Here is a 72,089-nt window from a genome sequence, read left to right on the forward strand (position 1 = left end):
TACATTTATTTAAAGTGTTCCAGATGATCCACAACCTTATTCAAAATGTAAACAAAATTCTCTGGAATAGTAAGCCCTCAGACAGATTTGTTAGAATTTTTCCAGATGAAGTTCAAATAAGCATGTTTGCAAGCAAACAAAGAAGTCATACCATGAAACAGGCTGACATTCAAGAATAATTCAACAAATATTATTTGAGCACAAATTATATTCTAGATACTTTTCCAAATTCTAGGCATCTTATAGTAAACAACAAAGGAAAAATAACCCTTGCATTATGGGGCCTATTTTCTGGTTAAACAGAGACAGAGGAAATTCAATATATAACTGCATGATATGGATATGGTTAAAGGTAGTATCTTCTATGGGAAGCTATGAGTGAGCTACATGGAGAGTGTAGAGCTTGGAGATATCATAATGATTAAGAAGCAATAGAAACCAACCAACCAAAATAACCAACAGTTCTCCAATGCCTTTTGCTACCAGTGACATCAAACAGAAGAATTAACCAGCAAATTAAACAGATGAAGCCAAAAAAGAAAGAATAAAATTTAGATGTGAAATTACCTAGATTATGTCATATATTGCAAATATGATGGAGAAAATAAGGGGTAAGGAATACTAAATCAGAAAAGATTTTTTAGGGCTTCCCTGGTGGTGCACTGGTTGAGAGCCTGTCTGCCGATGCAGGGGACACAGGTTCGTGCCCCAGTCTGCGAAGATCCCACATGCCATGGAGCGGCTGGGCCGGTAAGCCATGGCTGCTGGCCCTGCGCGTCTGGAGCCTGTGCTCCGCAATGGGAGAGGCTGTGGCAGTGACAGGCCTGCGTACCGCAAAAAGAAAAAATATACATATATTTTTAAAATTATGCTTTATAATAATCCAGTCAAGTAGAAAATGAGAGAACAACCCATTAGAGAGCCAACATTTTACCTATACAGTATTGTAGAATTTCCTAAGACTGAAGAAACCCATGATTCAGAAAGCACGGTATCCCCCCATCAGTACTAATAAAAATAATTTTATTAGTAACTAAAGCAACTAAGATAAAACTAGAGAATAACATATGGAGCATAATAGTATGGATTATCTACAAGAAAGATAGTGAAACTGAGAGCAGATTTCTCAACAATACAGAAGGAAAAGTTGTTAAGAAAATATCTTCAAGATGCAGAGAGAAAAAGTTCATCTAATTGGACTGTGGACTTACTATAAGACATATGCATAATTGCAAAGATCTCTGTAGACTCCATTTTATTTGACAGAAAATAGTTAAATTGAAGGAAGACTGAAGCATGTCATGTCTGGGGTTACCAGGAAAGTTTCTTCACTCATTCAGTGAAAGCTTCATGACACACCATTCCCAATACATTATTCTGCAGAGGTACCAAAAGCAGGATGCCCTCTGAAAGTCACTTCCAGACATTAACTAATGAGCATATGCACAAGAAAATAAATGTCACATTTACAGAATGATAGATTCAGCTCCAGGTGCTCTGGTCGTCATATATGATCTTTCTATTAATGTACAGTTGCACACTTGTATCTACAATTGGTCAAAATTAGGCCTCTCTATCATTTGCAGGTCTTGTTAAATCATATCAACTACACTACAGTAACCAATTTAATTTAAAAATTTGGAAATGGGGGCAAAACAAACATTTTCAGAAAAAATGATTTAGTACAATAAGAAGCTCATTTTTAAAATCAGTGAATAAATTTTGAAAAGAAAGGCAACACCTGCAAAAATGAATGTCTGAAATTCAACGTGAAAAGATTAACAAAGAAATTGGTTAACCTCTGGATAAATCATAATGTCAATGGATTGCATTCTAAAATATTTAATACTTAGCATCACATATGGAATAGTACTTGCTAATACATAAAGTAAATATTAACAGACATAAAGAGAAAAACTTACAGTAACACATTAATTATAGGAGTCTTCAATACTCCACTTAAATCAGTGGACAGATCATCAACATAAAAAATCAATAAGGAATCACTGGTTTTAAATGACACATTAGACAAGACAGACTTAATATATAGAGAGAACATTTCATTCAAAAGCGACAATACACACTCATTTTCAAGTGCACAGCATGAAATATTCTCAGAATAGATCACATGCTAGGCCACAAAACAAACCTCAGAAAGTTTAGGAAAATATAAATCATTTCACATTTCTTTTCCAACCACAATGCTATGAGACTAGAAATCAACTACAAGAAAAACAAAACAAAACTGTAAATAGCACAAATATGTGGAGGTTAAACGTATGTTACTAAACAACCAATGGATCAATGAAGAAACAAAAAAGGAAATCAAAAAATACATGGAGACAAATGAAAACAGAAACACACTATCCAAAATCTACGGGATGCATCAAAAGCAGTTCTAAGAGGGAAGTTTATAGTGATACAAGCTTACCTCAAGAAATAAGAAATCTCAAATAATCAACCTAACCCTACACCTAAAGTAATTAGAAAATGAACAAACAAAACCCAAAGTGCATAGAAGGAAATAAAGATTAGAGCAGAAGTCAATGAAATAGAGAATAAAAAGTAGAAAGATATCAACAAAACTTACAGGTGTTTCTTTTTTAAACAATAAATAAACTTATCCAAAGAAAACAAAATCACCGATTCAAAAAGATGTATACACCCTATGTTCACTGCATCATTAATCATAATATCTGATATTTGGAAGCAACCTATGTATCCATAGATAGATGAATGGATAATGAAGCAGTGGTACGCGTACACACACACACACACACACACACACACACACAGACACAGTAGAATACTATTCAGCCATAAAAAAGAATGAAATCTTATCATTTGTGGCAACATGGATGGATCTCAGTATATTATATTAAGTGAAATAAGTCAGAAAGACAAACACTGTATGATTTCACTTATATGTAGAATCTAAAAACAAAAACAAATATAACAAAACAAAAAGTCATAGATACAGAGAACAAAGAGATGTCTGTCAGAGGGGAGAGGGTAGGGGGTTGGGGGCATAAGAGAAATAGGTGAGGGAGATTAAAAGGTACAAGCTTCACCAGTTACACAATAATTAAGTCTCAGGTACAAAATAGAAATAGTGAAGGAGTAGTTCAATACTTGTAAAATATTGTTTATAATTTGATGATTCCTCCTAAGTGTTAGTCTTTCAATTGAATTTTATAAAATTCCAATCAATTTCTATTTGTGAATATAATCAGGCTTTTATTTTAATGTTCCAATTTCTTAGTTTCATTGGCAAATATTTGTATATCTTACTAATGGGAATTTAAATTTCATTTGAAAAATAGGTTTCCTTATAGAAACTCAACATTATATCATGAAAGTATGTATTAATCTATTCAGTGAATAAAACTGTAGACTATTATAAAATGTTACTCAATTTTAAAATTTATTTGTAAGAATCTTTATTTATTCAAGTCAACTAGGTATTTTGCACAGGACAGAAGTGAAAGCTAGATAACCCATATGTGAGTAAGTATGGTGGTGGATATACATGAGACATTCAAACACGAATGTCTAAATTTTTTGCTTATAGATTACAGGGACTTATATAATATTGACATTATAATACTCAGAATATTCATGATTATCACATTATGAATATCATATTTTGTTCACCTTATTTTCTTCTCTTCTCAAACTTGCACCAACAATGTAGTACAGCCTTGACAATTTTTGTATATTTCCAATATTCTTCTTCAGAAAAGAATATTAGCAATTAACAATATTATCCTATATGTGATGTTATGTATGAATATTTTACAAAGAAGTTATTACTCATTTCTTACTACTATTTTACATCACTTGAGAAAATTTAGTTTTACTAAGCTAATTGTAATCAGAGTATATTATTTTACATCAGTCATATTTTCATTTTCTTAGTCACATTATCTTTTCCTGGCACTCTCCAGAACTTGCATTTTCCCATGATCAAAAAATAGTATGTCAAATTTCTCCAGCCAAGTTCAAATCTATATACATTCTGAGTTACATCCATCTGTATCATCATTTTTTTCTCTCAAGGAAAGTTACATTATAATCCATTTAAAATTAAGACTTTAAAAGGTACATGGTAAACCATTTATGTTAAGTATGTTTGTAGGTTTTATCATTTTTATTTTCCTATGCTTTAGAAATCTGAAGTAATTTTGGACATTATTTTTTTTCAAATGTGAATTATACTTTAAACTGATATTCTTATTTCTTCTCATTTCACATTCAAAAGATAATTGCACAATTTTACCTTGCTATGACATTTATATTCTATCTGATGTGTTATGTTAATTTTTAAAGGACCCTTGATGAAAACTTTTTAAAGTAATTTTTAACATCAATAAGTATTTTAATAAGATATCAAAATAATTATTCACTATACCAACTGCAGAAACATTAAAAAAATGCAGAAAAGCAAAAATAAGCATAAATGTTAACCTATTTTTTGCAATCCAACATAAAATGTAAAATAATGGAAAAATTTATGAAACATAGTGTTGGGAGAATAAAAAAATATTATATACTTTTGTCTAGGATAGTGAAAGAAATAGTACCACTACACAATGTTTCAAAGTTCTTAATAAGGTAACCAAGCAAATGTTGAATGGACAGATGGGAAACATTTCTAGAAAAGGAGAATAATACACAAAAGCATGAATACTATGTCCATGTGGAATGAACTGTAGATATTCTGTTTGCCTCCCCGGATCTTTTATCCTCTTAAAGTTCTGAGTCCTTGGAGTGGTAACTCTGCTTGTAAATTCTAAGGAGAGTTCTAACAATGGATCACCTAGGAGGAGCTCAGCTGTGGGTCTTAATGAAGGAAAAGGCTACAGCTCTGTCTGCTTCTAGGTTCTAGTTCCAAAATCCACTCTACTCCCCTGTCCTTTCAAGCCCAGTGATCATAGTGCTCTGTTCCCTCCCATGGTTGCAAAGCTGCAGCATGTTTCAGTATCTTTTATAGTTTCCTCTTCAGCCTGCTCACATTGTTGTCAATAATCCCTGTAGGAAAATCTCCATTACTTTATGTGAATGAACTATTTGCTTCTGCCAGGCTACTGATGATAAAAAGGACTATCATTTTACATTTCTGGGATGTAAACTGTTAACAGAATTCAAAAAAAGACAAAATGAAAAATTACACAGGTTTCATAGAAGTGAAAATTTTGTTTGTCATGACAAAGGAAAGGGAATTATGGAACCTCTAAAACACTTTAAAACCTGGTCTGATATGGCCCTATTAGCATTTCCCAGGAACACTGAACAACAGATTCACCATTGTCAAAACTGGTTGCGAGGGGATCAATATGAACATAAAACCCAAATTTCATGAGGACATGAACTAACATTATGGTCATGACCGTGGAAAAGGAAATGACTGTAAAATATATTTCTTAATAAAATTAACCATGTTACATTCAGTTTAACAATGAGTTTCAGAAAAGACCACTGCCACATTATCAGTAGCAGAAGTACTATCAATATTACCATAGATCAATGAATCTTATTCACAAAATATATTTTAGGGGGTAAATTGATCAATATATAAAGCAATAATATAATATGCTGTTGAATAATAGAAAACATGGAATTTGTGATAGTCAAATAGATAATGACTTTTGCTAGTAAGTATTCTTGTGAAATCCATATGTAGATAAAACACCAGACAAGTAAATCAAATTGCAATCTCAAACCCATCATTTAATAGTCTTAACATCTCAAATATAAAAAGCACATTATTATTATTAAAGTCGAACATTAGCCTCCATAAAAATATATCAAAATTCTAAATGTTTTCTTTCAAAAATATTTCTAGGTAGAAAAGTTTCAAAACCTGAAGCAGAATAGATTATCTTTTCCCCATATGAGTCTTATAAACATATATAAGTTTAAAATAAAATATATATAAATTTTTTTAATTAAAAAAATAAATACTTGAGGTCCATTTGCTTATAATCTCTAATAGCTCTTAATACTAGACTTTGTAATACTAGAATTTCAAGTTTTACCTTCCCCAGATGACCATAAATATTTTGTATGAAGAGGGAGAAAGGGGGAAATGAGCCAAGGCTGGTGGCTGACCTCCAGAAGCTGGAAAAGGCAACAAAATGGATTCCTAGAGCTCCCAGAAAGGAAAGCAATCCTGCCAACACCTTGATTTTAACCCAATGAGATACATTTCAGACTTTCAACATAGAGAAGATAATATATTTGTATGCTTTTTGTCTTAAAGGTTTTATTTTTTTTAATAAATTTAGTTATTTATTTTTGGCTGTGTTGGGTCTTCGTTTCTGTGCGAGAGCTTTCTCTAGTTGTGGCAAGTGGGGACCACTCTTCATCGCGGTGTGCGGGCCTCTCACTGTCGTGGCCTCTCCTTGCGGAGCACAGTCTCCAGACATGCATGCTCAGTAGCTGTAGCTCACGGGCCTAGTTGCTCCTTGGCATGTGGGATCCTCCCAGGCCAGGGCTCGAACCCATGTCCCCTGCATTGGCAGGCAGATTCTCAACCACTGTGCCACCAGGGAAGCCCCCAAAGTTTTTATTTTTTAAGAGTACTTTTCGGCTCACAGCAAAGTTAAGAGAAAGGAACAGATTTCCCATATACTCCTTGCCACTATACATGCATAGCCTCCCCAATTGTCAACATTCCCACCCAAGTGGTACCTTTGTTACAGTTAATGAACGTACACTGACACATCAACTATTAGTCCATAGCTTACATTATAGTTCACTCTTGGTGCTATGCACTCTATGGGTTTGGACAGATGTATAGTAACATGTAGCCATCATTATAGTATCATACAGATTATCTTCACTGCCCTAAAAACCCATTGTACTCTGCCTATCTATCCCTTCCTACATTTGTCTTATTTTAATCCATTGTGGTAATTTGTTACAGTAGCAATAGAAAATTAATATGAAATGGCAAAGATGATGATTATGACAATAATGATGAAGTGATATTAATGTATGTGATACATTCTAATTGAAATCAGAGTAAACTATGCTTTTCTTTAATGACTTCAGACATTTTTAATGTTATGACTTTTTGCCTGACCCTTCATAAAAAAAAATGCAAAAACATATCAATTTTCAATATCATTATATCTATGTTGTATCTACCAGAATATCCTCAAATATGTTTAGTGTGTGGATGATACCTTGCTACAGATTTTTAGTGATGTAGTTTTTGTTCTTGTTCATTTTGAAGATTATCCAGAAAGAGGGAAGTAAATGACTATCCATCTTCACAGATATTAAGGTTATTAATGCTTTATAACTTAATTTTCTAAAGTGCAACACAGAAAATTTATACCAATTTACATTTCTGCCAGCAGTGTATCACTGTCAGCTGTTTCATACTTAAGTCAATTAATATATGCATTAACATGATTCTTTTTTAAACTTTGACAATTTGGCAAAATAAAAAAAAAATAAAAATTAAAAAAAATAAAAAAATCTTCAACTACCATTCTTTAATTCTGATTGATGTTGGCCATTTATAACTGCTTATTACTTGGAGACACTGTTTTTAACTACTGTCTAAACAATTCAACCCAAGTGAAAAGATTGCAAACTCTATATTTAAGGCAATTTCTGTCTGAAACATACAAACTGTAATAGAAAAATATGAAGCACATAAATGACAAAACATTTAATGACTCATTACCTGTTTATATTACTTTATTAGTGAGATAACATACAAAACGAGAAAAATAAAGCAAAATGAGATCGGTGTTTATACAAGTCGCATGTGAAAAAATATAGTTTTGCAGAAACTATAAAATTATCCCATTTTATATTGACAGGACCAGGCCCTTTGTGGGGTGACAGAATGATATTCAGAAGTTTACATGAAACATTTAATGTTGATATATTGAAAGCAATGGGGAAAATATTCAACTTAACTATTGTCATTATGAATGTAACTCAATTAGTAAATATTAAGATTTTATAAGCAGTTATATCAACAATCAGTTCAATAATTTATAAATGCATACATTTTAAATTTCAAAAAAATGCACCAATACGTTTTTTTAAGTATGCCATAAAATGCATTGAAAATAAAAATTATGGAGTTTATAGGTGAAACTCAATATTAACTTAAGAGCTTATGTCTACATCTACATGAATAGAGAGCAAATATCCTTATATTTCAAGTTGTGTTCTCTAAAATAGCAATATTTCTTTATAATAAATTCAATTTTTAGCCAAATCTAAGAAAGAAAAATAGTTGATTTTAACAGTTAAAAACATTTATGGCAGTAATATATAATTAATATATGACAAACTATAGTAACTTCTTATATATTTTTTAGTAAACTTTTTAGCAGTCCATGGTGTTCTATTGGTCATATATTTTTTTCTACACTAATTTGCTTAATACAAACATAGAAATATGTGCTTCACTTTTCCTGAATTGCTATGAAAAATCAGTTATAAAACTTTTTACACATGGTTACACAGGATCCACAGCAATCTATAAAAATAAAGGAATTGAGATACAGTCATTAATACTGCAATAATAAACTCTAATTCTCTTAACCTGAAGATTTGTTTTACATTGTGGCTGACAAACAACATATAATGATTATAGTTACCATTTTCATCCACAGAGAGGTTATTTAATTATGCTGTAATCTACATTTTCACATGAATAAATTAAGAAAGACGTTATAGCCAAATGCACAACATTTCCCATAAGCTGCATAGACAAGTAAATAAATCATACAATTATTTCCTAATCACACTAGCAACCATGAATAGCTCAAGAAAATCCAAGAAGTAGTTATCACCACCTTAGGCTAGATTTTTACTTTATCGTGGTGGCAGTATGAAATGGAATTCTCTGCAAAGACTCAGTGAAATAGCATATAAAGCATGGTCAGTAATAGTCTAAAATTAGTAGAATAATGCAATAAGAAAAAATTAAATGATACAGTTGAAATATTCAAGAAGAGCTATTGGTGATTACATGTGTATAATAGTAGTGCAGTGAGTTATTTCTGATATTTTAAATGGAATTATCTGTGTTCACAATACACATAACCAGTATGCATGCTCAATATAGCAATGCAATTTGATTAAAATTAACTCTACCCTCCAGGCACTGTGCTTTCTTCAAAATCACTTTGGTAAGAATATTGAACAGAATCTAGTTGGGTAAGTTGACAGATATCCAGTACACTCTCCCCATCAAATAATATTCCTTAAATGAAAAACTGAAAATAAAAATCTGGAAAAATTTGCAAGCATGCTGGAAGAGGTTTATAAGATTTAGTAATATTGCATGTATGAGGAAACTTTACTATTGACAATGTGAGTGGAATTGTATTATTTAAATATAATTGTAGATGCTCACTCATCAAAAAAGTGAAAGATGATCTTGAAGAAATTTGAGTTAATTTTTACCAAATTTTTGAGGATCCCATGCAAGACAGATTATGAGAGTCTGAGAGAATTAAGCTAACTCACATATATAAGTTTAAGTTTACTAGGAAGACTGTGAGGTGAAAGTAAGTACCTTGTTGCAGTATTCAAACCAAGCAGGGAAAAAAAAAAAAAAAATTAAAAAGCGTACATTACAGGTTAGGAAAAGGAGTGGTAAGTAAATATGTGATCTAAACAAAACCTTATTTTGTGAAATATACTGTAAAAACTCCCTCCTCAATTCCCAAACTATTGAAATCTAAAATGTAAAATAAATGTGTTGTGTATATAAATATAAATAAAATTTTCCTTAAAAGAGACATACAGAAATTTTGATATTTTCAAGTAGTAGCTGTACTTGAGTTCTGAGTGATTCCACATCTAACTTAAATGAATACGGACCAAATGTGAATGCATAGACTGCCTCAAAAACAGTCAAGCAAATAGAAAAAGAAGTATATTCAATTTTTTTTTGTATTCCATTAAATGTGAAAATCAGAGACAATTCACTGTGAAGTTAATTGTAACAACAACAACAAAAAACTAGTTCTGAAAATTTGAGTCATACATTCAGTAGGACTCAGGAAGATTTTGTACATGTGAAACCTGAGCAAGCATTTATTAAAAAATAATTGAAGAATGATTACAGAGAAATAAAAAAAAAAAAACACATTTTCTGCTTTCAAATTATAATGAAGATAATGAACAGAAAGGTATCACTGCAGAACCTTTAACTATTAATGATGTCCTTTCTGGGGCATGCATTCACTTCCCAAAATGGAAAGGGTCAGATGGTAATTTAAAGCCATGGTAATCCAAGTGTGGTTCAGAACTAGCAGCACTGGTTTCCTCCAAGAACTACTTAGAAATGCAGTATCTTGGACTCCACTCCACAGAACCAAAAACTCCTCTTAAAAAAAGAAAAAAAAAAAGACTCACAAGTAGTTTATATGCAAATTAAAACACCAGAGCACTGTTATAACACCAAAGATTCTAGAGTTGTCTACAAGTCTACCTATCAGAGCACTTGGCAGCCTGTGAGGTAAAGAATAATTTCAGTGAAAGCAATAGAAAACCCAAATGAAATAATAGACCACTTGAATTTAGTTGATATCTGTAGGACACTACATCCAAAAAAACAGAATATATGTTCTTTGCAAGTGCACTTGTAATGTTTTCCAGGATAGATCACAAACTAAGTCACAAAATAAGCCTTAATATAAGAGAATAGAAATTATATCAAACATCTTTTCTGACCACATTGGTATGAAACTAGAAATCAACTGACAAGGGGAGAACAAATACATGGACACTAAACAACATGCAACCAAACAAAAAGCAAATAAACAAAAATTAAAAAAAAAAAGGGGTCAATAATAAAATCAAAGAGGAAATCATAAAACACCTGGAGACAAATCAAAATGAAATTACAACTTTCCAAAATCTATGGGCTGATGATGCAAATGCAGTTCTAAGAGGAAAGTTCACAGTGGGAGAGGTCTTTCTCAAGAAACAAGAAAAATCTTAAGTAAACAGTCTAAGCTACCACCTGAAAGAATTAGAATAACAAAGCCCAAAGTCAGCAAAAGGAAATAAAGATCAGAGAGGAAATAAATAAAATAGAGATCAAAAAATAGAATAAAACCAAGAGCTGGTTGTATCTGAAAAAATAAATTGATAAATATTTAGCCAGGCTCACCAATAAGAAAAGAGAGCAGATCCAAATAAAATAAGAAATGAAACAGGAGAAATAACAACTGATGCCACAGAAATGCAAAGAAAAATAAAAAATCACAAGGGGTTACTACAAACAGTTATATGCCAATAAAATGGACAACTTAGAATGACAAATTTCTAGAAACATACAGCCTGCCAAGACCAAATCAAGAAGAAAAAGACAACTTGAACAGATCAGTAGAAGAGAAATCTAATCTATAACAAAAAAGCCTCCCTACGAACAAAGCCCAAGACCAGATAGCTTCACTGGGGAATTCTACCAAATATATTAGTACTTATACCTATCCTTCCCAAACTATTCCAAAAAACTGAAGAGGAGGGTACACGGCCAAATTCATTCTATGAGTTCACCATTACCCTGTTATCAAAACCAGACAAAGATACTATCAAAGAAAATTATAGTTCTGTACCTTTGATTAATATACATGCAAAAATCCTCAACAAACAAGCAAACCAAATCTAACAATACATAAAAAGGATGAAGTTGGTTTTATTTCAGGGTCACAAGGATGGTTCAAAAGCACATATCAGGGCTTCCCTGGTGGCGCAGTGGTTGAGAGTCCGCCTGCCGATGCAGGGAACACGGGTTCGTGCCCCAGTCTGGGAAGATCCCACATGCCGCAGAGCGGCTGGGCCCGTGAGCCATGGCCACTGAGCCTGCGCGTCTGGAGCCTGTGCTCCGCAACGGGAAAGGCCACAACAGTGAGAGGCCCGCGTACCGCACAAAAAAAAAAAAAAAAAAGCACATATCAATTTGATATACCACATTAACAAAAGGAAAGACAAAAAACATATGATCATCTCACTACATGCAGAAAAAGCAATTGACAAAATTCAATATCCATTCATGGTAAAAACTCTTATCAAAGTGCATATTAAGGGAACATATCTCAACACAGTAAAGGCCATTTACAACGCACAGCCAACATCATACTCAGTGAAAACCTCAGACTCCCCACTAAGTTCAAGAACAAGACGAGGATACCCACTCTCACTGTTTCTAGTTAACATATTATTGGAGTCCTAGCCATAGCAGTCAGACAAGAAATAAAGGTATCCAAATTGGAATGGAAGAAGTAAAACTGTCACTGTTTGCAAATAACAAGATACTCTATATAGACAACTCTAAAAACTATTTAGAATAAATGATTTCAGCAATTTTGTAGGATACAAGATTACTACACAGAAAACTGTCATGTTTCTATACATTAATAATAAAACATGAGAATAGTTTAAAAAAATCCCCTTTAGAATTTCATCAAAAAAAAAAAAAACTAGGAATAAACTTAACGAAGGAGGTGAAAGCACTATGCTCTGAAAACTATAAAACATTGATAAAATAAACTGAATATGATTCAAAGAAATGGAAATATATTCCATGCTCTTGGGTTGGAAGAATTAATATTGTTAAAATTGCCAGGCTTGGGCTTCCCTGGTGGCGCAGTGGTTGAGAGTCCGCCTGCTGATGCAGGGGACACAGGTTCGTGCCCCAGTCTGGGAAGATCCCACATGCCACAGAGCGGCTGGGCCCGTGAGCCATGGCCGCTGAGCCTGCGCGTCCAGAGCCTGTGCTCCGCAACAGGAAGAGGCCACAGCAGTGAGAGGTCCACGTACGGCAAAGAAAAAAAAAAAAATGCCAGGCTTCCCTGGTGTCGCAGTGGTTAAGAATCCACCTGCCAATTCAGGTGACATAGGTTCAAGCCCTGGTCTGGGATGATCCCACATGTCACAGAGCAACTAAGCCTGTGCACCACAACTGCTAAGCCTTCACTCTAGAGCCTGCAAGCCACAACTACTGAGCCCACGTGCCACGACTACTGAAGCCCATGCACCTAGAGCCCGTGCTCCACAACAAGAGAGGCCACTGCAATGAGAAGCCCACGCAATGCAATAGTAGCCCCCGCTCACTGCAACTAGAGAAAGCCCATGCACAGCACTTAAGAACCAATGCAGCCAAAAATTAATTAAATAAGAATGATAATAAAATTGCCATACTATCCAATGCAACCTACAGATTTACTGCAATCCGTACCAAAACACCCAGGACAATTTTCACAGAACTAGAACAAATAATCCTAAAATTTATATGGAACCAAAAAGACCTCAAATTGCCAAAGCAATTTTGAAAGAAAAACAAGAAACCTAGAGGTATAACCCTCCCAGACTTCAGACTATTCTACAAAGCTACCATAATCAAAAGTCTGGTATTGGCACAAAAACAGACACATAGATCAGTGGAACAGAATAGACAGCCCAGAAGTAAATCCACACACCTACAGGTCAATTAATCTAAAACAAAGGAGGAAAGAATATAAATGGAGAAGACAGTCTCTTCAACAAATGGTGCTAGGAAAACTAGAAAGCCACATACTAAACAATGAAATTAGAACATTCCCTCATACCATATATAAAAACAAGCTCAAAATGGTTTAAAGACCTAAATGTAAGAGATGAAACCATAAAACTCACCAAAGAAAACAAGCAAAACACTCCTTTACATAAATCTTAGCAATATTTTCTTGGACCAATCTCCTAAGGCAAAAGTAACAAAAGCAAAAATAAACTAATGGATCAGCTATGTATAGCTGATTCACTTTGTTATAAAGCAGAAACTAACACACCATTGTAAAGCAATTATACTCCAATAAAGATGTTTAAAAAATAAATAAACTAATGGGATCTAATTAAATTTAAAAACCTTTGCACAGCAAAAGAAACCATCAATAAAATAAAAAGACACACAATGAAATGAGAAAAATTATTCACAAATGATGCAACCAACAAGGGGTTAATATCCAAAATATACAAACAGATCATGCAACTCAATGTTTTAACAAAACCTAATCAAGAAATGGGCAGAAAACTGGAATAGACATTTTCCAAAGAAGACATACAGATGGCTAACAGGCACATAAGAATTTGCTCAACATGGCTAATTTTTAGAGAAACGTAAATCATAACCACAATGAGGTATCACCTCACACTGATCAGAATGGTTAACATCAAAAAGTCTACAAATAACAAATGTTGGAGAGGATGTGGAGAAAAGGGAACCCTCACACACTATTAGGGGGGATAAAAATTGGTGCTGCAGACACTTGCAAAACAGTATGGAGGTTTCTTAAACTAAAAACAGAGCTATCATATGATCCTAGAGTCCCACTCCTGGATATATATCCAGAAAAACATAAAAACACTCATTTGAAAAGCTACATGCATCCCAATTTCATAACATCACTATTTATAGTAGCAAAGATGTGGAAGCAACCCAAGTGCCCATCAATAGGCAATTGGATTCAGATGACATGGTGTACACACACACACACACACACACACACACACAATGGAATATTACTCAGCCACAAAAAAATACTGCTATTTGTAGCAACATGGATGGACCTAGAGAATATAGGACTTAGTGAAATAAGTCAGACAATGAAAGACAAATACTATATGATAGTAGTTATATGTGTAATCTAAAAAATAATACAAATGAATGTATATATATAAACTCAGATGCAGAAAATCTTGTGATTACCAAAGGGGAGAGAGAAAAAGAAGGGACAAATTGGTGGAATGGAATTAACAAACTACTATATATAAAATAGATAAGCAACAAGGATATATGGTATAGCACAGGGAACTACATTCAATATCTTGTAAAAACCTATAATGGAATATAATATACAAAAATACTGAATCACTATGCTGTACACTTGAAACTAAAACAATATTGTCGATCAATTATACTTCAATTTTAAGAGTAATATTTCTGAGACAATGTAAATTTGAAAAATGGAAATTAATGGCAACTTTTTGATCAATTTTGTGTAAAAAGAATATGATCACCTTAGGTTGTGTATAAAATAATTCCTCATTCACTCCTCATATTAATTAGTTGACAGAGTCTTTTCCCACTGTCTTCCAATTTTTGAAATGCGGAACTGCACAGACCATTTTTTGCTCTTTTCTTAATAATTGCTATTTATTTTGCATTTCTTTATGATTATGAATTATTCTAAAAGGGGTCTCCAAGTTACTCTGCAAACACCTCATTTTCTTTTTTGCCTTCATTTTTATTTATTTATTTACAGAATGCAACATCCCAAAGTTTTTAATGCCTCTTAATTGTTTTGTTTTGCTTTGTTTTTACCCCTGGAACACAGGATCCTGGCTTTGATGACTTTATTCATATTAATTATACTTAAAAAGCCTGAAACTGTTTCTTAGTAAGAGATTACTGTCAAAATAACCAATGCATTAATTAAGTAGAAGGTATTTTAAAACCTTATCACAAGTTAGACAGATTAAAGTAAGAACCTGGACCAAACCAGTTGATCTAATCTATAAATAATAAGATTATATAGAAGGGATATGAACAAAATATTTAAAATGATTCAACTTTGCCATTTAAAATTTAAAAACTGAATACTTGCAATATATTACAGACAAAAGCAATATAATGAAAAAAAAAAAAAAAAACAACACTGCCTACACAGAATCAAGATGTTCAAAAAACACATTGGATTAGAATCATCACTAGATAGAAGGAAATGTAGCAACATTTACAGAGTTATGAAAAAGTAGTTTAGGTCCTATATACAGTAAAACGTATGACAGAACTAGGTAAACTTTCCAAATAAATGACTTGAAGGCCTGTATCCAAAGTGTGAACTATATCAGGAGAAAACTTTTAGAAAATATTTTTTAAAGATGACAATAATTATAAAATATGACTGAGTTTTCTAAACAGTTCTGAATGCAACAGAATTTTCTAAACAATTCTTTAGAATGTGGTTAACATGAGGTGGTAGAAAGAATCTGGGCAGTGGACAGAATTGCAGAAGTTTTTATTATTTAATACATGGGTTTGAGAAATTGAAATTCCAAACATATTTCAAATAGAAAAATCTGGGAAAATCAAATAAAGTAGTATTTTAAGAATATAAACTAGAATATAAGTTTTTAAAAAGCACATTTTTTATGCAGCAAAAAGTAAATTAAAACAATGTGAGATAGCATGTTACATTAAAATCTGGAGGGTATTACACTAAGTCAGACAGAGAAAGAGAAATAACCTATGATCTCTCTTATATGGAAACTAAATACATACACACATACATACAGGAATACATACAAACTCATAGATACAGAGAATAGATTGGTAATTACCAGAGGCACAGGGTGGGGGGTTGAGTGAAATAGGCAAAATCTTTGTTTTGGTTTAAATAAGTTGAATAAAACAAATGAAAAGTAGAGTTAAAATAAATATTTGCAGAAAATGTTGCAATGGAAAAGTTCAGGCACTGATGCTAAGAGCATCAAATGATATAGCCATTTTGGAGAGCAGTTTGTCATTGTTTAGTGAACCTCAGCTCTGCAAATCTAGTTCTGGGAATATACTGCATTAAACTCTAGCACAGTCATGAGAAAGGACATGTGTGAGAATATTTTTTACAGTATTATGTGTGATACTGAAGCCTTTTTTTATGCAAGAACATAAATGTTCATCAATTCTTGAAAAAAAATACATAAAAACTGGCATATGCACACCATCTAGTATTATAGCTTTCAAAATTAAATTGATTAGTCTTTCTCAGAACAATTTTGAATGGTCTAAAGAAGTGTTGAGCAAAGTAAATGAGAGGCTCAATAACTCAGCACAATTCATATATATATATATCAATCCAGCCTATACACATAAAAACAAAAATACATATTATTTATAGAGCTATCATTATGTAAATATGTTTGTGGCAAATTGTGTGTAAAAGCATAAAATAATTATATGAACATTGTTCCTATAGGGAAGAAGGTTGAAATACATGCATATTGATAGCTATTGATTACAATGCTAAGAACTAATTTTTATTTACAGTAATTTTTAAAAATAAAATGGCATTATAATTTTTCCTCATTGGAAACTTAGTTTCATGTTGATCTTTCATCTTGATCTTTTGGGAAAATCCTTTTGGAGGAGGAGGACAGAATACTTCCAAGTGGCAAAGCCAAAAATATTTCTTATAATGTCTGAATATGGCATCAGATTACTGATGCCTTGTGTGAAGTGCATGGGAATTTCAAATCTTAAAGGAACATGAAGAAAATAAGTATTTGAATCCCTGCAGATGAATGCAAAAAATTAGATATTTGAAAATTTTAGCAGCTATGAAAAGTGATTGCTGTTGTGAAGCCTGCTGTTTTCTCTTAAAACACAGCAATAATGTGTAAATTAAATTACAACAGAAAGTGTATATTATAGTATACTATCCTAGTTGCTTTTCATACAGAGGTAGATAAATGGAAAATATATGATAATTATACAGCAAAAAAGATAAAAATGTATTTAATCAGCTAAAACCATTTAAAATTAGCCACTAGCAGAATGAAGACAAATTAATTTTAAAAATCAAATTAAAAGGGATTGTTTTCAAGATAATAGAGATTCAAGAGAGACATACTGCCTAAGATATAAATTTCAACAAATTTAATGGATGTGTTATTATTCATTAATAAATATGTTTCTTATATGTTAGAAAGAAAAGAGATTAGTCAATTTGGTACTTTAAGCTTAATAGGCTATAAGTGAATATATGGTGAAGTAGTTTATCCTCACAAGATGGATATTACAGGAATATACTCTGTGTAAAGTATGCTAAGATAATGATTATTTCTCCTCTGAAATACATTAAAATTTGACAACAAAACTGTTTTTAAACTATACCAAAAACTGTTTCTTGATATAAGATAAAAATTAATAATTTATATGATTAAAATTAATATTGATACTTCTGAACAACTGTTTGGCATTATGGTCTCAATTCTTAGGTAGCAGATTGATGATTAAAGTAATTAAGAAAGTTGGCCACTATCCTTGAGAAAGTCGAAAGAATAGATATAAAATTATATGAGATCAAAATATAATGATAAAAGCAAATTTCCCTGGGAACAATTATAGAATATCCATTATGTTTCCTTGTTCTTGTCAGGTCAGAAATGAAATATATATTACCCTTGATTAACACCTACTTAAGCACTTGTGTACTCCCTCACAGCAGCAGATCCCTAGAATACCTTGACACCTGTAATGACACCTGTTGCTATAGGTGGTCACTCAACCTGATCTTCCACTGTGTTCAAGACGCTGTTTTTGAACCCAACCTCCAAAGAATGAAGGGACAGATTGTTCTCTATGCCCCAAAGTCTCTACTGCCATACTTAACCTGAGGAATTCTAATTTAGCTTGACAGGTTGTCCCTTTGATCCAGTTATTGAGAATTTTATAGCTGCTTTTCAATATTGCTGCAAAAGGCAGGCCTTCTGAATAAACAGAGTTCAAGGTTTGACGAAATACTGTTTGTGAGACTAGGGTTAAGCAAATTATGGGACTGGGAGAAAAGGGAAAAAGTAGTGACTATCCTTAGATATCTCAATCAGGACGGTTCTATGAGACAAAAACTATCTCATAATATGGCTAAGATGTCATTTGTATTATTTGTCTTTATCTCCATGTTGACATTTGGTTTGACTATGAAAAGCAATGGATGTGGGGAGGGAAGGGGCAAAACTTCTGGTGCCCAAAGTAAGGCAATCACAACAAGTTGACCTAGCTGTGATCTTCAATATTAGATACAGGAAAAAAAAATTAAAAAGCCAGTTTCAGTAACAAATGTCCTTGATGAAGCAGTAAATATTAATTTTCTTAAGTCAATGTTTTAATATTTCATGTGATGAAATGAGAAATACACATGACACACTTCTGCTTCCTACAAATGTACAATAGTTGTATCAAGGAAAAGTATTTTTGAAAGAATAACTAACAATGATTATTCAGAGTGGGTATTTAAGCTATTTTCAAAATGAATGAAGTGAGCCTGCCATTTAAAGGAAAACAACAAATTTGTTGCCAGTAATAACATGTGAACTTTCAAGTACAGATTAGCATTTTGGAAAACTTGCATCTGCCATCTTAAGCTTGACATGTTCTCAACACTTAAAGAAATTTCTGATGACATTGGTTGTGATTAATGAATGTGATCTTGATGTTTAATGAAATATATCAGTATTTGGAAGAACTTAGAATCAGTAAACAATATTTTTTTAATACAAATGCATAATATTACACAACCATGCATAGACAAAGTAAGAATCTCACAGAGCAAGACAGATCTACAGTTTTTAAGGAAAGTACAAAATGTTCTAATATGGCTTTAGGCTCCACATTATAACACTTAAGAAACTACAACTAGTCAAGTATTGTTATAGTGTTAAAATGGAATATTCACAATTACCTTAATTTCAATTTTAAATAATTCTTTTTTTTCAAGGTCATATACTTCAAACAAATAGCATATTGCAACATTTTGAATGCAGAAGCAGATTAAGAAAATCCAGCTGGTTTCTACTGTGCCAGCCATTTTATAGTATTACAAATATGTTTAATAGTGCTACTCTTCACATTAAATTTTCATTATAGAAAATATATTTTCCTAAAAATATGTTAATAATGAGGATAATTTTTAAAATAAATATTTTTAAATTTCTCAGTTTTTATTATTAATATGACATTAACAGACATGACTCACATAAAAAGGGTACTTTGGAGCTCCAATAATTTTTAAGAGATTAAAGAGTGCTGAAATCTGAAAGCTTGAAAACTTCTGATCTCTTACTACAAGAGTGGTTACAACCCCTTCAGAAAATTGTGCTTAGGGGCATAGCACAGGGAGATCAGCTCGGTGCTTTCTGACCACCTAGAGGGGTGGGATAGGGAGGGAGACGCAAGAGGGAAGAGATATGGGGATATATGTATATGTATAACTGATTCACTTTGTTATAAAGCAGAAACTAACACACCATTGTAAAGCAATTATACTCCAATAAAGATGTTAAAAAAATAAAATGAATTTTTTTCTAAAATTAAAAAAAAAGAATTAGCATCTGAAAAGAAAAGAAAAGAAAAGAAAAAACTGCTTGCTGTAGGTTTCTAGGCTGATTTGATGCACTAGGCATATCTTCCCATTTTAGTGAGTAAAGTAGATTGCCTGGTGGACCTTGCCTTTGCATGCAAATCTTTACACCTTTACAGTGAGGCCAATTTGTACTGCATTAGTGAAGTACTGTTTGGAAATAAATACTAAAAGGTAAATTTGGGGAGAAAATAACATTTTATGGTATTAAACCTTCTCAACCTCCAGTATGTTTCCATCTTTTGCTCACTTATTTTTGTAATATTCTTCAATAAGTTTGTTTACTAATGTGGATTTTTGTCTTATTTATTTATATCCAAGATTGCAGTTACTTTTGATTACTGAAAATGTAAAACTTTTCTATTATATGTGGTTGTGTGTTATCAGAAGAGAAGAAAATGCTACTTTTGAATAGTTATCTTTAGCCATGTAAACAAAATCCTTTATTAATTTTAGTATTTTTGTATTTTTATACTATATATTTTTTAATATTCTTCCAGTGTTAGAGGTATTTTGTTGAATTTTCTTATGGTCATTTCAATTTTATTAAGTTTATTCCATTGACTGTATTTTTTTTAATAATACAAATGATTGCAATAGCAGATGTCCTTCTCCAATTCCCGATTTTCATAGAAAAGTTTTTAATATTTTACAGTTTAGGTTAATAATTACTCAAATACTGTTAAATGATCTTCTTAACAGTCATTCATTTCTTTCCTATCTTATCAGAGTTTGTCCAAGAAATATCAGCATTTCTGAAGCAATAGCTTGAAATTATTTAAATAAAATTGGAATGTTCAGTTCTTAAAAGCTAAGAGGATATTATGAACAAATCTCTCCTATGTTAACTCTAACTTTATTCTGACCATTTTTATTTTGATATAATCATCCCTTTTTGAGCCAAGAGCAATTTCAAATAATGTTAGTTAATTCTACTACTGAGTCATTTTTTCACTATAATTTAAATGCTCGTTCGCTATCTATACAAGTCTTGCTTATATTTTTTCACTATATGTTTTATCACTATGAAATGTGTCCTTAGATTGTTTGGGTTTTTTTTTTTTCTAAAATTCTACGTTGTGTGATAAAAAAATATATATTTTTTTCTTTTTCTTTCAATTGACTTAATATCCTTTTGCCCATGATTTTATATGAATGTTTTATTAAGTCTGTATTTTACATGTATAATAGATTTGAGATTTGCTTTTTAATCCAGTTGAAAACTATTTTAATTTAGATTTTAATTGGAGAGCATTTACTATAGTGATGGGTATGTTTTGATGTCTTGATTAATTATTTTAAGTTATATAAAGAGTAATTGAGCAAGCAAAATGGAACAAAATACATTTCAGATATAAATTTGAGTTTCTGAATTATTTTACCTAGAAGAACAGAAGTGTCAAAGAATGATAAATTCTAGGATAGGGTTTTAAGTTGGTGGCTAAGATGATATGGAGAAAAATATCACTAGACATAAAGAGCTCAAGAAACTGAGGGTTCAAGATAATGGTTTGTTTATCTACATGGACAGTAAAGTCTCCCAGTGACAATGAAACAGTGAGTATAGAAACAAAAACTGAGTTAAGCGCCACAAAAATAAAGGAGGAATACAGGTGAGGGATCTTGAGCAGTTGAGTATGGTGAACCTGACAGTTTAAACATGAAAGTCTTTATTGTTTTTTGGATACACTTTTATTGATATTGTGTTGTGTTTACAACCTTAGCTATGTTTTTCACTTCCAATGATTTCACTTCCGATGATTTCACTTCCAATGAATGGGTTCAATTTATAGTTGGGTTCAATTTATAGTTCTAGAACTGCATATGTAATAGAAAAGTTATTTTACTTATAGTAATAATTGTCCATAGTTTATCCTAGTTTAGCCTGAAAATTGCTCTGTTATTTTATAATCCTTAGTATGCCAAATACTACGTAATTTGTGGGATTTAGTCCAAGTGAAAATATGAGACCCCCTTGTTCCCAAATAAGAATTTCCAGACAGTGATAGTAGAGTGTTAAGCCAAGTGTGGCATCCTTTTGATCATAGGGCTCTATACAATGACATAACTGGTGGACTAGAAAGCCAGTCTGGTTCCAAGGTAAATATTTAAGATAATCTATGTTGAGTTTGTTATTCTGACGCTTCAGTGAGTTGTTTTGTTTTCTTTTTTTTTGGTTGTTTCTTTCGTTTTGCTTTGTTTTGTTTTTGCGGTACGCGGGCCTCTCACTGTTGTGGCCTCTCCCGTTGCGGAGCAACAGGCTCCGGACGCGCAGGCTCAGCGACCATGGCTCACGGGCCCAGCCGCTCTGCGGCATGTGGGATCTTCCTGTACTGGGGCACGAACCCGTGTCCCCTGCATCAGTAGGTGGACTCTCAACCACTGCGCCACCAGAGAAGCCCTGTTTTGTTTTCTTTTAAGGTACTAATGCTCATGTCCCTAGCCGATGAATCTAACATTGGTCACTTCTGCTTAGGGAAAAAGTTATCATGGCAGAATGATAGAAACAGAAGAAAAGGGAAAAATCTGGGAATATTACTGCTAAACATCTGTCATGTCTTCAGCTATCACTTCCTCTAGTTGTCCAAAATCAGATAAAAAAACAAACAAAAAAGCACATTAAAAGCTGTTCAACATCACTAATTATCAGAGAAATGCAAATCAAAACTAGAATGAGGTATCACCTCACACCGGTCAGAATGGCCATCATCAAAAAATCTACAAACAATAAATGCTGGAGAGGGTGTGGAGAAAAGGGAACCCTCTTGCACTGTTGGGGGGAATGTAAATTGATACAGTCACTATGGAGAAGAATATGGAGGTTCCTTAAAAAACTAAAAATAGAGCTACCATATGACCCAACAATCCAACTCTTGGGCCTACATCTGGAGAAAACCATAATTCAAAGGGATGTATGCACCCCAATGTTCATTGCAGCACTACTGACAATAGCAAGGACATGGAAGCAATCTAAATGTCCATCGACAGAGGAATGCATAAAAAAGATGTGGTACATATATACAATGGAATTAGTTCTAAACTAATTAGAATTAATTTTTACTCAGCCATAAAAAGAAACGATATAGTGCCATTTGCAGAGATGTGGATGGACCTCGAGACTGTCATACAGAGTGAAGTAAGTCAGAAAGAGAAAAACAAATATTGTATAATATCACTCATATGTGGAATCCAGAAAAATGTTACAGATGAACTTATTGGCAAAGCAGAAATAGAGTTACAGATATAGAGAACAAACTTATGGTTACCAAGGAGGGAAGGGGAGGGTGGGATGAATTGGGAGATTGGGTTTGACATATATACACAACTATGTATAAAATAGGTAACTAATAAGAACCTACTATTTAGCACAGGGAACTCTACTCAGTGATCTGTGGTGACCTAAATGGGAAGGAAATCTAAGGAAGTGAATATATGTATATGTACAACTGATACTTTCTGCTGTACAGTAAAGTGTAACAACACTGTAAAGCAACTAAACCTCAATAAAAATTATAAAAAACAAAAACCACTCCAGTTGTTGAAAGGGTGAGAGAAAACTGGAGGGGAAAGGAAGCAAAAAAGTTGCCACTGGTGAGCATCTCTGAGCAGAAAACCTTCCCCCTTACTACCTAAGTTAGCTTCAAGGGGAATGACATAGATACAGCAAACAGATTTGGGGAAATAAGCATATGAGACCAGTGTCACAGTTACCCTCTGAGGGGCCACAGTATGGCACAAAATTTCCAGACCATGAGGCTGACAAAGTGGTAAAGTACAGTCCCCTTGGAGGAATGAAAAAAGTGGAATGATCCCCAAGTTCTTTCATAAGCCTATGGAAAAAACAAGGTTGAGTGAAGCTTCCCATGCCCAATAAGTGGCCTGAGAACTAGCTAAGTGAGTATACTGCCTGAAGAGGTCTTTTACTTTTCAAAGATGGGAAGCCTCCGTTGAAATTGTTTTGACCACTTAGTCAGACATCCATTCTTATAGTAGGCCTTAGACAGTTATCAACATGGAGATATGGTGATACCTGAGAAAGACAGGGGGTCTTTAAGATCCTATTAACAGCCACTTCAGGACATATCAAGACATAGGAGTAAATACCTCCTCTCCAATGATGCCACTGACTTGATAAACCTTGGTGTTTAGAACTAATCCTAGGAAGGAGGTAGGAAAAAATAGCTTAGTTTTCTGGAGATTTTATGAATACATTTTCTTCCTCCTAGTGTAATTAATGTTCATTAATTTAAAGTATAAAATACTCTTTTCCATGCATATTTGAGGTTTTATTTAAAAACTATATTCAGTAAACTAGCATTTGCAATTTTTGTCCACCAAAACCTATGCTTTAGAAGTAATTATTTATGCCAGTAAGAACAGGAATATATTAATATTTTAAAGAGATTTTCAACATCTTTCATGAAAGAATTATGTTTTATTTTTATAAAACTTAATTACTGAATACATTTTAAAATGCTGAGTATAAATGGTTTATCATGACAAATTGGTAGAATTATACTTTGATAAAGTGATTCTGTTTTTGAACAATCCAACATGACGTATTAGGCAAACACTTTTTAACCTCAGGATAACAAGTTTTAGTATTACTTTTTTCAGGTTTCACTCTTTTGATTCTCTTATGTCAAGGGCAAATAATAAAACATTTGCTATTTTTATTTGTTTTGCATTTATCATCTCTATTTTGAAATGACTCAAAGTTTTAATACATTGAACTACTGTGTTCAAAAATGAATCTAGGGCTTCCCTGGTGGCGCAGTGGTTGAGAGTCCGCCTGCCGATGCAGGGGACACGGGTTTGTGCCCCGGTCCGGGAAGATCCCACATGCCGCGGAGCGGCTGGGCCCGTGAGCCACGGCCTCTGAGCCTGCGTGCCCACTCCAGTTGTTGAAAGGGTGAGAGAAAACTGGAGGGGAAAGGAAGCAAAAAAGTTGCCACTGGTGAGCATCTCTGAGCAGAAAACCTTCCCCCTTACTACCTAAGTTAGCTTCAAGGGGAATGACATAGATACAGCAAACAGATTTGGGGAAATAAGCATATGAGACCAGTGTCACAGTTACCCTCTGAGGGGCCACAGTATGGCACAAAATTTCCAGACCATGAGGCTGACAAAGTGGTAAAGTACAGTCCCCTTGGAGGAATGAAAAAAGTGGAATGATCCCCAAGTTCTTTCATAAGCCTATGGAAAAAACAAGGTTGAGTGAAGCTTCCCATGCCCAATAAGTGGCCTGAGAACTAGCTAAGTGAGTATACTGCCTGAAGAGGTCTTTTACTTTTCAAAGATGGGAAGCCTCCGTTGAAATTGTTTTGACCACTTAGTCAGACATCCATTCTTATAGTAGGCCTTAGACAGTTATCAACATGGAGATATGGTGATACCTGAGAAAGACAGGGGGTCTTTAAGATCCTATTAACAGCCACTTCAGGACATATCAAGACATAGGAGTAAATACCTCCTCTCCAATGATGCCACTGACTTGATAAACCTTGGTGTTTAGAACTAATCCTAGGAAGGAGGTAGGAAAAAATAGCTTAGTTTTCTGGAGATTTTATGAATACATTTTCTTCCTCCTAGTGTAATTAATGTTCATTAATTTAAAGTATAAAATACTCTTTTCCATGCATATTTGAGGTTTTATTTAAAAACTATATTCAGTAAACTAGCATTTGCAATTTTTGTCCACCAAAACCTATGCTTTAGAAGTAATTATTTATGCCAGTAAGAACAGGAATATATTAATATTTTAAAGAGATTTTCAACATCTTTCATGAAAGAATTATGTTTTATTTTTATAAAACTTAATTACTGAATACATTTTAAAATGCTGAGTATAAATGGTTTATCATGACAAATTGGTAGAATTATACTTTGATAAAGTGATTCTGTTTTTGAACAATCCAACATGACGTATTAGGCAAACACTTTTTAACCTCAGGATAACAAGTTTTAGTATTACTTTTTTCAGGTTTCACTCTTTTGATTCTCTTATGTCAAGGGCAAATAATAAAACATTTGCTATTTTTATTTGTTTTGCATTTATCATCTCTATTTTGAAATGACTCAAAGTTTTAATACATTGAACTACTGTGTTCAAAAATGAATCTAGGGCTTCCCTGGTGGCGCAGTGGTTGAGAGTCCGCCTGCCGATGCAGGGGACACGGGTTTGTGCCCCGGTCCGGGAAGATCCCACATGCCGCGGAGCGGCTGGGCCCGTGAGCCACGGCCTCTGAGCCTGCGTGCCCGGAGCCTGTGCTCCGCAACGGGAGAGGCCACAACAGTGAGAGGCCTGCGTATTGCTAAGGAAAAAAAAAAAAAAAAATGAATCTAAACTATTAAAATGCTGTGAAGGAAAAATGATTCTATGTAATATATGTTCAAATCATCAAAGCACATTGATTTGTGGTATAAATTCAGTAGAAGCAGCATATGTCTGTCATGGAATCTATTTTGGTTAAAGAATTTATCCCAATCATCCATATTTAATATAACTTTATTACTCATTATGTCCATTGATTAATTAAAATTATTCATAGTACCTGTATTACTTCGCTAGGGCTGCCATAAAAAAGTTTTCACAAACTGTAGGGCTTAAACAACAGAAATTATTATCTCACAGTTCTAGAGGCTATCTGAGATCAAGGTGTTTACAGGGTTGGCTCCTTCTGAAGACTCTCAGGGAGCATCTGTTCCATGCTTCTCCCTAGCTATTGATGATTTGCTAGAAATGTATGGTGTTCCTGGGCTTGTGGTAGCCTCACTTAAATCATCAGAAGGCATTCTTGTGTATCTGCTTCTGTGACCAAATTTCCCCCTTTGATAAGGACACTAGCCACACTGGATTGTGGTCCATACTAATGATCTCACCTTAACTTGACTGTTTGCAAAGACACTATTTCCAAACAAGATCACACTCATAAGTACCGGGGATTGGACTTTAGCATATTTTGAGGGGACACCATTCAACCATCAGTTCCTTCAGATATAGTATGGTTCAGATATTTAGTTAATACCAAATTTCCAAAAGCTGATCCACTATAACTTCTCCTCTTTCTGTATAGTTATTGGTTTAACATTATGACTGGAAGTAAAGAAAGAGGTTTTCTTGGTTCATCAACCTAAGCCAATATCCAAGCCTAGTTTTCAGCATGTACTGCTTTGGGAATTTCAGCATGGGTTGTCTTCATTTCCCCATTTACTATTTTTGGAGCCCCATAAGAGAAGAGGTGTGACTAATAAGTAATTACATTATTTATGGGGCCCAGCAAAAATAAGATCCAATAATATCTGATTCTTCATCATAACATTTAACAAGACATTTCTCTTTGAAATCCCTAATCACAGCCCATTAACTTGAAATAACTTCAAAAGTCTGCTGGTCAACTATAGAATTATTCCCATTTCTGACATCAAGAAATCAAAAACCATATTTTCTGTGCCAGTTTAGAAGCAAGGAGCATTACAAATAATATAATCTGTCTTGTTTGGAGACATAGTTCCCAAGCAAAGTATGAGAAACCTGGTTGAAATCAATTAATACTTAGACAGATACCTGACATATCATCAGAGGACTCACATGCCTTTCAAGCTGCAGCAATAACCTTGAACATGCCTGTGAAATGTTGAGTGATGAGTGGGGAAAGAGGAAATGTGAAAGCTAAATCACTCTTTTCTCTATCTCTACCTCCTTTATTTATTTATTTATTTATTTATTTTTTTAAGATTCAAACCAACTCCTCACCCTGGCCTCAGCCTCTCTTTTATAATACACAATGTATTTATTTATTTATTTATTTATGGCTGTGTTGGGTCTTCATCTCTGTGCATGGGCTTTCTCTAGTTGTGGCAAGTGGGGGTCACTCTTCATCGTGGTGCGCAGGCCTCTCACTATCGCGGCCTCTGTTGTTGCGGAGCACAGGCTCCAGACGCGCAGGCTCAGTAATTGTGGCTCACGGGCCCAGCTGCTCCATGGCATGTGGGATCTTCCCAGACCAGGGCTCGAACCCGTGTCGTCTGCATTGGCAGGCAGATTCTCAACCACTGCGCCACCAGGGAAGCCCTCTACCTCCTTTTGAATAGAATTTTATTTTAAAAGCCCAGGTCTCAAGAATGGATAATTGGCATAAACCATGTGTTGAAATAAGGAGGCCTAGAATAAACTATCCATAATGTAATCATGACTCTTTCATGTTTTAACTTTAATTTAATCCTTTATTTGATTTTATGGGTAGGGTCAAACACTGAGATTAACAGAAAGAAAATTGCTACTGAGGAGGCCTAGTGAACTTAAGCATTTCAGCTTTAATTCTTAACTGGTTCCTGAACTGAGAAAATAGTATAAAGTGTGCCCCATGCCTGGCAGCTACTCTCCATGAAACAGTCTATATGATCTTAATTTTTACCAAACCTGTGTGTTCTGCATAAGAATGCTACATGCTAACTTAATCTGTAAAAAACAAACTGGCACCTGACAAGGCTTTCTTAGGTAAGGAAAACATTTGAAAATAAGTTATGCTAATGCTAGTATCTGAAGGATGAGATGGTGTGAGCCAGGTGATGGAGAAGTGGAATGTTGCATGCATTGGAATGTAGTCAAGGAAGCACTTGATATATTCAGGAAGCTAGAAGTAGTTGAATAATATTAAGGCAGGAGAGAGTGGAGGTTTGGGGCTGCAGGAGAAATTAGTGATCATGTAATGATTTGCCTTGATTATGTGTGTTTTAAGCACCGACACAGTTAGAAGTTTATTCAAATGTATAGGTAGGAAGAGAATCAATTACAAGATGATTGAAGAATTAGAGGAAAAAACCATGATTCTAGTATGAACTATAGAAGTGGAAGAGAGGTAGAAAACATGATGATTTTCAATAGCCATCTAAGAGACAAGATAACATACTGGTTAGAACTAGATGCTCTGGAGTATGATAGTCTTAGGTTTAAACTCCATCATCACTGGTTCCTTCCCTCCTTCCCTCTCTCCTTCCAACAAGTCCCAATAATTTTAAAAGATTTTTCTTTGTATTAAAGGACAAAGTATGTCCTTTAATACAAAGGAATTAATTTGGAAATCAGTAACAAAGAAATAAGAAAAAGTCACAAGTATGTGGAAACTAGACAATGTTATTCTTTTTTTTTTTTTTTTTTTTTTTTTTTTTTTTGGTCTCCCACAGCCGCGGCCTCTCCCGTCGCGGACACAGGCTCCGGACGCACAGGCCCAGCGGCCATGGCTCACGGGCCCAGCCGCTCCGTGGCATGCGGGATCCTCCCGGACCGGGGCAGGAACCCATGTCCCCTGCATCGGCAGGCGGACTCCCAACCACTGCGCCACCAGGGAAGCCCGACAATGTTATTCTTAATATCCAATGGGCCAAAGAAAAATCACAAGGAAGTTAGAAAACACTTTGAAAACAACATAGTTTTTGAAAACAAAAACATAATAAACCAAACATTGTGAGATGAAGCTAAAGCACTGCTTAGAAATATATAGCTATACATGACTATTTAAAGGGATGGATGGAAGGAGGGGAAGAGAGAGACCTCAATTCAATAAACGGACCCTATACCCTAAAACACAAGAAAAAAAAACCTCAGGAAAATATCAGTCAACTGAGTCTAGCAGCATATGCATACATATGCTATACACCATGACCAGGTAGACTAAGTCACAAGAAAGCAACATTGATTTTCGTATGTTTAATCAATCTAGTATATCATATAAACAGCATAAAGGACAAAAAACAGTCTAGTTAATGCAGAAAATATTTCTTTTTGAATCCAACACCCTTCTGTAATAAAAACCCTCAACAAACAAGGAAAAGAGGGAATTTCCTCAGCTTCAAGAGCATTTGTAAAACACCCACAGCTAACATCATACTTAATGGAATAAAATTGAAAAATCTTCCCTCTAAGATTAGTAACAAGATAAGGATGTTGCTTTCACCTCTTCTATTCAACATTGAGCTGCAGGTTCTAGCCAGAGCAATTAGAAAAAAAAAAAAAAAAAAAGAGAAAACATCTAGATTACAATGAAAAAAAACGCAACTGTGTCTCTTTGCACATGACATGATCTTTTATATTGGAATTCTAAGAATTCCGCGAAAAACTTCTATAAACCCAGCATTAATCCAGTTCTAGAACAATGTATAAACTGAAAGTCTAGAAATAAATTCTGATATATATGGTCAATTAATGTCATCAAGGTTATCATGACAATTCAATGAAGAAGTAGTCTTTTCAAAAAAATGGTTTTCCCATGTGGGAAAATACTATTTTTTTCTCCATACTGTTGCAACACAATTGCCTCAAGACAACTGGAGACTGAAGTGGTTAAGTAATGTTCCACAGTCTCTCACTATTCAATGGCAGAATCTGTATTCCAGATTCTGTGTCTTTAACTATGGCCTACTGTTTAGAGCCTTCCAAAAACCAGTGAATGAAATTAAAAGCATTGACATAAAAGCCACCCATTGCCTGAAAGCTGGCAAAGCACATAGTAAAATACAATTATTTTAAAATAAAATAACAATATCATCTAGGGTCTATTTCAATAATAATTGTTCAGTCATTTTCAAACATCTTTACCCACATTAACTTCACCAAAATAGTAGGCATGTGAATGCCTACTATTTAAAGGTAATATTCACCTACTTTTTTTAAAGCTAAAGTGAGAATGCAGATCTTAGCCTTTTCCTCCTTCCTTTGCTGGTATCTTTAAAATTCATGTAATATAATATTAAAATAACTGAGAGAAATGACCTCTCAAAGAACATTCCTTCCCCATGATTCATTCAGTTAGATAATTAAGTTCAAAATATATTTTATTCAAAGAAATTATTTCAGATTTGAAGTTTAAATGTCTTGATCAATTACCAAAAGTAGAACCTAATTAATGTTAGAGCTATCAGATTAGAAGCCATCACATAACTTTCTAATTTCTGGTTGGAATATAGCACATTTATTATATAGAATAGTGTCTGCCCAAAGTAAATGATACTAACTTATATTCCTTTATATTGGCTGATAGCCTAAAAAAATTAATCTGTCCAGAAAAAAAACCTTTTTTATTAATTGGTTACCTGATATTCTAGGTAGTATTAAAGCAGAACAAATTTGAAGTGTTACAAACACTGAAATTCAATAGAATCATTCTTCCTGTGCTATAATATTAACACCCATATATTATCAATTACAGGCTATACAAGAAAATGCTGGTCACACAAGAGCATGTTATTGTAGTTGGTACGATCTTACAGGCCAGAAGAGTGGAAATTGAAAACAATTACAGCCATATAGATTAAAATGTTCACAAGGCATTAAATATAAGAATACTCTATTACCATATACCATTCTTCATTGTCTCCAAAGAGTACAGAGACCAAGATAAAAGATACTGACTGTTCCTGCAGGCCTACTGTGCTTTGGGCACATTTTTTCATTTCCTTTTCATGAATTAGCTCATGTAATATCAAAACAATCCTATAAATATACCATTCTCATTTTATATTTAAGACTGAGACACAGAACAGCAAAATGTACAAGACTATAAAACTGGCCTATTTCATAGCTTAGGTGTGAACCAAGAATTCTGGTTCCAAAGGGTGAGGTTTTAATCATTATGCCCCTTTAGGAAACAATGATAAATTAGGAGGTGCTGTGAAAGGCAGATGTATCTCATAATACAACACAATCCCAATTTTAAAGGAATAATAGCACGAGCAATTTTTTTTTTCTTATGTTTGTCATATATTTCCCATAAGTGAGACTGTATATTTAGTTTCACTTGATAAGGGAGACAGGCAGAAGTAAATTTATGTATGCCCCACAGTTACTCTGGGGAAGTAGAAGAGAAAAATTAATGTTTTTTTTTAAATATCTTTATTAGAGTATAATTGCTTTACAATGATGTGTTTCTTTCTGCTTTATAACAAAGTGAATCAGCTATACACATACATATGTCCCCATATCTCCTCCCTCTTGCATTTCCCTCCCACCCTCCCTATCCCACCCCTCTTAATGATTTCATTGTGAATTCAATGTTATTGAACTCCATTAGCTTAAAACCCATACCAGTTGCTGTTTGGACCAAACCACAGCATGCTGTTAATAAAAATACGAGGTAAAAGATTTTATACTTTGTCTTCCATTTACATATAACTTCTATAAACTCGGCATCTCTAATTCCAAAGTTGTCTCTCACATCTTGATTTCATTTACAACAAAACTTAAATATCAGTGTGCTTTAGGGCTACAGACTCATGTTTACATTGAGGTAAAACCTCAACTCCATGATTAATTATAGTTACAAAAAAAATCATCAGGTAAGGTTGGTTTTAAAATTGCAAGCATCAGAGTTTGCAACCATCTTTGATCTTGCAGCAATTTACTAATGAAATCAATAAACTGGAAGAACCTGAATTGTTTTCCCAAAAAACCTGTAAATAATTTTAATTGACTTCATTACACTAGCATTAATAATTCACATTGTTTTCTTTGACAGGTAATCAGCACATGTTATTTGTTTACAGATGTCAGGTTAAGTGTTAACAAAACCCAAGGTTTAAGGTAACTGTCTTCTGTTACTGATTTCAGATAGCTTTAACTCTGTGATATGAAGACAGATAAAACAGTCTTGAGATGAGGACCCAAAAAATGTTAGGAAAAAAGAGGCAATAATCACAACAAAAAAAGTCTGAGCACAGATTTGTGATAGAATCAAACATTATAGCAATTAAAGTATGAGGTTTCTTTCTATTTCTTAAATAGGTAATTTATTTTCACTTTTGTATTTTTATTATTTTATCATAAAATCACCCAAGTGGAATAAAGATAAGTTTTATGATTTGTATACCTCCCCTTTACTTGGTATTTTTTAGAAATATATCTATATTTCCCCAAATTTAAAAAGACACATTTTAAATTTATGTGTTTTAAGTAATCACATAAATTGATTAATTGCATAAATTCTATTTTTTGTACATTTAGTAGTTTGATGTTTATATTTTATAAAAATGTATCAACAATATATTCAGTATTCAGTCAAGTTAAATAAAGTAAGAATATTAATTTTCAGTAATAATTGTGTAACTTTTCTCAGCTAGGGCCACTTATCTAAAAACAGCAACATATTTTTGTAAATAGTATTTACAACATTTTTCTCTCAAGTACTTTCGTACTTATTTACAAAGCTTTGGAAGACAACAATCTCCATTTCAGTTAATGCCTTCTGTGAAAAGTTTAGTATGTATCAGAGGAAAAACAAAACAAAACAAAAAAACCTGCTTCTTCAATCTAGAGGTTTATACCAATCATAAAAGAAAAAATTAACTTCTATTAAATTGGTTCTAGACAGGATAAGTTAACTGCAACAGAGTTCAAAGCATGTGGAAAATGTTAGAAGGAAACCAAAACTTGAACATGTTTTCTTAGTTTAAAAAGGCTCATCAATTTTGAGTTGTCAGCACAATAACCTATGTAAACCAAATAATGAAGTCATTATCATAAAACTATCTGTAGATCTGGAAATAAATATCATGTCAGTAAAACAAGGTGCCTTCAGTTACTTTTTCCTTCCTGCCCCCAACCATAAATTGAGAACTTCTCTTTCACCTTTACCAAGAATTAAGAAAGAAAAGATAGGAATTTCTTAGTTTATTGTTTATAAATTCAGATAAGAGATTTATGCAAATTAAGAATGTTAGACAGGTGTAACAGCTAGCACCAAGGGAACCATCCTAGCTGAAGATATTGGTATGCAAAATTACATTAGGTTTAACTCATCATTTTGAGCTAGGAATTGTATTCTTTTGTCTATCAGCAATACATAGACATTAGAAGAACATATTTGATTATTAGTTTATGTACATGTGTTTCTAAGTGATTTATGGAAAGAAGGAGTCAAAAGGATGAGCTAAGAAAAATGGTATTAGGGGAGAATACTACAATAGCAAAAAAACAAGCAACCCAATTATAAAATTGGCAGAGAAACTGAACAGAAATTTTTCTAAAGATGTGTACTCATCACCAGGGAAACGCAAATCAAAAGCATTATGAGGTATCACTTCACACCTTTAAGAATGTCTATCATCAAAAAAAAAAGAGATTACTAGTGTTATCAAAAATGCAGAGAAAAGGACACCCTTGTTCACTGTTTATAGAAGTGTAAATTGATGCCACTACTGTGGAAAACAGCATGGAGGTTCCTCAAAAAATTAAAAATAGAATTAGAATATGATCCAGCAATCACCCAAGGGAAATAAAAAGAGAATATCAAAGAGCTATCTGCATGCCCATGTTCACTGCAGCATTATTCACATTAGCCAAGATATTCACATTAGCAAAGAGGTGTTTGTCAATAGATGAATGGATAAAGATAAATTCATAAACATACAATGGAATATTATTAAACCATAAGAAAAAAGGAAACCCTGCCATTTGTGACAATACGGATAGACCTTGAGGTCATTATGCTAAGTGAAATAAGCCAGAAAAAGATAAACACTGCATGGTATCAGTTATAAGTGGAATTGTAAAAAAAAAAAAAAAAAAGGTCAAACTCCTAAAAACAGTAGAAAGGTGGTTGCTAAGGGCTGGGGGAATAAAAAGAGGTTGGTTAGAGGGTATAAACGTTCAGCTCTAAGATGAATAAGGTCTGAGGATATAATGTAAAACATAGTGACTATAGTTGATATTGTATAATTGTAGTTTGCTGAGTGAGTAGAATTTAAATATTCTCAATAACAAAATAGATAAATATGTGAGGCAATGGATGTGTTAATTATTGGTGAATCCTTTAATAATTAAAATAGATTTAAGGATAAGAATAAAGCAGTTCAATTTCTAGGGAAACAGAAATTAGCAAATGGAAATTTGGTGAAGAAACTCAAATATAGAATATTCTAGCTAAGTTTAACTGTCAAATATACTCTTATAAATGTATGATTGTTATCCCATATTCTCCCAAAATTCTTTTAATCAGAAATGCTTTTCTACACAGTTGACCCTTGAACAATGCAGAGGTTAGGGGCAGTAGCATGTGAGCAGAAAAATCATTTCCTATACATCAATAATATAATTCAAGTGATGGTACCATATATTTTTGTCAATGAAGATAATGACATGACCAGTTGGGAGACGTAAACATCTTGGAATGTTTTTCCAAATCGTGACAGAGATTAAGCCAAGAGTTGTCAGATTCATCAATTCCTGCCCACTCTGCCAATATGGCCTGGAAAAAAAGAAACTGGATCACGTGTTTCAGGTTCTTAGATGCCTAGGACATAAGATAAATGCCTTGAGGCTAGTGAGTATATTTTATCTTCAGTTCTAGTTTAAATTTCTTCCTCTTGAAGAGAGAAGAGGTCATGAGAGAGAAAACAAGTTAATTAAATGGATGAAGAAGAACATGACATACATTTCTGGACCAAATTCCTTAACAATTTTTATAAATCTCCTTTCTATGAAATCTTGGGAGAATGTGTTTCAGAGTGAAGGCTTACTGGAGAGAGGGAAAAGATAATGAAGAGGAGGAATGGGTTTGGCAAAAGGAGAATGTCTGCACTGGGAATGAGGTTAGGTCAGAAAACATGTAAGAGATTCTTCCTTTAAGAGTCATAAAATCTTTTTCTCTCAATTTCACATTTTCAGAATTCAAGTGCAGAAGGGTAAGAAGATGGAGGATCTCTGTTCATTTAGTCCCCTGTGGACAGGAGAGCTAAGCCCTGTGCACTGCTGGTAAGGGCATAGGTCTATGCTCCAGCAGTCCTTTCCCCACTATGGCTCTACCTTCTTAAAATACAAAGGTGTGGATGACCTTGTCACTGGGTGTCAACTACTGTGAGCTTGGCTGCCCAATTGTCTGCAGTTGAAATTTATCTGTTTAGACTGTTGGAAATACCTGGAGATCTTAGTGAGAGCTGAGATCAATTGCAGCCCTGCTGTTGGTCATTGTATACCTATGTCAGATGCAAGTTTACCCTTGATTGTGTACCTCTTAAAATTATACATGCACACATATTGTGTGCATTTATGGAGATAATATATATAAATAGTCGATAATATATTTAAATACCATTTCTAAAATCTAATCATATGTCAAAGAAAAACCAAACTTGGACAGTAGTTAAAGCAGTAAGAGCAAATTTTATTCAAGACTACTGTAATAGAGGACCAAGAGATCTCAGAATAGAACTGGGCTCAGTTCCGAATATAGCATGAGCAAGTTGAGATTTATAGCCATAGAACGGGGTTGGGGGGTCAGTGGATGAAAAATTACTAAAAGGAAACCTCGGGGGTGTGGGGAATTCTGGCTACACCAACCTGACAGGATTATCTGAAGATAGGTCAGGGTGATAAGGCATCGTCTGAAGGACTGCAGAGGATGAGGGAAAAAAATTAGATATCCAGGGTGATCAGATATCAAGGGTGCAGGTTCTAGTTAAACTGAATTAGCAGGGGTCTTGCCAAAAGTGACTTTATAAGACAGTGCATAAATGGACCTAGGAGAAGGTTCAGAAACCTGACTAAAGTTTGGTCAAAGAAGCTTTGTCACATGTTAAAATGAAGTATTTCATAATATCTATAAATTAGTTATGAAACAATTTTGTATAACAATTGCAAGTGTGACTGTTCTATTTTCAAAATAATTTGAAGAAAATAGTGACCTAAATATACGATACACATTTAATGATGTATTAGCATTGTTACATTTTAAGAAAAATATTAAACTAAGAATTGCAGCAATACTGAAAAATACAAGTGTGGTTTTATATATAGAGCTCCATGATTAGGGATTTAATCATGCATGGAATTCACAGGGATTAAATTTTTGTTACAAAGTAATAAGTCCTTTGGACGTCCAATTCCCTGTCCCATAGCATCCTTCTATTTTCCAAATTGTAGCTGAGAAATATTACTTTAGTCCTTCCGTGATGGGCATTTTAGACAATATCTTCGGAAGAAAAACATAGAAAAACAACACAAACCAGCTTAGTGACAGGACATCTTACTGAAATGTTAGACGTGTAGCCAAAGGAAACAAAGGATTTAAATATCAAGTCATATGATGTGAAGGAAAATAGCTGGACATCAAAGAAGTATTGGCTTCAGTGGTCTTGCTTTCCATCTCTCATCTCTTTTGTACATATCTGACTTCCGTTCCTGCTGCATATTTGCATCCTCAATATCTTGGGGGAACATAACAGGTGCCAAATTAAATCATTTAATTTCTACAACCACAGAAGGATTTGGTGATATTGTTATTCACAATAAAATATCCCAATGGGGAAAAAAGTCTGTTGGCTTATTTAAAACCCACCTAAGACCTCTAAATTGTGGTAGGCTCTGTAAGCAAACGCTAGCAAAGATTAGGTCTGTTTATGTAGTTAGGAAATTGGTACATCCTATTTACCCCACCTGGTTGGAGCAAAGTGAAGGGCAGTTCTGAGAAGAGAAGCGCTCTAGTCAAAGGGCAACATGAATATCCTCCATAATGTCTCACGAATAGTGTTTGAGCCAACTCATTCCATTTTTGAACAGTTACAAACTTTATAAGAATAAAGTGCATTTAAGGAAACCCTACCAATTAGTCTTTGTTCTGAATCTGGAGCTATGCCATACAGTTGTCCATTACAAGTATTACATATTCAAGCCTGTGAAGATGTATTCTACATTATGCATGTTATTTTTTCGTCACTTTATTCACACCCCAATATCCTGCTTATTTTCCTTCTAACTGCACTTTGTCTTAATATTTTATCCATTAAAATCGACAAAATTAGAACTGAATGAAATCCTCTAGCTATGGAATGTAAATATGAATTAGAATGGAAGATTGAATCTAATACTTCTGAAATGACACCATTTCTTCTTGCAGCATGAATTTACAATTATCTTTGTAGTCATATCAACTTCCATTCTTAAAGTTGTGTTAAATTAGCACATATCTTCAGGTTAAAATATATTCTTTAAATTTCTTATATGAAATACTATCAAACCAAGTCTACATGGTTAATTGGATATATTTTTCCCCAAATGAAGAATTTTGCATCTATTCATTTTAATTGTCTAAATCCATTACTCAAATCTTTGAGATTTTTATACATTTAGTTTTTAATTTTATCCTTTCATCATTTAGATCTTTTCCCCTTACCTTTTATTTTCAAATATATGAATAAAAAGTCCGTGAATGCACATCTGAGAGTGTGGCTAAGATCTGTACTTCAAGTTTACATTCTGCTATATAATATTTAAGTGTTGCCAGCTATATTACAATAAACCAAGTACAACTTTAAGTTGATCATATCCACTATAACACATTAATCATTTTGAAGTATCCTGTAAAATTAATATAAATTTGTATGTAAGTATACATAATTTTAGATGTATACATACATCTACATAATTTTTACAAGTGTAACCATTTTGCAATAGTATGTGGTAAAACTACATGTATATTTTAGTCAATCTTTGCTGGATCTTAGTAATCACCTCTAAGTATATATTTAAATAATATATTTCATCATAGAAATATATAGAAATATATTTATATATTTATAATATATCCATAGATGGATAAATATCCATCATGTTGAGCTATAATTTATAGAATTTGCTGTATTCTTCCCTCTGTGGAATATTTTCCTCTCTATATTTTAGCTAGTTAAGCAATACTCCACAATTAATACACTACAAAGAGGCACTCTGCAAGCACACGTGAAAGGTATTTGATATGCTAGAAGTGGAGTTAATTTTAATTTGGAAACATCAATTAAAATAGTGAAGTAATCCCTCACTGAATTATTTCTTGAATATTTCTTGAAATCCTAGTTATGATTTTTGTGTCATTCTCTTCAGATTTCAAATACTTTTCCTTTGTAGGGTAACTGGCATTAACAGTAGTATGTCTTTTGTGGATACAGCATCTTCTTCTCAAATATTATTTATACTAACAAATAATTCTGTCGAACGCACTGGCTATCTTTATTTCAGAAATTCATTAATCCCCAAATATTTTATTGTACATAGTGTATTTTCTTGTCATTCTTGTTTGAGTCTTTTAGAATTACACTATCATTTATGGACTCATATCAAATAATTTGTACACATTCAATAATTCCTCTTTTAACTAAAAACTTCTGGGTTCATTAGACACTTTCTTTTGCCATGATGAGCTTTAGAGTTTCTGAATCTTTTAAAGAATTAGGTAATCCCAAATTTAATCCTTAGCTGCTCAGATTTTTGTGACGAAGAATCAGGTATCATATTTCTACTACCACCGTTGCTCCAAATTTGGTTCTATATTACATTTTCAGCACAGTTTTTGGATGGTTAAAGAGGAAAAAAAAGGGAGATCAACAAAACATAATTGCTGCAAACGTACATGTCACACACACAGACTATTGCATCAAATAATATGACAAATAAGGTAAAATATGTATTCATATTTTTTTAAGAAAAAATAACGTTATTAGCATCTCTGGGGAAAAACTTAGAAGCTTCCTGGCTGTTCAAAAACTGTCATGAAACCTTTAACACATTGAAAAGAAAACACAGTAATATGAATTACTTCCCCCTTTGTACTGGTTTTTCTTATCTTCCAAGACATTTTCTCAGTTTTTTTCAAGTTATTTTGGTCACTAATGAAGTTCAGACATTGCTGTAGTACATTTTTACTTGATAAATTGATTCAGTTTTTAGGCCATCTTTAGAATTCAAATAAAATTTGCTATTCTGCTGAGTCTGGGTAAATGTTATTATTTATCGGTAAAATGCATTTATAAATCATGTAAAAGAAATTACCTGCACTTTATATAATTGCCCCATTATTAGTGATTTTTTTTAATGCTCATTTTAGATTCCTTATCTTAAGAAGGGCTTCTTGTTATATTTTTACATATTCTAGGTTGGTATATATTTAAAAGTTTTATGGAGCCAAATATGTACCATTTAAGTAAAATTTACTGATTCTTAAGAAATGGCTCTATTCGAGGTAGGAAAATAATGCATCTCTGCCATGTATGCCTTGTCATACAAGGCCATTGTCATTTACACATTCTGTACACTAAAAACTTGTAATAAATTTAGTATAGGAAGGCACACAGGCTTCTCAGTCTGACAGATGTGTGTTCAAATCTTTTCTCTGTCATTTATTAGCTCTGGTATAGTTATCAATTTACTTAATTGTAAGATGAAATTGTATCTTGCTCACTGAATTATGAGAATTGAATGAGATGTGTATTAAAAGCTTGGTATTTAGTGTGCTTTCAATGTCATTTTTTAAATATTTCCAAATAAACATGGACAAACTTTTCCCTCTCTCACAGAAATGAAAATGCATTTTTCTTTCTGTATCAGTTTTCTAAGGCTGCCATAACAAAGTACTACAAACTGGGTCGCTTAAAACAACTGAAATTTATTTTCTCAAAGTTCTGGAGGCTAGAAGTCTGAAATCAAGGTATTGAGAGGGTCATGCTCTCTCCAAAACCTCTAGGGGAGAATATGTTTTCTCTTGGCTTCTGTGTCACTGGCAATCCTTGGCTTTCTTTGACTTACAGCTATGTAACTCCAATCTTTGTCTAGATCTTCACATGGCTATTTTCCCTCTGTGTCTGTTTTCATGTCTTCCCTTCTTATAAGGGCAACAGTCATATTGGATTAAGGTCCATACTAATGACCTCATCTTAACTTGATTACATTTGCAAAGATCATATTTTTAAATAAAGTCACATTCACAGTTACCAGGGATTAAGACAAGATATGTTTGGGGGGCACAATTCAATCTGTAACACTTTCTATTTCAAGAAATGTAATACCATCCCAGCCAATACTGTAATCTTTTCTTTCCTGCTTTTATATATTGTGTCCTTTGAAGCAATAAGTGAAGTGAACCATTAAAAAAGTAAGTCACACCACTGAAATGAAAAATGGACTCTGATTGGGAAAACTAATGCCTTAGGAGAAAGCACGTTTTGTAATGTCTGCATTCATGTCTCCTTGTGTCTTTGATGGATGATGAAAAATGCTAAATTCTAAACAAAAATGCTACAGTGACTGCAATACTATTACTTTTTGTTTTGTGTATCAAGAGAAGTTTTAACACCCCACCCCAGATGCCTACTAAATGGAAAGTGACAGGAGAAAATTAGTCCTATCAAATTTACCATTTATAGTTCATTTTCTGATGACAAATTAGACTTCTATGTCACAGGTCTTCAATTTACTTGACAAAATAAAAGGGAAAAAAAATTGCTCTTGGATTACTCATAAGTTGATTGTTTCCCAAGTTTCCAAACAAAAATTTAATGAATTACTGTAAAGTTATTTAACACACTTATCAGTTTGGGTTATTAGGTTTGTGTCATGTTAGTAATAGAAACTGCTATAAGATTCACAGAGGTAAAGGTATCTTTCTGAAGGTTATTAATAAAGCAAAGGAGTCCTCTTGAAATGTTCTGACTGGGAAATGTAGATTACAGCCATACTTAATTTGAAAGGCAGATAGTGCTAGAATATATATTCATGACCCAAAGTGTCATGCAACTTACTTAACCATGAAATCAATAAAATAACTAGAAGGGGATTTAGAAGTTACAAATAGGGCAGAAGCAGGTGAGAATATTTAGGAGGGTAAATAGGGCAGACCTGGCTGAAGATAAAATCTGAGCAAAGGTATAAAGAAGGTTAGGCAGTTGGCCAAACAGAGATCCAAGGCAAGATCTTCCTGGGAAGAACAACCAGCTAGAGTAAATGTCCTGGAGCAGGAGTGCCTGGTCCACATGAAGGAGAGCAGAGACCACAGGAGGAAAAGTAAAGAGGAGCAGAGTACATGAGAGTAAAAAAAAAATAACAGACATAAGGTACTGCAGAGCCTCATGGACCTTTGACTATTACTTTTCAAAACCACTGCCTTGTGTTTTATGGGGAAGGACAGCAGTATAATATTTTCCCTTACTTAAAGTAGATAATTCTGGTTACTATGAGGGGAATAGATTATAGGAAGCAAGGGTGGGGGGTGGAAGCACAGAAACTGCTGGATGCAACTTAAATCATCCTTGAAAGTAATGATGGTTGATTGCACTACCAGAGTAGGTGATGAGAAGTAGTAAATTTCTGATTATATTTTGAAGACAGGATTGGATGATTTTATGATAGATTAGATGTGGAATGAGAGTGGTGCGGGAGGGAGAGATGTGGAATGAATGTGGTGCGGGAGGGAGAGAGGGAAAAGAAAAGGGGAGGTCAATGATAATTTTATTCTAGAGTTTGAATCTTATCAACTGGAAAGATGAAATTATCAATGGAGAAGGATAGGTGTGCATGAGTGCATGTATGTGATTTGGGAGAGGGACTATCTGGAGGTCAGTTTGGGGTCAATAAAGTTGGAGAAATCTATTTGTCATCCATTTAGCAGCACTAAGTGATGTCAGATTGTTGTATCTTGCACTCATCTTCTCTCCCAACGTCCTGACCATAGGAGACTGAGAAAGGAAAGCAGAGGTATAGAAGTGTAAGGTGGGACAAGATTAGAAGGCAGAATCAATCTTCCCTTTCCTACTGCAGGTTGCAAGTCAGTCAGTCCAATTCAATGTTGACAAGAGATATAATGCTTAAATTGGATAAGAGATGAAAGGTTTGAATAGAACTGGACTAAGCAGAGGAATCAAGATGTCAGAGTAGGAGGATATGGAGTTCAACTCCCTGCACAATACATCAAAAATACATCATACAAAGATGAACGAATCAAAAATAGACAATTCAATTGCTGAGGTAAAAGTCAATCTAGAAGCAATGAATAGCTGACTAAATGACACAGAAGAATGAATAAGTTATCTGGAAGACAGAATACTGGAAATCACCCAATCAGAACAGCAGACAGAAAGACAAATGAAATATATAATGAAAAACTTATGAGATCTATGGAATAATACAAAATGTGCAAACCTATGCATAATAGGTTCCAGAATGAGACTAGAGAAGGAGATCAAAAATGTATTTGAAGAAATTATGGCTGAAAAGTACCCAAACCTAAAGAAGGAAACAGATATACAGGTACAGGAAGCACAGAGGGTCTCAAAAAAGATGAACACAAATGGACCCAAAGTAAAATATAAAGAGAGGATTCTAAAGACAATAAGAGAAAAAGAGTTACAAGGGAAACCCCCATAAGGCTATCAGCTGATTTCTCTATAGAATCCCTGCAGGCAGAAAATAGTAGCATGCTATATTCTAAGTCCTAAAAGGAAAAAAAAAAAAAAAAAAAAAAAAAAAAACCCCGCAAACTAGGATACTCTACTCACCAAAATTATCATTTAGCATAGAAGGAGAGACAAAGAATATCTCAGACAAGCAAAAACTAAACCTACCCTAGAAGAAATATTGAAGAGTCTTCTCTACATACAAAAGCAGCAAGAACCTATAGGAAAGGGAAAATCACAATAGGAAAGGCAAACATATAAAAGGATTGAAGATCATTTATATAAGCCAGTACATACATTTAAAAAAAAAATGTAAAAGTGATAACTACAAACGGTAAAAAGATAAGCACAAATATATAAAATAGAACAGAAAAAACACAAAATGTAGGGGAGTAGAGTATAAAAATATAGATATTATAGAATGTGTTTGAGCTTGAATAACTATCAGTTTAAAGTAAGTAGATATAGTTATGGGTCAACATGCATGAACTCCATGATAATCACAAATCAAAAACATGCAATACATTCACAAAAACTACAAAGAACAGAAATCAAGCATAATACAAAATAAAATCAAACCACAAAGGGAAAAACAAACCACAAAGGGGAAATACAAAAAAGAAGAAATGAACTATGAAAACTGGAAAACAAGGATTAAAATGGTAATAAGGACATATCTATCAATAATTTTACTTTAAATGGCAACAAACTAAATGCCCAGATCAAAGAGTGGTTGATTGTATAATAAAGCAAGAACCTGCAATAAGATACCTACAAAAGACTCACTTCAGGGTGGAAGACACACAGATTCAAAGTGAAGGGATGGAAAACGGTATTTCACCAAATGGAAATGACAAGAAAGCAAGGGTAGCAATACTCATATCTGACAAAATAGACTTTAAAACTAAGGCCATAAAGAAAGACAAAGAAGGGCATTATATAACAAAGGGCTCAATATAAGAAGAGGATATTACACTCATTGACATATGCACCCAATATAGAAGCACCTAAATATAGAAGGCAAATACTGACAAAGAGAGAAATTGACAATGATACAATAATAGTAGAAGATTTTAACACCACACTGACATCAATGGAGAGATCATACAGACAGAAAATAAATAAAGCAATGAAGGTCCTGAATGACACAACAGATCAGTTGGAATTAACTGATATCTCCAGGACACTACATCCAAAACAAGTGCAGAATGCACATTCTTTTCCAGTGCATATGGAATGTTCTCCAGGATAGACTACATACTAAGTCACAAAACAATCCTCAACAAATTTAAGAAGATAGAAATTTTATCCAGCCTCTTTTCTGACCACAACAGTATGAAATTAGAAATCAACTACAGAAAGAAAAATTGTAAAAGACTGAAAACATGGAAATTAAACAACATTCTACTAAAAAAACAATAGGTCGGGCTTCCCTGGTGGCACAGTGGTTGAGTCCGCCTGCCGATGCAGGGGACACGGGTTCATGCCCTGGTCCAGGAAGATCCCACATGCCACGGAGTGGCTAGGCCTGTGAGCCATGGCCGCTGAGCTTGTGTGTCCAGAGTCTGTGCTCTGCAACAGGAGAGGACACAACAGTGAGAGGCCCACATACCACACACAAAAAAAAACAAAAACAAAAAAACAACAGGTCAATGATGAAATCAGAAAATACCTTGAAACAATTGAAAATGAAAACAACATTACAAAATCTACAGGATGCAGCAAATCAGTTCTAAGAGGGAATTTCATAGTGATACAGGCCTTCCTCAAGAAACAAAAAAAATCTAAATTGAACAACCTAACCTAACACCTAAAAGAATTTGAAAAAGAATGAACCCCAAAGTCAACAGAAGAAAATAAATACCAGAGAGGAAAGAAATAAAATACAGATCAAAAATACAAAATAAAAGATCAATAAAACCAGGAGCTGGTTTTCTGAGAAGATAAACAAGATTTAAAAACCTCTATTCAGGCTCACCAAGAAGAAAAGAGGACCCAAATAAAGAAATCAAAGAAGAGAAACAGCAACCAAAACTACAGAAATACAAAAAATCATAATACTATGACCAGTTATATGCCAACAAATAGGACAACCTAGAAGAAAAGGACAAGTTTCTACAAACATATAGTGTGCCAAGACTGAGTCAAAAAGAAACAGGAATTTTGACCAGATTGATGACTAGAAGTGAAATAGAAACTGTAATAAAAGAACTCCCTTCAAATGAAATTTCAGGACAGGACAGTTTCACTGAATTCTACCTAACACATAAAGAAGAATGTATAACTATCCTACTCAAATTATTGCAAAAATCTGAAGAGGAGGGTGTACTCCCAAATCCACTCTATGAGGCCACCAGCACCCTGATACCAATATCAGATAAAAACACTACAAAAAAAGAAATTATGGGCCAGTATCTTTGATGAAAATAGATGTCAAATTTCTCAACAAAATATTAGCAAACTGAATCCAACAATACATAAAAAGGACCACACACCTTGATTAATTTGGACTTATTTCAGGGTTACAAGGATGTTTCAACATATTCAAATCAATGTTATACACCACATTAACAAAACAGAAGACAGAAACCACATGAACATCTCAATAGATGCAGAAATTGCACATGACAAAATAAAATTCAACATCCATGAATGATAAAAACTATCAAAGTGGGTATAGAGGGAACATATCTCAACATACAAAAGGCCATTTATGCCAAACCCATAGCTAACATAATACTCAGTCTTGAAAAGTTGAAAACCTTCCTACTACATTCTGGAAAAAAACAAGGACACCCTCTCTCACCACTTCTATTCAACATAGTACTGGCTGTCCTAGTCATAGGAATCAGACAAAAAAAGGAAGAAAGGGAAGGAAGAAAGGGAAGGAAGAAAGGGAAGGAAGAAAGGAAACGAAGAAAGGAAATGAAGAAAAAAATTAAAAAAAAAAATGGACGGATAGAACGCTGGGACAAATGAAGAAAGGAAAGGAAGGAAGAAAGGAAGGAAGAAAGGAAGGAAGAAAGAAAAAGAAAGGGTATTCAAACTAGAAGGGAAGAAGTATAACTATTTGAAGATTACATGAAACTGTGCAGAGAACTCTGAAGTCTCACCACAAAAACTATTAGGATAAATGAATTCAGCAAGGTAGCAGGTTACAAGAATAATATACAGAAATCTGTTGCATTTATATACACTAATAATGAAATGTCAAAAAGAGAAAGTTAAAAAAAGTATCTCATTTAAACTCACATCAAAAAAGTGAAATACCTAGGAATAACTTAATCAAGGAGGTGAAAGCCCTATATGCTGCAAACTATAAAACAAATTGGATGATTCAAGAAATGGAAAGATATTCTGTGTTCTTGGATTGGAAGAATTAATATTGTTAAAATAACTATATTGCCCAAAGTAATCTACAGATTTAATGTAATCCCTATCAAATTACCAATGGCATTTTTCACAGAAGTAGAAAAAATAATCTTAAAATTTCTGTGGAACCACAAGTGACCCAGAATTGCTAAAGCAATCCTGAGAAAAAAAAAAAAAAAAAAAAGAACAAAGCTGGAAACATAACCCTCCCAGACATCAGCATATACTACAAATCTACAGTAATCAAAACAGCATGGTACTGGCACAACAACAGATATATGGATTAATGAAACAGAATAGAGAGACCAGAAATAAATCCACAGTTATATGATCAATTAATCTATGACAAAGGAGGCAAGAATATACAATGGAGAAAAGACATCCTTTTCAAAACATGTGGTGTTGGGAATGCTGTGCAGCTATATATAAATCAGTGAAATTAAAACATTCTCTCACACAATATACAAAAATAAACTCAAAATTGTTTAAAGACCTAAATATAAGACATGACACCATAAAACTCCAAGAACCTAGGTAAAACATGCTTTCCATAAATTGTAGCAATATTTTCTTAGATCAGTCTCCCAAGGCAAAAGAAATAAAAGTGAAGATAAACAAATGGGTCCTTATCAAATTAAAAGCTTTGCACAGCAAAGGAAACCATCAACAAAATAAAAAGACAACCTATAGTATGGGAGAGAATATATTTTCAAACACTGCAAACAACAAGGGGTAAAATATCCAAAATATACAAGCAGCTCATACAACTCAATGTCAAAAAAAAAAAAAAAAAAAATCCAATCAACAAATGTGCAGAAGACTTGCATAGACATTTCTCCAAAAAAGATATACTGATTGCTAACAGGCACAAGAAAAGTTGCCCAACATCACTAATTATTAGAGAAATGCAAGTCAAAATGAGGTATTACTTCACACCAGTCAGGAAGGCTATCATCAGAAAGTCTGAATATTAAATGCTGAAGAGGGTGTGGAGGAAAAGGAAACTTCACACACTGTTGGTGGGACTGTAAATTGGTACAGCCATGATGGCAAACAGTAAGGAGGTTCCTTCAAAAACTAAAAATAGAGCTACCATATGATCCAGCAATCCCACTTTTGGATATATCCAGAAAAATGAAAAATCTAATTCGAAAAGATACATGCACCCCAATGTTCATAGCAGCACTATTTGTAATAGCCAAGATATGGAAGCAACCTAAGTATCCATTGACAGATAAATGGATAAAGAAGAGGTATGTATATGTGTGTATACACACATGCACACTCACACAAAAATATACACAATGGAGTATTAGCCATAAAAAAGAATGAAATATTGCCATTTGCAGCAACATGGATGAACCTAGAGAATTTATGCTTAGTGAAATAAGTCAGAGAAAGACAAATACTATATCTCTCATGTGTGGAATTTTAAAAATCCAAATGAATCTATATACAAAACAGAAACTGACTGACTGATATAGAAAACAAACTTATGGTTACCAAAGAGGAGAGGGGTGGAGTGAGGGACAAATTAAAGAGTATGGGATTAACTGATAGAAACTACTATACATAAAATATATAAGCAACATGGATTTACTGTATAGCACAGGGAATTATACCCAATATCTTGTAATACCTATAATGGAATATAATTTGTTGAGAAAAATGCAACAAATCATTATGGTATACACCTGAAACTTACATAATACTGTAAATCAACTATACTTCAATAAAAACAAATAAACAAATTCAACTAGATTACATTTTCTCATATCTAAAAGTAACTGGGGGCTTTGCTTTAGTATTAACTATGGATATTGGGAGAATAGAGCATGCTGAGAGCAATGCTAAACTAAAAGTATTCTGCAATTTATACACCATCAGTCAAATTGCCACATCACTTAAATATGTCTAAGACATATTCATTATAGTAAAATATGAGACATGCATTCAAGCCTATTTTTGATATCAAAATATATTCTGCCTTCTAGAGTCATGGGAATAGGATTTAACAACTAGACACATGGCCATCAAGACATAATTCAGATATATTGAAATATGTTTAAGTAAAGATATGTAGTTTATTGTGATAACATAACCCGAACAAAAAATAAAGCTGAAAGTATAGGTAATGGGAATAATTTATGTAGGTGGAATAGCAAAATAGGTTTCTTGAATATAATAAGGAGTAAGAATGCTATTTTACAGTGATCAGGGGTCTAACTTTTTTTTTTTTTTTTTTTTAATGCAGGATGATTTTGTTACTCCCTTAACAAGAGATGTTTTAAAATGTGGTTTTGTATGGTTTCAAAATTGAGAAATTTTGTCTCTTTAATATCTGATGAGATTTGTACAGAAACATCTAGTAAAGTACACCTAAAATACTGCATTAAATATGATAAATGAATATATATTTTTAAGCGTGTACAAGGCTTATGATAAAGTAACTGATCAGATATTAGAAAAAGCAAAGCAAAGAAAGAAAGCATAATTGCTCAGGGTTTGGACTACACTGAAGCAGTCCAAGTTAGGAGGTTAAATGAATTTTGCAAAGATAAAAACACCCCTGAAGAAAAACAAAGGTTTACAACATCAATCCAGAATAAAAGACAGAAACAAACCAGCAAGCAAACGTCATCAACACAACATCTTTTGCTTTGAGTAGAAAGAAAAACTAAGGCTCTCCTCAGAAATCCTATTTTCAGTTCCTATCCTTGATTTGGGGTTGCACTCAGACTGAAACCTTAAAATTCACAGGCCTGTGGGGAGTCAAAAGATGATTTTGCATATGAAAATCTGTCATTGGCTGTGCCACCAGACCCCTGGCAGAATCACGTGCAAATCCTCAAAAGAAATTAACTTTAGAATGTATCCTCAAATAAAAGTTATATGTAAATATTCCAAGAATTATAAACTCCTAACTATGTATCACTGAAAAACACTGAGAAAACAAGCCACTATAGATTAAATAAAAGTTTGCAGAATCAGATATGAATTTAAATTTGTTTAATAAAAATAAGGAATTTAAATATGTGGGAGAAATAAGAGGTGAATAAAATATACCCAGGATATTCAGAAAGAAAATGACTTTTTAGAATTAGAAAGATACACATATACACACTATGGAATGCAGTTCAATTTGTGCTCTATTTCTGGTTATAATATAGAAGGATGTTAAGAAGCTCCGTTTTTACTAAAACAATAAAACAAGAAATCACTAGATAAATCAAAACATTATTTGCTGTAGACTGTTTTCATCCTCCCAAAGTTCATATGTTGAAACTTAATCCCCAATGTAATGGTATTTGGAGGTAAGGGCTTTATAAGTGGTTAGGTCATGATTGTCCTTATAAAAGGGGCCCCAGAGAGCCCCAGACTCCTTCCACCTTGGGAGGACACAGTGAGAAGAAGGCTGTCCCTGAATTAGGGAACAGGTGACCAGACACCGACTCTGTCCGCACCTTGATCTTAGAATTTGCAGGCTCCAGAACTGTGGGAAACCATTCTCTATTGTTTATAAGCCACCAGGGCTACTTTGATTATCCTGTCCTTCACTCACAACTGTAAATAGGGTCTACTGTGGCAGAGGGCAGGGAGGTTGAGTAACATCTCTTATAGTATTTAGAACATTTTTCTAAGAAGCTACACCCAAGGGTCTCATCCTCATCTGAACTTTAAGTCAGGATCAATGTTACAATAAGATGAAACTTTGGGGATCTTGGGAAAACATGAGTTTGCATGTCATTACAATGTACAAAAGTTGTAGAAGGCAAATTATTGGGGACTTAAAATAACAATATGTGCTAGTCCATCCATAGAGAAATAGAGTTTCTTTCTCTTTTACTTGAGTCTTGCCTGAACTTGTGATGAGTTTGTCCAGCAGTGTGCCAGCAATACTCTTCCAGTTCTGGACCTGGGTTTTAAGTGTCCTGGCAGTTTGTTGTTTTCACCTTGGACATGTGATTTATCTGTGAAGAGAGTTGCCTTTCCTGAGAGGGGAGAGGACAAAAAAGGAGAGGGTGACCTGGGAAGTCCCCAGGTTTTCCCGTTGAGGCAGCAAATAGACCAGTATGTGTACTTGGATATCAAGTCGCAGTCATGCTTCCAGATGACTAACCACATGGTGACTCAAGACACGACCAGCAAAATATCTCCTTACCTGAACCCAGCCTATAGTGCAGAATCATGAGCAAATATGGTTGGCTTTTTTAAGCTACTAAATTTTGGGGTACAATTTTACATGTCTTTTAAATTTTCTTTTGACAATTTAAACACTGCCTCTGCAGAGAGACAAAAAGCTCTAGGCCCTGGACCTTTAATTTTGAATCATAAAAACTTTGGGGTGGCCTGACCATTTCTCATACCTCTAAAGTTTCCACCTTGTCTTTCTTAGGTTTTGAAACTCTGATTCTCTAAAGTCGTGAATTTATTTCAGAGTTTTTTTTCATTATTTTAACAAGAGGTACAATAATTACTAACATGATAAGGTAACTTGTGTGTCTGCTACTTGATCAGGTGGATTTTATTCTAACATCTTAGTAAAGCAGAACAAAAAACACACATTAGTGCTTCAGGAGAACTCCCCATGGCCAATGTCTCAATGTTTATCAAAACAGTGTTTTATTCTTTCAAATAGCTGATTTTTTTTTGTTTTTACTTTTTTTCTCTTAATTTATCTAGTATATATACTTATGAATAAATACAAACATTGTGTGTATGTATATACACACACACACACACACACACACACACACACACATATACGTAAATTTAGATCCACAAATCTCTTTAAAGCATATACCTAACATCTTTTAAGAGCTCTCAGGCCAGGGTAAGAGTAGCACTGTTACTGGGATTGTGACTGGGATTTTAGTCTTTCTCTTGTCAAGTTCCTGGCATTGGAGAATGTATACCTGCATAAGTTAAGGGAGATCTGTGTGCAGACTATATTTTCTGTCTTGCAATTTTTAGTTTCACTTCAGATTTTAGGGGTATTTTTATTATAGTTTTGAGGTATTTTGAGTTTCATGGAGAAATATGATATGGTATGATATTACCCCTGGCCAAGTAGTTTCCTTAACAGAGCCAATACGGATGGGCACCTGTTGAGAGTGATTATGTAGTGAAGGAAGCTCATTTGATGATAAAGTGAGTGATTTGATAGGGCTTAACCCACAGTTTTAATATCGGCACACATAGCAATGCTTCCCATCAGATATTTCTTGTAAGTTCAGAAGAAGTGGAGAGTAGAGAGGAATTCAGATTCTTTCATAAAGCTCAACTCAAGTTTGCACTAGCAGAGGCTGAGCTATGATGACACTGTTCAGGCTAATTGTGTATTTATCTATCCCTTTCTGCATGTCGGTCTTTACTTAGGTGCAAGAGGAAAACATACTGAGAGCATCAGCCATATAAACAAACCTAAATCCTGCAGAATATTAAGTCTTTCTATGATTTTATTCTCAAGAGATGGAATTTCTTCTGAGGAGAGCTGGCACAGCTGGCCCCTGGGACCCTATTAGAAGACTTAGGAAGCTATTGCAGTCCACTACTGCAAAGTTCACAAACAACTTTACAAGTTCTCCAGGGAGGCATTGTAACTCTATTCTCAACCATAACACACTCAAACTGAATTATTCTGAAGTCTCAAGAACCCCTAAGCAGACCATGTCATTTGTTTTTTCTTCCTAAGTCATGCAAGATAAAGTACTCATTCACTATCTGAAATGAGACCAATTTCTCTCCTAATTTCCTGATTAGCTTCAGTCTATATGGAGAAAACAGTAATTGAATTTTTTGTCCTATTAACTTTTCCTATATACTGTACCACTGTTACGTTGTAGTGGGAAAAGTCAATTTAAAATGAATTCAGGCTAGCAAAAGTCATGCTTAAAATGTTTTCTTATTTTTCTGAAATCTATAGTTAGCAGTCCATGCATAATCCCTTTGCTCAGAAATAGGTAGCAAGATACTAAGATACCAAAGTGTGGAAAAAAACTGATTTGCTTTGCACCTTCACTTTACTACCAGCAGGGGGAGGTAATGGGAATGAAATTGTGTAAAAATGGGAGGGAAATTTCAGAAATTATATGCATGTATAAAAGTTAGGCTTAAAAATATTCTAGGTTATATGCTTTTAAAAAGGGCATGAAATTTCAAAAAACCTAGATGTATATGATAGAGGATAAACTTGTATAAAGTAACATTCTTTCTGATAAAAATCATGTATTATTCATGTAATTCTTTATAATAAATATAGTTTATAAAATTATAGAGTTTATAGGCAAGATGCTTGCATTATGAACATATAAATACTTTGTAATTTTTTCTTAAATAAACAGTCAGATTTACATTTTCCTCACATCTTTGCTTCAGCATGTTTTTGTAGCTAATAAATCTGTGGATGTTTTTTGTTCAGTTCGTTTGCTTTTAGGTCAGTGTGTCACAAATAATCATCTACTTTCCATCTATAAATAAGGGCATAATTGTTCAGTATCTGAATAAATAAATCACCTTTAGTCCACGGGTATTGGAAAAGCTGATTTGTGTTAAGCATCCCAGATCAGAATGGCCATGATCAGAATTTTAGAAGGAGGGGTAAACAGTGTAAGGCCAAAATATGATAAAAATATTTCATGGGATTTGAAGTAAATATTGTCTAAATCAATTTGGGTTTTGGATATATATTTACAATTTCACAAGTGACTATTAATGTAATCATAACCTCTAGTAGAATTAGAAATATTACAAACACCTTTAAAACTAATAACAATCCTATTAATTTAACAAGATACAGATCATTTCATTTAGTTAGCCATAAATGAAAAAGTTAATGGGAAAAAAATAAAGTATAAACCAGTGAATATATACTATAAATGAGGAATTATTTCAATTATATAAATAAAAAGATAATACATTTGACTCTCCCACCCTGATAAAAAAATTTTGTTCAGTACTTGACAGGAAATGCCATATTCAACTGTAAGCATTCCCTATTTTGGACAGAACTGTATTAACTAGAACTTGAGCATATTGGGGATATCTGGAGGATACAGTTCCAAGTTTCAGTTGACATGGTTCTATGCAAAGTAGGACTGCTTTTTAAATTTTTTATATATAAGCCACTGAATAAAAAAAGACACATGCATTTTAAAACTAAATATTTACAAATATATACCTTGCAAATACTTAGGTAAAAATTTTAATTAAAATGAAAACAAAGGTAACAATACTAGTATCATCTAAAATAGTATTTTGACCAAATGTCAAAAGCGTAAGTTTTAGAGACAGACTGTTTATAGCATTTATTCGGTAAACACTATAGCAGCTAAATAAGCATATACTAAGATAAGCAAGAAAGAATTGACAGATATAGTACCATTTGGTCTTTGTAACATAATTTAAGTAATCAGTAATTATAAACAGAAACTGAGTGAAATTATCAATAAGTTTAAATGCTACCAGTCAAAATCTACAGAGACCTACACTTTCACTTAAAAAAAACTTCAACTGAATTGTCATGTGAAAGCTTCGTTATAAGCTTAAAAATCAAGAAAATCAAACCATACAGGAGTTGAATAATCAAGTTACAATATTATGAAAGGGAAAAGAAGTTGATAAAGTTTTAAGCAACAAAAATGTGAATAAATGTGAAATAACACAAAATAAGATCAATCCACAATTATGTTAAAGAGGAAAACAATTCTTCAAAACCTCTGCAAGTTCTAAACTTCCTCTCTGCTCAGAACTAAAAATCATGGAGTTAAACACATTGAGTATTTTAAAATCTAAGAAAAATGTAAGGTAGGTGTTGTAAGTAGTTAAAAATAAGTTATAGAATTAACTAAAATAGAGAGGAGGTTGGTATCAAATGGACAGATAAGATTAATTCATTACAAAACTACTATACTTTGTATAACTAATAGTAAATCCAATAATGGATTCTTAAATTTAGAAAAAGTCTCTGGAAATATAATTTTCTTCTGATAAGTACAACTTATATGTTATCCTTACATAAATTCGGGGATTAAAGGGATGTTCTAAATTTCTAACAGTTAAAGCTTTTTTAATCCCTAACTTTTACATTGTTCCTATAAAATGTATTAGACTTCTTTTCATTTCTAGTAAGTTCCATGTACCTATAGCTACACACAAAGTTATTTCCTAACCATAGGTCTCCATTTGTTTTTGTTCCTTTTTTCCCCCTGCTATAGACTGAATGTTTGTGCCCCTCTTCACACAATTCAAATGTTGAAACCTAAAAACCTAACCCCCAACATAATGGTGTTTGGAGGCCCAGACTTTGAGAAGTGATTAGGTCATGACATTGGAGCCCTCATGAATGAAATCAGTGTCTTTAATGAAAGGGAGCCCAGAGAGAGCTCATTCATCACATGAGGACACAGGAAAGACATCTAGCTGTCTATGAACTAGGAAGGCAGATCCTTACCACACACTTGATGTGCAGGTGCCTTGACTTGGACTTTCCAGCCTCCAGAATGATGAGAAATAATTTTTTGTTGTTTCTAAGCCACCCAGTCTGTGGTCTTTTGCCGCAGCAGCCCAAATGGACTAAAACATCCCCTCCTTCCCCAATCTAATGATGGCAATCTTGAATCATTGAGATGGAATAGGAAGGCTACAATCTTAACATCTTTGTGTCAGGGCTGAATATAAATGGGGCTCTGCAATTCAGAAGCTTTTAAAATGTCATTTCTACTACTTGAAGTCTGAAAGAAGCAAGCTTTACAAATCCTTTTCAAATTTTGACATTGTCATTTTTTTATTATAAAAAGCCAATTCTTTGGATTCTGAAAACAAAAGATACGCTCCATATTTTTCAGGCTTCAATATCTTGACACGCTCTACTGTCTGTCCTTTCAGTTTGCAAATAATTACCAGTTCTTACTGTCTGAGCTCATCTCTTTCTATTTTAGTTAAAAGCAGTCAGTAATAATCAATACACATTTCTGTTTTTTTTTTTTTTTTTTTTTTTTGCTGTACGCGGGCCTCTCACTGCTGTGGCCCCTCCCGTTGCGGAGCACAGGCTCAGCGGCCATGGCTCACGGGCCCAGCCGCTCCGCGGCATGTGGGATCTTCCCGGACCGGGGCACGAACCCGTGTCCCCTGCATCGGCAGGCGGACTCTCAACCACTGCGCCACCGGGTAAGCCCCACATTTCTAATATTGTTCTCCAACCCCATTTTCAAAGCCACAAACTCGATAAAACCCTAGCTGAATACCAAAAGGGATACTTTTACCAAGTATTGGGTTGGCCAAAAAGTTTCTTTGGGTTTTTCTGTAACATCCTACTGAATGTTTGGCCAATCCGATACTTTGCTACTGCACAGCATGGAACTATTACGATTTATATATTCATATTCTGACAGGAAACAGATCTCTGGATCAGAAAACAGACCATTTACAGAGCATGATGTGTTAGTTTCCCATGTATATTTTTCCACAGGGTGATGTGTACCTATGTATGCAGTAGTGTTGCACAGTAGAAAAGGAACCCCCAAACGATGTCAGTTCTTGTATAGAGCTTCTAAGACAATTGTCCTTCCCTTCTGGAAATAAAGACCTTATCTTTTGCTCTAGAAAGTAAGCAGAAATTCTCTAGGAGCAAGAAAAAAAAAATGGTATCACTCAATTTATTATTCTGGAATGTGAGCACATGTCTACAGGGGTAAAGGAAGAGAGCAGGGTGGAGAAGGTACAGAAATTCTCTACACTGTGGTTTGTCTATTTCCTTTGCTCAGAAGGCCCAGACAATACATAAACATTGAGTAATACAGGGAGAATTGTCTTCCATTAGGTTCTCCATCTTTCCACTATCTCCTATCATCTTCCTCAGTGACCACTATTCTGACCTCTAAACCAAAGCCTTGAATTTCAGGTTTTATTTATGGCTACAATCAACTTCAGTGTATCACTTTCTATTAGTTAAGGGAATTATAGTTGTTCTAACAAAGAAAGTGAGAAAAAATCTGCTGCTCAACTAAACAGACACTTTTTGCTCATATAAATTCAAAATACATAGGAATGGGGTAGTCCTCAATTCCATGAAGTATCCAGGCATCCAATAAGATGATAGAGTCTGTCATCTTTGTCACAAGGATTCCAAGGTATTTCAAGGTATGGATATCAAAATATAGCACGGTGTTGGGGGAAAACAAAGAACTGTTTATGGGAGAATATTTGGTCTGGGCATTAAGATACTACACAAGATATCCAGACACATACACTAAACAGAAGTAAGTCATATTACCATACCTAACCTCAAGAAAACTTGGAAAATGTTTGAGAATAAGAAGTGGGTTTGCTTAACATCCAGCCAGTCTATGAGGTATTTCTATCTCTGCTTCCACATTTACCTTATTCTAAGTGATTGTCAACATCATTTCTCAGCAAAAATATAAGACCAAACTTCCTAGTGTGTGATTTATCACACCCAAGACATATTTGTTTTTAATTTTCAATTGAGTTAGTTTCATCAAATAATAAAGCTTTTGACAGATGAGGATACTGTTATTTTTCTACATAATTAACCACTCTAATGGATTGTTTTTCTAATCTCTTAATATAATTTTTCTAGTTTTGTAATGTAATTATCCTCACATCAACCTCTGGTTTTCCCTGCAAGACCATGAGGCTAATTTTAAAGTATTTTAATGATTTTCTATAAGATTAGGACTACTTTGTATAGTATATATACATATATATATATATATATATATATATACACTTTGTATAGTCCTATATCTTTATTTCTCTCAATGATATTTTAACACTTGACTATAAAATGTTTAAATGTACAAAAAATACATTTAAAAAATCTAGGTACATATATAAATATATTTAAGAACATAGGAAATGGTCACAAATACAGATATCCCTAGTTCCTCAGCTACTAAAGACCCTATACTGAACAGACTCAACATATTATTGTCATTCCCAATACTGTAATTGGAAGAAATGTCATTATTCAGATGATTAACCCTTGGATTGTTTGAACAGATGAATTGAGGGAACAAAAGTCACTTGGTGACTGCCTAGGAAGCTTATCTAAGTTGGTGGCATAGGGACTTCCCTGGCAGTCCAGTGGTTAAGACCACGCTTCCACTGCGGGGAGCGGGGGGGGGGGGGGCGGGGCGAGTTTGATCCTTGGTCGAGGAAATAGGAACCCTCATGCAGAGTGGTGTGGCCAAAAAAAGAAAAAAATTAAGCTGGTTGCATGGATATTCTGGATGGGCTGGAAAGTAGAGAAAAGTGGTCTTGTTCCCTCCAGGGATACTGTCCAGTCCAGCCTAGACGTGCAGTCTGGGCAGACACAGGTAGCCCCATCAGTCATGCACCAGCTTCTCCACTCTGCTTTCTAAGTGTCCAAAACAATGTAGTGGAAAATAGGAAAAATAATTGTTAAAAGCTACTAAATATTTTTTTCTGAATTACAAAACAGTACCTTAGTTCTATAGTGGAAGTATACAAATGCTTACTTGAATTATTAAAAAGTAATACACATTACACCTAAATAGAATGTGGTATTCTGGGTAGGATCCTGAAACAAAGGGCATTAGACAAAAACTAATGAATTCTGAATAAAAAGCATACTTCAGTTAATAACAATGCATGATATTGGTTTATTATTTGTAACAAGTGTACCATACTAGTATGTCAATAATAGGGGAAACTGAAGGTAGGATATGTGGAGACTTTGTTATCTCAATTTCAGTAAATTTAAAACTGTTCTAAAAAATAAAGTCTATTAAAAACAAAAACAAAAACAAAAAACATTATATACCAACTATTATATAGAGTTGGCAAACACCTGCCCATGAATCTCATTCTTGGCCAAATGTAGCATAGCAAAAATTTTAATATATCATGATCATGACTGATAGTGACAATACTGGATCATCATCAGCATCATTGCTGTCATAGTCACAGTAGAAGAAAGAATGTAGAACTAATGGTTAAGTCACACCTGAGAACTCCATTAAGAGTGAAAATATTGTCAATACTGACTGGCTTGTGATTCTTTCTATAGATTCTTCCAGTCAAAGAATTTGAACATCACCCTAATACTTCAGCCTAAGAATTATTTGCTATTTCAAATAGAGCCCTGGGTGATAAAGACAAATCAAATCAAATTTCAGTATGAGGGAGAAAAGAAAGCAATACTCTAGTAAAAAAAAAACAATTTCAGTATGAGGAAACCTCACAACTTAACATTTTTCCCCCTCATCTTTAAGAATAACAACTAGTTAGAGCAGCTAGTTAAAACTAAGAGCAAACATCTTAAGCATGTACATAAAAATACTGAAGGAGGATCAGCTCAGTGCTTTGTGACCACCTAGAGGGGTGGGATAGGGAGGGTGGGAGGGAAGGAGATGCAAGAGGGAAGAGATATGGGGATATATGTATATGTATAGCTGATTTACTTTGTTATACAGCAGAAACTAACACACCATTGTAAAGCAATTATACTCCAATAAAGATGTAAATAAATAAATGAAAAAAAAAAATTTTGAAGGAGGAATCCCATTAGCACTACCTATTCTCACTGCCAGCCTTGCTTCCTATGAATAAGCTGTTATGTATATATGTAGCAGATAGAGCAGGTGTGAGATGGCAGAGTAGGAATACAGTTACAAATATGGGTGTTCTCAACAGGAAGATGTTCTAGGAGAGAAAATTGCAAACTTTTACCATGGAATGCCTGATTTCCTTGTTTAAGTAGCCCTTTCTTAGTTCACCCCCAAGTCTTAGAAGTTTGCTTGTACTATATAACTGTTTAGGCAAAACACATCTATAAGATAATGCCCATCAAGGACTTTATTTTAAAATATATATTAAAAGAAAATTATAGTGGGAGTAGTCATTTTCAGAACCATTCAGGTTTATACTTTACCCTCTGGCATCAAGCTCTCTACATGCTTCATCCACAGCCTGTTAACTGAGTTCACGAGAAGTTTCTGTGACTAGTTCCCATTCATGCAAAGGACTTCCTACCTCAAGCACTTACGTCTCTTCCTGAAGGTGTTTTTGGTCTAGAGGGACGGATTGGAATTTCAAGGGGGAAACTTAACACCCTCTGTAGTCACCTTCAAAAATGAGAAAGGATAAATATTTCAGCAATACCGAGCATCAATTGCCCAGGACAATTAGCCAGATAGGCTAATGAATCACCTACCCATTAACTAAAACTTTTTGTTTTCTTCCTTTCCTGTCCATCTCTCTCTCATTAGTGCTTTTTTTCATAGGATTACTACCTAAATAAACTTATTGAACAATAATCCTTGCTTCAGGGTCTATTTCTTGTAAGATATGAACTTAGATATGTCTGTACTCCTTAAAGGGGATAAGAAGTTTTAGACTTTTAAATATCATTGCAATGTATGTTCTAATTCTGAATATAAAATTTTATATAGAATTGACATAAGAATCATCTATCAGGAGAAAGAAATCAATACAAAAACTATGGTGACATTGACAAAGACCTAGGAATATTAATTCTAATTTCAAAGATAATATTTGGTCTGTCCTTAACATATACTAATTCTCCAAATCTATTCTATTATTCTTTGTTTAAACAATTATTCAAGATATATGAAGACAGAAAGGAAGGTTTTAATAAGGATATTTCAAGTTTCCCCACCTTTGAACAGAGGGAAAAATCCACAAAAAAAAGTAAATTCAAATGTTATTGGTGTTCTTGTTATATACATATAGGAAAGCATATTTTATGGAAACAAATGATATATATCTATTGATCATATCTTATTTGAAGGATTATGTGAAAAATTAGGAAACTAAAGGTAAAGTTATATTAATAATCAATATTATATTCTTCTATCTTCCTCTATTATCAATGATAATGTTTACCCCATCTGTAAAATACTTTTACAGTTACCACCCACATTTTGCAGTTTATATATAGATTTGATATTTGTAACATGAGAAAAATAATTATAGGTAAACTTACATTATTGAAGGAACAATGGACAGTATGAGGTTAGGTTGGAAACAAAAGGAGTAGTAACTTCCAGTAAGGATCGGCATTTTCACAAAATCTCTGGAAAATGATAAATTTCAGCATATTTCTCTTCCTAAATGTAACAGATTTCACATTTCTTTGTCCAAAGGAATAAAATAAGAGCCCAAACACAAGGCATGGTGAAGCAGAGCTGGGGCACAGACTGAACTAACTGGTAGCTGACTACAGAGTCATTCCTTATACCAATGACAACATAGAAAATGGTTTCAAAGTATTAGGTGGGAAAGGACTGATTTAGTATTATCTGTGTCAGGAAGATCTCATGAGGTATTCGTGGGAAAAATTAGGACACAGAAATGGTAACCTTTCATCACATAGAATTTTGTGGTCGTTCAATATAAATAATAAAATAAAATGTCTGAACCTGTCTGCTTCTCATGTTCTGACTGATGTAATTGATAAACTGAGGAAATCAATAACTCAGCTCATTCACTGCTTGTGGATGGATGCTAGTTATCAGAAGCAGCAAGAGCTCACCTGAAAATGGAAATATGGAAAAAAACCAACGTGTAACATAGGGTCAAGACTGCCGACTGTTATTTTCTCTATTATTCCCCTTTCCCATTGCTGTCTTATACTTTGGAATATTATGAGTTCTGGGACATAGAGACTGAAGAGTAATACTGTAACTCAATTCCTCTTATTTTCAGTGATTCCTGGAAGAAAAGAACAAGTCTAAACAAACCTAGTCAACATGCTAAAAAGAAGATGTCCTTGTAGACACACAAACATGTATATAGCATGAAGTAGAGAGTTCTTATTTATGACATGCTAGTTGGCAGACTAGATAGATTCTCTCTAGATTGCTTATTGTAATTAAACTTGGAACTGGGGATTTTGAGGAGTTGAAATTCTTGCCTCGATATAGGATAAAGGTGTTCCATAAACAAATGGCTTACCCTGTGAAGCAAATCAGCACATACATTATTCCAAACTTGTGTCACATGTTAAGCCTGAAACCAGGAAGCATCCTAATGCTTTAGAGAAAGGAACTTTAAAGTGGAGCTACACAGGAGAGTCTCAGATTTCTCCAAGTGAAATTTTCACCTGTTGCCTATCTCATTATTAAATTTGGCACTGTTTTCCGTAATAAGATCTATGACTCATGTGAGCCTTATTTGACAATTCTTCATATGATCATATTCTAGTTTTAGCAGTTTTTGTTCTATTCTATTAGAATAGGATACTTGGGACTTCATAATTCTTGGTCTAAATGGACAGCTTTTAATTATTTGCTGATAGAAAGATCTTGGGTGCTGAAAAATTTATCAAGGTATTTTTCTAGGTAAATATTAAATATCATGATATTAAAATTAAATGACTAAGATAACATGTAAAGTAAAGCAGTGTTGGAGTAATGAGAGAATAGGATGTGATGGACAGGTCAAGAAAGAACTCTCTAAAATAGTTATTTGGCTGAAATTCTGAATAAGTTGAATAATTAAGCAATGCATCTTTCCAGCAATAGAATACTAGGCAGAGGAGAGAACTCATCAACTGAGGTGGAAAGGAGTTTGTTGTGTGTGTTAGAGGCATAAAAAAATGCTAGTGTCTTAGACTGAGTTTCCTCAAAAACAAATGCTAAGGCGAAGTCTTGAACTTAGTAAGTTTAATTTTGGAAGTGATCCATTGGTCAAGAGTGGAGGTCAGGAAAAGTGAGAGAAAGTAGAGAAAGCTAATTCAAGGGTGTTATCAAGATGATCACTGCTGTGAAAAAATATGGTTCAGTCATACTAGGGAGTCTCTTATGAACATGTAAAATGGATCTCAGAATTTTCCACAAAGGAATTCAGAAGAGGCAATTTAATCCATCAGCACCCATGTCTCATTGGCCAAGACTGACTCCCACAGATTAACTCCTTCATATTTCTGGGTTTGCCAGTTCTCAGAATGGCAAACACTTTCTACATGGAAGCAGAAGAGAAGCCTGTAAGATTTACATGTAGCAAATATTAGAGGGCTTCCCTGGTGGCGCAGTGGTTGAGAGTCCGCCTGTCGATGCAGGGGATGTGGGTTCATGCCCCACTCCGGGAAGACCCCACATGCCGCAGAGCAGCTAGGCCTGTGAGCAATGGCCGCTGAGCCTGCGCATCCGGAGCCTGTGCTCTGCAACGGGAGAGGCCACAACAGTGAGAGGCTCACGTACCGGACAAAAAAAAAAAAAAAAAAAAAGTTTGAAAAAAAATTTTAGACATGTATTCTAGCTCTACTTGGGTACAGATGGTCATTGAAGCAATGGCATGAGTACAAAGGTGGGCTGGGGAAGGATTGGAATAGGATGTTAAGAAGTGTTCTATACAATCCACCTTTTGTACTCATCAGCTTAAGTACATGCTGTGTTAACTTTGCTACATTCCAGAGCCTTCCAGATATTGGCTGGCTTCATTATCTGTGAAATATTCCATGACCACAGTTGAGTGAAACAAACTTGTTAAAACTGGGTTCGAAGACCATACTTAATATTCACCTCTCTTCCACCACCCATTTTAGAGTTTTATTACATTTTTCCAGCACTTGAACATGTCTATATTTCTGGCAAAGTGGGGTGGTGCTGACCTTTTTAATAAAGGAGTTGGAGTGTTCAGTTGCTTTAAACTTGTTATCACTGGTCATGAAGCACCCATGAACACCCTCGGGAATGTCTTGGGACGCAGACATACTTCTTCCTGCCACCACTGTACAGGAACCATCTTAGTATCTTGTTAAGATAGTTAAGGCTCTATTTTAATGGTAGAATTTTCTGACTTTCATCTTGAAACTGGGCGATAGATCTCAATTTGTACTATGGCAGCTGTGCTAGATATATGCTCAGCAGCTGTCAATTTTTTTTATTATAGAAGTCAATTAATACTCTAGTTAGCCCACCATCTACCTCAACATTAGGAATATAATGATCTATTAGTCATGACTATAGATCCTTATGAATAAAGGCACCTGGTTAAGTATCTCATCTTGATGTTCTTATGACAGCTCCCTAGAGATGATCCCTGATGATAAATATTGACCTCTTAGCCTCTTCAATTTCAGAACCCATCCCCAGTGGTACTAGGAAGCCCAGTCCCATGGCAAATCTGCTAATGTCAACCTTGGCCTAAAGAAAGAGGCAACAATGAGCTGTTCAGACATGTCAGTGTCTTCCTTAGCAGTTTAATTCTTACTGTTAGTGAAATAAATAGTCTGAGATTTCTCATGGAACATATTTCAGTAGTGGATGACTTGATCTCACTTATTGGACTCCTTCTGCATTGCTCACCTACCTGAGTCTTCTGACACTGTTCTACATACTTTATTTCATTCACCATATAGCATCATTCTTTCCAAGATTTAAAAAGCAATTCTAAACAGTCTCCAGGTGTCTCTGTCAGAACATTTAAACACTGAGCCACAACAGAGTACTCTCATGTCAACAGTAAGCCATGTATTTTGTAGTTCTCTTCCAAACCCAACTTCCCAATACACCCCCCAACATGTACTCCCCAATATTTTCTAGTACTTATTCATCAGATATTTTAGTTATTTGTGTGTATTTGTCTTTCTCCTCCTGGATAAATTACTGTATTAATTTGTCTTTGCTTGGTTTCACCTGTCCCTACTTACAGGTGAGGATACAGTGACAGAAAATTAACTCAAACACTGACTAATCCAGCATCATCTTGCAAGGCACCCAAACCAGATGAGGCCTCCACTGGAGCTCTAAGTGAGGAAAAGATTTAGCATGGAGGAGGGGGCTTCTTCTTCCTAAGAAGATATTTAAGATAAATGTAGAAATTCAGAATCATCAGGCTTCCTCACCTAATTGCCCACACCCTGTGTCTCTAGGTCTTTCTTTTATTCAAATTTGGTCCCTTCTTTGGCATAGGGAGACCCATGGAGGCTGTTCACTCTATGCTTTGTAATTCAAAGGATTACAGTTTAAATCCTGTAATTTAAATCCTGGGGCTGATTTTCATCAATGTCTTCTGTTCTACCAGAGGATTGATAGGTGGCTGATTTAAACCTGTCATTTTTTGTCCCCTGGTCTTCTAAAATAGATGTTGATGAAGGTTGGCTATTTGTATAGCCCTTAATATTATTATTGCTCACATATTGATAAAGTGTGCTGTATTGTACAAATCAATGCATCATGTTCTATCTGTACCAAATTCCAATTCATCTCTTACAAAAAAACTTAGTAATTATAATGCTACAGTTAGCACCTAATTAGAGAATCATAGAATATCACTCACCTAAATAAAAAGGGTTACTACTGTTACTAATTGTTTTAGTGTTACCCTAAGAAAAGAGTCCTGGTAAAAGGGTTAGCATGCAGGTGGAGTAGGAGTGAGAGGCAAGGAAAAGTGTCACAGTGATTCAGTGAAGGAGGAAAAGCCAATCCAAGGATGAATGAGTAATTTTGTTCTTCATAATGGGGCAACTGAAGCATAATCCATCTAGAATCCTCTGAGGAGTAGTATAAAATATACTTTAGGGTTGTCCAATAAGGGCTAGAAGAAAGGAATACTTAATTATAAACATCAGTCCCCACGGGTCACAGGTTATGGCATAAGTCTAGGATGTTTATAGCATCCCTTTATCATTATTTATGTAATAAACTTCTTCATCTCTAAAAACTTTACTTGCTTTGAAATTTGTTCTGTATGAAATAACTATAGCTACTCCTGCTTTCTTTTGATTGGTATTAGCATAGTATATTTTTCTCCTTCCAGTTACTTTAAGTCTGTAGGTGATTTTAAAGTGGGTTTCTTGTAGGCAACATATAGTTCAGTCTTATTTTCTTATCCATTCTGAAAAATCTGTCTTAACTGGTATATTTAGACCATTGATGTTCAAAATAATTAGACACTGTTGGATTAATATTTACCATATTTGTTACTGTTTCTATTTGTTGCCCTTGCTCTTTGTTGCTTTCTTTGTCTTCCACTATTTTTCAGCCTTTGTAGTTTTGAGCATTTTATATGATTTTTTCTTCTCCCCTTTATTAGCATATCAGTTATACTCTATTTTATAATGGTTGACCTAGAGTTTGCAATACACATTTACAGCTAATCCAAGTCTACTTTTGAACACTGTACCACTTCATAGTAGCTTAAGTACCTTATATCAAAATAATTCTAGTTTTCCTCCTGTCCCTTGTATCACTGCTGTCATTCATTTCACTTATATACAATAGGTATATAAACACATGTAAGGTACATACACACATACACATAATTGAATACACTGTTGCCATTATTTTGTGCTGTTATCTACTTATATCCATAAAGAAAAAATGTTTTTGTTATCTTCACTTATTCCTCCTTCACTGGACATGATGTACTAAGTAAAAGAAACTGCTGTAAATAGCCCTTTAGTAATGTAGTAGTAAGGTGGAAGAAGGGAAACATTCTATAGTTCTATAATTGGGATTCAGTCTTTTAAGGAGATTATGCCTCTGAACAGTGAACTTCACAGATGTTTCTCAGTATTTTTTTTTTTCCTTCCTTAGGTGAGACAAGTGGGTTGAAGTTGACTATTACACTTTCCCCAGGTAAGTTAGTCTCTAATAAAACCCCTTTATGTTAAGCTCTGGTTCTGGTTTACCTATGCCAGCACTTATTCCCACAGCTGGTTTTAGTCATGAGACTGCTCTGTATTTATCCCAGTCTCTCAAATCTTGGGGACACTGGTTTGTCTTTAATTTTCTTCTCTTATGTATTCAAGAAGGGTTGCTGGTTTTTTTTTTTTTCAATCCGTTCAGCATTATACTTGTTCTTATGGGGGAATGGTGAGGTCCAAGCTTGTTACATGTGGATCCAGAAATCAGAATTCCAAATAGATTTTAGATTTTTTGAAGTTTTTTAGGAAGGCATTTTTGGGGTGATGTCAACAGGAAAGTGACACAATTTATATTCTTAAAATATGACTCTGGGTGAAGAATAAAAAGTGGCAGTAAGGAGACAAACAGAAGGTTGCATAAGTCATCCAAACAAGAGTGGATGACTAGTAGCACCAGTGGAGGTAGTGAAGAGCCACTTAATGTGATGTGAATTTTGGAAGTAGGACCAACATGTGGTGTGGAGAGAAAGTAAGTTCATAACAGTGACCCTGAGGTGGTTTTCTTTTTTTCTCCCTCAATTAACCAAATGGATGTTGGACTGATTTACTAGTATGTAGAAGACTGGCAGGCATATGGGAATGTTGAATTTGAATTTTCTTTTTAGGTCTGTGAAGAATGCTTATTTCACTGACATTCAAGTGCAAATGTAAGGTGAAAAGTTGTATACAAATATAAAGTTTCAGGAGAAATTGGAATTTGCCACATGAATTCAAGAAGAGTCAATAAATAGATCTTACTTGAAGTTATGGGAATTTGGTATCACTAGAAAGTAGTAAGTACAGGGAGTAAAGAAAATTTCTGAGAATATATTCTTGAAGAATCTTAGTGTTTATGGGTTGGAAGAAATACTAATAGAATGATAGAAGGAGTCAGTGTATTTGATGGAAAAGCAGAAGGCTTCCCTATCTCAGAAACCAAGAAAGTGCTTAATGAGGCAGCACCAATCAACTTTTTCGAATATTGTTGAAAGGCATCAAATTTACTGTAGGAATTTAAAAAATGACAAGATTGACAAGAATGATTTCCGTGGTTTGACCCTGATGAATGTTTAATTGCAGAGGTCAAGAGAGAATGAGAGAAGCATCAATAGAAATGGTGAATATATATGTGTGTATGTCTATGCCTTAGAGACAGGGACATACATATTGCTTACAATTCTCATTTAGTAAGTAAGGACAAGCATTCACATTATTTTAAATTTTATTAGTATAAGAATCAAGTTAAGTAGTGATAGAAATGATCCAATAAAGAATTTAAATATTTTATGGCAGGAGGGATAGGTGACAACTACCAAGACATGGATTAGGCATGATGATATGAGATCCAGTGAACAAACAGGGGGAGTGACTTTAGATGGAAGAAAGAGCAATGCATCCGTTGTAACAGAAGGCAAAGAATGGATGTGTCTACAGATTCGGGTAAATTGGCAAGATCGGGAATTCACTTCTAATTGTTTCTGTATTCTCAGTAAGATAACGTGACCTTTGAGTGAGCGGTGAAGTGAAGAAATTTGACAAGTTCTGATTGGTCAAGCAAATTAGTCAGGAAATGCAATAATCTTGGCAAACAATCCTGAGGGTACACCTGATGTTTGTGTTCACAAACTCAAAGTGAGACAAGTCTTTATGATTGTGAGTACTGCATGTGTATGGCTCCATTCAAATACAGCAACATAGTTACCAGTTTATGGAGAAATGTATTTATCCAAGTTTGGGGTTTGCTCAGGTGAAGGACAGAAGATTGAGGTTATCTGAGAGATAGTAATTATATTAATATACCACAAAATATAAGCTGGGTAATAAGGGGAGGATGAAGAGTGGAAAAAAGTGATAGAGTTAATGCAACAAAGTTCAAGACGAGGTCAAATTTTGTTCTATTTTTCATAAGTGTGTGAATTAAAAGAAATAAGCTAGAAATACAGAAATTGTAATTCATAGCAGAAAATCATTAATCTAAACTTCTGGAGGACTGCAATAACTTGCAATGATAAACACTGACGTATGAGAACACTAGAGTATGGAGTGTGGAAGAAGAAAAATTTTATGACTGATGAAAGAACAAGGAACTGGAAAGCTAGAGAGTTGATATGGCAGGTATGTGAAAGAGACTTGATGTATTGCATTTCCTATCTTCTTTGTGGCTATATGTGCTCATAGAAAAAAATGAAAGCATCCCTGTTAATACGAACAAGAAGAAATACTGCTTTCTGTAATCTTTGATGCTAGATTCTAAGAATGGGTATATATTCAGTCTTAAAGATGTGGAGTCTCTTTCTCCAGTGTTTACTCTGTGATGGTTATGTGATTTATTTTTTGGCCAATGGAACTCTAGCAAATATGATAAACTCAGAAACTTAGAAAGTGTCTGAGCGTTGAAGTTTACCCTATCTTACAGTGTTTTTAACTTTTCAACTACCATGTAAAGAATCCCTGGCTATCCCTCCAGATAACAAGGGACACCTGGCCCAACCCCCTCCAATTTGCCAAGGGTCTGTCAAGTACCAGTCGTGTAACTAGTTCATCACAAATCATCAAGCTATTAGCTAACCCTGACAGCTGCATAAGCTGCCAGCAGAGAACAGCAAGCCTGGCCCAGTCAAGAAGACTTCTCTGCCAACACACAGAATTAGATAAACACATGATTACTGTTTTAAGCCACTGATATTTTGGATGGAGTTTGTTATATAGCAATATATAATTAATAGAAATACTGCACGTATAAGTGGCATTGATCTGGAGAATGAAAGGTGGCTATGGCTGGAAAAAAAAAGCAGTGAAGAAACTACTAAGTGAGACTGGGAAAATGCTGAATCATCTGTTCATGGAGGCTACAAAAAAAATAAATAAATAAGGAAATTACGGTATGCTGGAAAAAGGACGACCCATCTTATTTTATAGTAAAAGAGCTGACAAAACTATCACCCACTCTGACTGGAAGGTTGAAGCTCATGTGTAACATACACGTCTACCATATCCTTGCAAGTAACTTGTCTCTCTAGCCCAATAGAAACACATCCAAGACTGCCTTTTAAATATGACTTTTAGATCTCAAGATTTTGTACTTCCACCCTAAGGGCAGAATTTTATGAGACATTTTAGGTCCCTGGGATAAGATTGAGCATGTTTCCAGGTGAGAGAAATAGGAATAAATTACAGCCAGAGGAAGGTTGTAATTGATTACCAAATGCCCACAAATTCCTTCCTTTCTATTGACATGACCAGTATGAACAGGTGGGGCATATTGCTCCATCTCTTGTACCTGGAATAGCCATATGACTTTCTTTGGCGAATTTATTGTACTTTACTACTAAGTGTGATACAAGCAAAGCCTTAACAAGGACTTGTACATTGGGAATGTCTTCTTTCACAGCTTTTGTAACCATTCAATCACTTTTTGAAGAAACTCAAGCTAGCCTGCTGGGTTATAAGTCAGGTGCCTCTAACACACAATTTGACAGCCTACAAAAGCCATATGTGTGAATGAGGGAACACAGACACAAGACACACCACGAGCTGACAACAGCTGTGTGGGCAAGTCCAGCAGCTTTCAGCTCAGCTCTGACAGAACGAGCCAGCAGATTCAACTATGAGCTGATTAAGTGGCTAATGTTTAAACTACTAAATTTTGGGATGCTTCTGTAAGCAGCAAGAGAACTAAAATAATTTTCATCTCTAGGAAGCTCTCTGCTGCCAGTGAGGTTTAAAACCACCACCGTTTTTAACCCAACCATAATCTCAGAAGACTCTTCTGATAGGCTTTTTAATTTGCCACAATTATACATTAAAAAAACATAAGACATAATTATATAAATGTGAAGGTAAGTTTATGACAAATAAGTTTTCTTTGTATTATAAAAGACTATTTTGGAAATTGTTTTAAGTATAGGCTTCTGTGATCTGATTATTCTCATAATTACAGTTTTAACTGTAGGTGTTCTTACTACATTCTCAGTCTATCTCCTTAGTAAAGATTATTCTTATCCAAGAAAAGTAATACATTTAAGGATTTGTAGTATCATTATGTGTCACAATTAAAAGGGTTAAAAACCATTTGAAATGATTTAAATGATTATATTTATGACTAATTGTATCAATAGGCATAAGAAAAACATGTTCATTCATTTGTTGCAAAATATCTACTTAACAGAACAAATGATATGGGAAACAACAGTACAGATGTGCTGCTCCATCATCCAAAGGAATAAAAGAAATCTTACAGATTCACTAGAACTTACTGACTTAAACACCTAACATTTAGACTTTGAATGGTCAGGGATAATTTATTTCTTCTCCTTTTTCAGCACTGTTCACAGGATATGTTATGAATTTTCTGTCACTTTCTCTCCCTGGAGGAACTAACATTATTTTGATTTTATATTGAAAATAAAACACAGAAAAATAAAAATAAATTTTGACTTTTTTCTCTCTAGAAGAATTCAAACATTAGCAACACAATCTTAACAGAAAAATTCCCTGTAGAAAGCTAAAGCTTAAAGTTGGTCAAGAATCTGTAAACTCTAGAGATGTAGGAAAAAATAAGAATACAAAATATGCCTTTGCTAAACCATGTATGCAATGCATATTGTTCTCTCCTGATTTTAACTAACTTCATTATAAATAAGATCTATAAGTTGTTAAAAGAGACTCTTGCACTACCCTGTCAACTCTACTAAAACTATTCAACCAATTTTAGTTACTTATATCTTTAATAAATTAGACCCCATGCTTTATAAACCTGGCTCAAAATGAAAACTGGGGAAGAAAAAAACATCTTTCATATTTTTACCTCCAACTTCTATATACGTATTCATCCTGCACACTATTCTGAGCAATGGAGACAAATTTGACTTTCATAATTGGCCAAGTAAAAAGAGCGAGGAAGCTAACAGTGGAAGATGATGTGATTTAATATTGATCAGAATGTTCATATTAAATAGGAGAAAGGCAAGGCATTAATATTAGCTAACTGAAATAGAAGTTGAATTAGTAAATAGAAAAAGCTGGGGTAACCCAGAGTTTCCCAACGAAAGGGGACTAAATAAGAAACGTAGCATAAATTCAGAATGATTTATATTCTTTTACTCACAGGAATCAGCAACAGTCAAAAGCACCTTATTATTCCTGCTAATTGGAGATCACTGCCTTGGTCAAAGTTGTAAATGCACATATTCCCATTCCAATTTCCCCAGTGATAGGAACTTCAAATTATAGTGTTAAGTATTGAATGCATGTGAAATGCAACATTAATTCGGATGAGAAACTCAAATGAGTTAGTTATCACCACCTTGGTAGAAGGTGAGTGGAGTGTCTTTGTAGTCCTTTGCCACACAGATCAAGAAGGAAGCCTGAAAGGGATGGATATGACTAGATACATAGCAGGTGACTCAAGTCTGAATATACAAGAGCTATGTTTTCTGAGTACAGCCATTTTTTCTCATCTCCAGCAAACTTTAATCAGAATCAATATTAAGTAATGGTCATATAGTCTATATCTTACATCTATCATTGAAATTGACTTCCAAATTTCTTGTGGATGGCCTTCAGAAACTAGGACTCCAAAAGGAGACACTCACACTTCAAATCATTTCTCTAAGGATCCAGTGAAGCAGAAAGTCAATTCCTGGGTTTGTTCTCTACCTCTGCCATTATACCAAAGTTATGAGCCCTGCTGCTAATCAAATTTTAGAAGC

Source organism: Lipotes vexillifer, unplaced genomic scaffold (genome assembly GCF_000442215.2).
Source record: "Lipotes vexillifer unplaced genomic scaffold, Lipotes_vexillifer_v1.1 scaffold929, whole genome shotgun sequence".
In the NCBI taxonomy this organism is placed as follows: domain Eukaryota; kingdom Metazoa; phylum Chordata; class Mammalia; order Artiodactyla; family Lipotidae; genus Lipotes; species Lipotes vexillifer.